Source organism: Bidens hawaiensis, unplaced genomic scaffold (genome assembly GCF_021521415.1).
Source record: "Bidens hawaiensis isolate Kalapana, Puna unplaced genomic scaffold, B.hawaiensis_p1.1 tig00028997_1, whole genome shotgun sequence".
Taxonomy (NCBI): Eukaryota; Viridiplantae; Streptophyta; class Magnoliopsida; order Asterales; family Asteraceae; genus Bidens; species Bidens hawaiensis.
This window is the reverse complement of record NW_027494767.1, coordinates 71,449-143,537: the sequence shown is the minus strand read 5'-3', so window position 1 is coordinate 143,537 and position 72,089 is coordinate 71,449. Positions and strand designations below refer to the sequence as shown.

At 36.7% G+C, this 72,089-nt stretch overlaps 2 protein-coding genes and 1 pseudogene across 3 annotated transcripts; 1 reads left to right on the top strand and 2 right to left on the bottom strand.

Moving 5' to 3' along the window:
• Positions 1 to 41,015: 41,015 nt before the first annotated feature.
• LOC143578024 (uncharacterized) lies at positions 41,016 to 52,441 on the top strand (annotated as a pseudogene). The gene is made up of 22 exons (XR_013143202.1): positions 41,016 to 41,761; positions 43,618 to 43,733; positions 44,539 to 44,747; positions 44,826 to 44,942; positions 45,498 to 45,626; positions 45,703 to 45,828; positions 45,941 to 45,996; positions 46,573 to 46,672; positions 46,765 to 46,882; positions 46,968 to 47,174; positions 47,261 to 47,588; positions 47,720 to 47,813; positions 48,090 to 48,198; positions 48,293 to 48,561; positions 48,945 to 49,072; positions 49,131 to 49,386; positions 49,972 to 50,160; positions 50,236 to 50,486; positions 51,389 to 51,593; positions 51,684 to 51,926; positions 52,019 to 52,098; positions 52,176 to 52,441. The product of XR_013143202.1 is annotated as an uncharacterized LOC143578024 (transcript).
• Positions 52,442 to 54,971: 2,530 nt separating this feature from the next.
• Positions 54,972 to 58,193, bottom strand: LOC143578025 (ATP-dependent 6-phosphofructokinase 6-like). The gene is made up of 13 exons (XM_077061707.1): positions 58,092 to 58,193; positions 57,277 to 57,323; positions 57,161 to 57,200; positions 57,021 to 57,083; positions 56,819 to 56,956; positions 56,564 to 56,722; positions 56,398 to 56,451; positions 56,226 to 56,294; positions 55,975 to 56,104; positions 55,615 to 55,877; positions 55,463 to 55,511; positions 55,228 to 55,382; positions 54,972 to 55,157 (listed from the first exon to the last, which is right to left on the bottom strand). Exons 1-13 carry the CDS (start codon positions 58,191 to 58,193, stop codon positions 54,972 to 54,974), a joined length of 1,455 nt encoding a protein of 484 aa, XP_076917822.1.
• Positions 58,194 to 59,416: 1,223 nt separating this feature from the next.
• Positions 59,417 to 61,479, bottom strand: LOC143578023 (uncharacterized). The gene is made up of 6 exons (XM_077061706.1): positions 61,372 to 61,479; positions 61,194 to 61,264; positions 61,020 to 61,113; positions 60,747 to 60,913; positions 60,349 to 60,680; positions 59,417 to 59,650 (listed from the first exon to the last, which is right to left on the bottom strand). Exons 1-6 carry the CDS (start codon positions 61,477 to 61,479, stop codon positions 59,565 to 59,567), a joined length of 858 nt encoding a protein of 285 aa, XP_076917821.1. The 3' UTR covers positions 59,417 to 59,564.
• Positions 61,480 to 72,089: the final 10,610 nt, after the last annotated feature.

Here is a 72,089-nt window from a genome sequence, read left to right as displayed (position 1 = left end):
CGACCTCGTGCTTTTTAGTGACATGTGCTAATTCTTTTTATCTTTTCTGAAAGGTGACCAAGGCCCCATGGTTGATAAAGCACGACCCCATGCTTTTGTATTCCGTATTTGTCTTTTCTTGTAGATCTTTGTTTTTTCTTATGTTCTGAAGCATGGGGGCGTGTTTCATGGATCACAGGGGCGTGTTTAATGGTTTTCTCGGGTTTTCTTTCGTTTTTCTTCGTCTTTTCACTTGTTTCTTCGTTTAAGGCTTGGGCTTACCTGAAATTTTATTTTAATGTGATAAGTAGCCTTTTGAGCTATATTATTTGATAGAAGTTGCTGTTTTTAGAGATTATTTGATGCTAAAAAGATGTATAATTTTATGTTTATCAAACATCCCCACACTTGAACCTTGTTTTTCCTCATGCTAGCTACTTATAAATATTCTCTAAATATAGCAAGTTAGGACCATAGCTTCAAATATCCCCAAAAGAGTTCTAAGAAATGGGAACGAAATAACCAACCTTAAATAATAGGAATATAAGTAGTGATATATAAAAGGGTGATTTGTTTTTATAAGCTTCTGTTTATACAAAATGTCACATTCTCACAATGTTCACTCACACTCGGTTTATATATCTAATCATACCTGTGATGTATGTATGTGAACATTCTTAGCCAAAATGTGACCTGTGCTAAATAAGCTTGTAAAAAGTTCAAATCTCTACCTTTGTGAAGGGTTGCGTAGTTCAGAAGGTAATATGGGTTGGTTTTGTCTAAATAGAGATTGGTATTTGTCGGTTCAGGAGTTTTAGGTTAATGAGGATGGTAAATACAACTTCTGCTGATTGTCGGGAATCTTAAGATGTCTTCAATAGGACAGCTTCTTTTCTCCCGATTGTGTGATTTTTTTTTCACAAACCTAGTGACTCTTTTAAGGTCAGATCGTCAAGACCAATTTTGTTGAGGATGTGAATCAATTCTTCCTCAATCCTGCTCTGAACATAACTCCCAACTCTAATGGATCATTCGGCTTTGAGCCTAATAGCCCCCACCCTCATTAGTTCGGTTTATTCATGTTGAGGCTGAGTTTGACTTTTTCTACATATTCCTCCATGGGACCAGTTTCCACATCCTAAGCATCGTTCATATTTTTTTGCTCTTCTTTTCATTGCGCTTTTGGAAACTCTACAAAATGGTGGCCTTTGCTCATCTTGGCACCAATCTTTCCTTACCTCATTGCTAAACAGAACAATTCTCTCCCTAAGTTCTGGAGGTAACCTAGGTTTTGCGAATTGTATGAAGCAAAGGAAATGGAAATCGAAAGAATGCATTTCCAGTTCTTTAGGGTCTACCAGTAAAAGACGAGTGTTGTATTTTACCGGTGAGAGGGATAAAGTGGTAAGGTTTTGGTTTTTTAAGGTTTTTGGGTTTTGTAATTTGGAGAATGGTTTGACGGAATTGTGAAAATATTACCCTCTTCCTTGTACAACGTTTTCGTGTGGTCTTGAAATGAATTATTGCGACAAGTTCTAAATCACACGAAACATATTAGCTCACTCAAAGCTTCTGAAAAATATCTATACTGCATGAGGTTTATATCACAGTTCGGAGTAATTGGGTATAAACGCCATATTTTGCATAAATTTATTTTCAATATTACAAAACTTCTTTTTTCTTTTTCACTTTTTGGTTTATAGTAGATTTTTAGTTGGTTATTTGCAAAAAAATTTCTTTAGATTTTTCTTTTGGTTTTATTATGAAAAGTAGTCTTTGTTTGCTAAAAATTTTATTTAATAGAGAATTTTATAATTTGTTGAACAAGCAATTGGTCAAGTAATTCCCCTCCCCACACTTGAATCTCACATTGTCCTCAATGTGAAAGATTCATAATCAGATTTATATGAAGTATGGTGAGTGAAATGGAAATGCGCTGATGTGTTGTAAAACACACTTACTTTCCGTATCGTTTTATCATGTTTTAAGTGTTTAATCGTTTAATAAATAAGAGTTATGGATTGTTTTTGCATGATTTTACAAAGATTGAATATTAATTGTAGGTTATTAGTTTTAATGGAGAAAAGAGTAAAGTTTGAAGACTCTAGGGGCCTTTTTGATCAATTTTGAAGACTAAAACTCAAGGCCCAACCCAAGCCCACAAGATCAAAGCCTTACATGATATTATATAGGATTATTAACAAAAAAAAAACAAACCCTAACCAGCCCCAATCCCAAAATCAGCAGCAACCATCAAAAAAACTTCCGATCGGCAGCTTCTAGGGTTAAAAGAAAGTCGTTTTTGCATCTTGGGTGACCAAGTGAAGAAAAAGGAGACTAAAGGAGACTTTGAACAGGAGCTAGGGATTAATTTTCATCATAAAACTCAGCCCTAATCTTGAGTATAACATTCATAAACCTTGTGTTCTTGTTAGTATTCATAACTCTTTGATTTTGAACTTTAAAGTTGATTTATTTTGCAATTGAGTTAGGGTTTGAGTTGTTATTGATTATCATTGATTGTTAATTGATTTTAATTATGTTTATGGTGATTAATATGATGTTTACATTAAGTTATAGCTGCTGTCCAAAATTAATGTGTAGCAAAAACTCGTTAGTTCTACCTAGGTTGATGAATATTGTTAGGTTTTAGTGAGTTTTATGGATTGTTGATCATCATGGCTTGAATTGTTAATGAAAATTTTGGTTTAACATTGAATTAGGTTGTGTTTAGTGACTTTGAATTTGTTAATTACACTCATATACCTCTTGCTTTGATTGATTGAATCGGTTTTGATTGATTGTTGCTTGTTTAGACTCTTTACTTTGTGTTTAGGGTTTGTTTGCGGGGTGTACAATCGTAGGGTTTAAGTGGGTAAGTTAATTGATTATATTCAGCGGGTGAACAAATTCTTAGAGACCGAGAGGTTATAGGGAGTAAACTCGTTGCATAGCTTTAGTTATTAGGATTAGGATTATATTCGGTTCTTGTCGGGTTTGGGTTTTTGAACGATTAGTTGATCTAGTTTAAGTTAAACTAAATTGTTCCTCTATCCTTGGTTGCGTAGTATTCGTCTCCATTAGGGTAGTGTGCCGGTGAGACTGAGAGGAGAGTCGGCATTAGAGCACTTTAACAATTCGTTTTCTGGTTTTGTTCTTAAAATCAACTAAGTGTAAGTTAGAGTTTATTGGTGAGACCGAGTGGTGATCTAGCTTTCTTGAGTGAGCCTTAGTTGTGTTATCCTTAGGAACCGGTGTCGTGAGATTCTTCAATCCATTATCTTATTATACCTTCAATATGATTCTTACCTAGGTAGACGTTTTCTCCGATTGCAGTTAAGCTTCCAAGTTTCGTTAAGAGTTTCATTAAGTTTAGTTAAGTCTAGTTAATTAATTTAGTTTAAGTAAGTTAGGTTAAGTAGTTAAATAATAAAAATCATTTAAATATTCTTAGGTGAGTTTTGGTTAGGGTTAAGTATTAAAAACGTTTTCACGTGTCCTTGTGTTCGATACTCGGACTTCATTAGTGCTATACTATTAGTGATCGGAACACTTGCCGATTTTGTGAGGTTTCTTTAGGAGTCTTGTTTAATAAATTTAAAGCTTAGTTGTGAGTTATTTAGAAAGAGCATCATCAGACACACATCATGCACTTCCCAATGGGTTAACAAAATTTCGACAGAGCGTCCCCTGTTTTTCGTCCGTTTTCCTGTTTTGTACCTGAATAATAAAAACTGCAAACAACCAAACATAATACTATTGAAAATTAGGTATGGAATCATCCATACCCTGCCCACACGGGCTAAATAAGTACCTACGGAAATGTCTTGGCACCCACGGCCATAAAAATTATCCAAACAAACAAACAAACCACCGAATGTAAATTGTTTAAACAAACATGATAATAATGTTAATAAAGTACTACCACCCATACCCATGCCCATACCAGACCTACCATTGTCGATTCTCATCAGTTACTCATGTTCGGGTCGAAGGGTCCCCACTGCCTATCCATGCGATCACTCAATCGGTTGATCTCTCGCCTCATCTCTGCATAATCTGTGGCCCTTTGTGCATTTGAGTCCGCGATATGTCATGATAACCTGTCAAAAGAGGAGGTAGTGTGAGTCTAGAACTGGTCAATGAGCCCGTAAAGGCCCTCAAACGAGTACTGGCTATGGTATGATGAGCTTGGGCCGGCTCCTGATGATGATGGGCCGCCATGCTGATAGTAAGTGCAGCGACGGGTCTGTTCGGGTGGTGATCCTCCTCTCCTCTCAGGTATGTCCTATATCGTTATATCAGCTGGATCCTCAGGATCCCAAATTTGGTTCAGGGCATCCTGAAATCTCCACATGTCCGGGTTTCTGCCAATTTGTTGGACCATTTGCATGCTGATGCAAAGACTGAGGTCGAGTGCGATCGGGTTTGGGCTTCTGGTACCCTCTGCGTCTACACGATAAGCTTTGTAAAGCTTGTAGATCCACGGACCACCAAAGATCGGGGTATTCGGGCTCTTTGCATTTTCATTAGTTGAACAATTGGCAGAACATATAAGTGATGTTGCAAGCTATGTTATTCTTTATGCAATAAAGAGCCCATAAATCCCTCAAATTCACGACTCCCTCACTCTGACCACATGCGGTGACCGTGTGGCTCAACAGTCGGTGAATGTATCTCATGTGTGGGTCACGTAAGGCGGTGCTCTTTATGCTGCTGGCACAGTAGGCTTCATCCCCATAACTCAATTGTTCCCATGCTTGTATTCTGGTATCACCTGCCACTGCTGACTCGTCAGCATCCTCATATGCAAATGTAGTCATGGAGTCGAACCATATGGGACTGTCAGTTTCATCACTCGTGTAAATACCCAAATCGACCCCCAACTGAGTGACTGATGTCGTGTACCACTCTCCCTCACACCTAAACTCAATTGCATCCTCATCCCACATAGAAAAATTCCTCATCTGGAAAGAGAATGAGGCTTAAAACTCCTTATTCAGTTCGGTCACGGCTTTACCCTTTTGATTCAAAACACGCACCCATGGCCCTTTCACGAATTTCTTGTACCTCTCCCATTGGTTTAATTGCTTTAACGTGTCTTTGCAAGCATATAAATTTGGCTTTGAGAGGCGGTTGTTAAGATAGCCCATTTGTTGTCGGGCCCGTTCATCTCGTTCGGTGTCTTCGTGAAGATCAAGAAAGCGTGCTTGTCATCACCTTATTCTGCAATCTTTGGTTGGGAATTGAAGATTTGAAGCAAAGAATCGAGTAGTAGGCAAAGAGGCGTCGGTTTTTGGTTGTAAATGAAGTGGTTTTAGGGTTAAGTGAGGAAAATGTTATTTTATTGAAAAAAAATGTAACTGTACTGTAGACTGGCGCACGGCCCCGTGCATTTGGAAGCACGATACCGTGTTGCTGGTAGCAGTCAGGTTTTCTCTTTGGTTGTTGTTTATTTGTCGAGCTGGTTCGTTTTTTAACTGCTTTTCTTTGAGGATTAAGGTTAAAATAGAAATTAAAAGTCCTAATCTTCTTTAAACATTAAACATAAATAAACATCATAGAAAGAAAAGTAAAATGATAATCCTGAATTCTAAAAACATGAAACTAGCAAGAGTAAATCCTAGCAAGACAAAGTCCGGACTACTAACGACCACCATTCCCGAACAAGTCCTGAATGTGTGGCGGGGCTCGTTTAGCTTCCAAGATCTTGGAAAGATTTTTGTCGAGCCTTGCGATCTCTCGGTTAAGATAACTGAGCTTGAAGTCAACATCTTTGTTATGACTTTCGACGATGTGGAAATTCTCGAACCTAAGCAGTTCAACTTTGTTGGTCAGCTTGATTAAGCGAGATTCGGCTTGGATGTTACTTTCGACTTGGTCTCTGAAAATGCTTTGGAGCCTCATGATTTTATCCTCAAGGTTTGAGGAAGAATCACCATTCTTGCTCCTTCTCACTAGTCTCCATTCCATCTTTTCGTTTTCCATTTTAGTAAACTTTTGTTTGGTATGAATGGAATAGTGAGTTTTGCATGCATTATATAAGGACTGTAACGTCAAGCATGGCACCGTGCTTTTTGGAGCACGGCCCCATGCTGCTAGGGGAATAAATGTTTCTGATTCAGAGGATTGTACAGAGTCAGCGCGTATCATGCTAAAGATTCTAGGGTGACCACAGCCCCGTGCTTCAGAAGCACGGCTTCATGCTTTTTGTCACTGAAAATTTCTTTGATTTTTTAGCAAAACGCGAGAGTCGGAATTCTTGGATTGACGTTTAACATGTTAATTGAACAGTTTGATCATCCGAAAATTACTTTTCATTAAATTAAAAGTCCTAAATCAGATACGAGATATGATCGGTTTTCCTTGAAACACAAAGTTTACTCGCGTTAAGCCCGAGAGTCCTAAAACATTGTGCCTATTGCACTTGTTTACATAAGAAAACAAAAAAACTAATGTCTCTACATCCCACCGAAAGGTTCTCCTCCATCGAACGGTCTGGGCAGAGGGAAGTACATGAAGCGAGAACTTGAAATTGGAGTTGTTCGTTGATGTCTCGAAGCTCCATTTTCATGCTCTCCACCGATTCGGTGAGTTGGATGAGACGCATCTCCGCAAGGAGATTCATCTCGGTGAGTTCCTTGACGAGTTCTTGAAGTTTCATTAGAAGCTCAGTTTTGGATACGTGTTGGGTTTCATTCCTCGATTGACGATGAATAGAAATTTCTTCGTTTCATCTCAACAGGCATTTTGTGATCTTAGGGAAGAGTGTTTGGGTTTGGTTTGGTGCAAGAAATACATTGGCAAGAGGTTCAATTAATAGCCAAGAAATTGTCAGGCACGGCCCTGTGTTTGTAGAAGCACGGTCCCGTGTTTTTGGTCTGACAATTCTGTTACAAACCAGTCTGACTGAGATTTTTGCAGCGAAGATTTCAGTCCGTACTTTGTGGCACGGGACCGTGCTTCTAGGAGCACGCCCCTGTGTTTTGAGACATTATATATATATATATATATATATGGTTGGTATCATTTAAGAACTCCTAGGAACTCTACACAACCAAACATTTTTTTTATTTTATTTATATATTAACATTATTTAAGAGTAGTTGTATCATATTTTATATAAAAAAATTTGATTACATATACTAATCACAAGTTTACATATGTGTAAAATTTATATACTAACAAATTTACATAGGTGTAAAACAAAACAAAGATATGTATAAAAACTAATTTTCAAAATTGTAATCGTGTATTTAATTATAACAAAATAATAAAACTAAACTCAAATAACATTAACGTACAAAATATTTTATAAAAAACGTTAGTTTTCAAGGGTTCCTTCAAGTTCTTAAATAATTTAACAGTTCTGTAATGATATTCATCCTATATATATATATATATATATATATATATATATTAAAACAAAGGAAAATATTTACAAGGCCTAGTTTAACGAAGGTCTTGGCCAGACCCTTCTTCTTGTATGTTCATTGGTTTTGGCGGAGGATTACTACCTCTGAAACATCTTCGAATGGCCCATCGATGTACGGTTTTAATCGATGTCCATTTACCTTAAACCAGTGGCCGTTAGAATTTGAGGTCTCGACTGTCCCATAGTCAAAAACGGATTCGACTATGTATGGTCCTGTCTAATGAGATTTCAGTTTTCCTGGGAGAAGACGTAAACGTGTGTTATATAACAGTACTCGATCGCCAACTTGAAACTTTTTGTTTCACTTCAAATGGGAGTCATGTAAACGTTTTGTTTTTTTCTTTGTAAGACCAGGAGTTTTCATAGGCCAGTGCTCTTAGTTATTCTAGCTCGTGAATCTGATCCTCTCGGTTTTTACCGGCGGATGTTAGATCAAAGTTCACTGCTCAGAGAGCCCAGTAAGCTTTTTGCTTTAGTTCTACGGGTAGATGACATGTTTTCCCATAAACAAGTTTGCAAGATGTTGTTCCTATGGGGGTTTGGTAGGCTGTCCTATGGGCCCACAACGCGTCATCTAACTTTTCTGCCCAATTTTTGCGATTCATTCCTACAGTTCTTTCGCGAATCCTTTTTATTCCTCGATTCGAGACCTCTACTTAGCCACTAGTCTGAGGGTGATATGGTGTTGCCAATTGGTGGTGAACTACATATTGTGGTAAGACTTTGTCCATTAGAGCGTTACAGAAGTGAGTACCTCTGTCGGTAATTAGAACTTTTGGAGTACCGAAACGTGAAAATAACTTTTTTAGAAAACGTACAACTACTTGAGCATCATTTGTTGGAAGAGATTGTGCTTCTATCCATTTAGACACATAGTCGACTGCTACAAGGATGTACTTATTTCCGAATGAGTTAGGAAATAGGCCCATGAAATCTATCCCCCATACATCAAAGACTTCACAAATTTGAATGCCCTTTTGAGCAATCTCATTTTTGGCTGAGATGTTTCAGGCTCTTTGATAAGCATCGCATGCTTGGATCAAAGCATGTGTGTCCTTATATATGGTAGGCCAGAAAAATCCTGCATCAGACACTTTCCTGACCGTGATGGCGGTACTGTGGTGTCCTCCAGTAAGTCCTTCATGGTAGTGTTTGAGGATATCCAAGGCTTCTTTTTATGATACACACCTACGAACAACCTGATCGGCACCTATTCCAAACAAGTATGGATCTTCCCAGAAATAGAACTTAAAGTCAGAGAAGAATTTCTTCCGCTGTTGATGAGTTAGTTCTTTTCTTAGGATTCTACAGGCTAAATAGTTCGCGAAATCGGCAAACCAAGGACTTTAATCCTCATCTTACATGACTGCTTGGATATGCATGAGAACTTCATGTGGAAAGTTATCATCGATAATTTCCTCGTGATGTTCTTTTGAAGCTGGGAATTCTAAGCGTGAAAGATGGTTTGCGCCTACATTCTCTGCTCCCTTCTTATCCTTGACTACTATGTCGAATTCTTGGAGTAGTAGGATCCATCAGATAAGTCTGGGTTTGGCATCTTGCTTGTTGAAGAGGTATCGTATGGCGGCATGGTCGGTGTAAACTATGGTTTTGGAAAGAACTAGGTAGGATCTAAATTTTTCAAAGGCAAAAACTACTGCTAATAACTCTTTTTCTGGTGTGGTGTAATTTTCTTGTGCGTCATTAAGAGTTTTACTAGCATAGTAAATTGGGTGAAAATGTTTTTCTTTGCGTTATCCTAGTATGGATCCAACTGCAAAGTCACTTGCATCGCACATGATTTCGAATAGAAGGGTCCAATCGGGTGTATTCATGATTGGTTCTTTGACAAGTTTGTCTTTTAATATGTTGAACGATTCAACACATTCTTCAGAGAAGATGAATGGTGCATCTTTCTCTAGAAGTTTGGTCATAGGTCTAGCAATTTTGGAAAAGTCTTTTATAAAGCGATGATAGAATCCTGCATGACCTAGAAAACTTCTAATGGCCTTGACCGAAATTGGTGGTGGAAGTTTGGATATGGTTTCGATATTTGCCCTTCCAACTTCTAGTCCTACTTGGGATATCTTATGACCGAGAACAATGCCCTCTTTGACCATAAAGTGGCATTTCTCCCAGCTGAGTACTAAGTTAACTTCTTCACACCTAGCTAACATTTTGTCTAGGTTTTTCAAACAATGATCGAAGGAGTCTCCAAAGACTGAGAAGTCGTCCATAAAAACTTTCATAGAATGTTCGATCATTTCATGAAAGATGGCCACCATGCAACGTTGGAAGGTGACCGGAGCATTACATAGTCCAAATGGAATTCTTCGGTAGGCAAAGGTGCCATACGGACATGTAAAGGTGGTTTTCTCCTGATACTCAGGAGCAATGAGAATTTGAAAGTATCCGGAGAATCCATCAAGAAAAAAGTAGAACATTTTTCCAGATAAACATTCAAGCATTTGGTCGATAAAAGGAAGTGAAAAATGATCTTTTCTTGTGGCATCATTAAGCTTCTGGTAGTCAATGCAAACTCGCCAGCATGTGATAGTCCTCATTGGTACTAGCTCTTCCTTCTCGTTCATTACAACTGTCATTCCTCCCTTTATGGGTACTACTTATACTGGACTAACCCAAGGCGAATCTGAGATTGGGTAGATTAATCCTGTAAGGCCCCGTTACCGGTAACCCTACTTTCGTGTTGGATTTACTCATAAACACAGTTCTAAATATCAGAGTTAATTAAAACATTTATGCGGAATATAAAACTTTCATAAAACATTACATAATTCATAACTTGTCTCAAAACATTCATTGTCTTTCACATTAAAGCATCAAAATTAACACATCACAAGTCTTCAGATGCCAGATTCTTGTTCAGTGCCACGTGTCTCCTCGAGCGAGCTGCCTCATCCTACTCACCTGCGTGCATACTAAAAGTCAGCTACGCTGAGTGAGTTCTAGATAATCTCATATTCATACCATTCTCATAACATTATATTCTTTCATTCGTACTTTCATACTTTCATACTTCCTTACTTTCTTACTTTCATACTTTCTTACTTTCTTACTTACTTACTTTCTTACTTTCTTTTGTATTAACTTACTTTCATATCTTTCGTTATAAAGAGCATTACGCCCTACATTCCTCGAGTATTATTAGGGCTCGGTACCCTCCTTCCTCGAGTATTATTAGGGCTCGGTACCCTCCTTCCTCGAGTATTATTAGGGCTCGGTACCCTCTTTCCACGAGTATTATTAGGGCTCGGTTTCCCTCTTTCCACGAGTATTATTAGGGCTCGGTTTCCCTCTTTCCTCGAATATTAGTAGGGTTCGGTTCCCTAGTTCTCGAATATTAGTAGGGTTCGATTCCCTCTTCGTTACCATACAACCATACATCATACCTCGAGTATTATTAGGGCTCGGTACCCTCTTCGTAACCATACAACCATCATTTTCTTCTTTTATTAACTTTATCACTTTCATACACATAAGCATACATATCATACTTATCTTATACATAGCGTTACAACCTGACAGTACGTGCAATATCCGAAGATCGTTCACGTACCATCAAGCAATCGTTCATACATTTCACATTATTCACATAAGGCATACACTTATCTCTTAGGATAAGCGTATTAACAAACATATTGAGTATGCACACAGCCCCGAAAACATAACACATAAATGGGGCTAGAAACTCACCTGAACACGGTTACGTTCACCGTTAATCGTAATCCCTTTCTTCAGTTGTGCACGGCTGACTGTATAACAAGTATACGTATCAATTAACTATCACTTCTCATAATGTATTTCTATCTTTATATGACCCACAACGAACGGGGGTCCGGGGGCAGCGCCCCTGGCAGCGGGGTCTAGGGGCGGCAGCCCCTAGCAGGGTCCAAGGGGCAGAGCCCCTGGCTGGGGTCGACCTGCCAGGTCAGCTTGGAAAAACTTTATTTCCATTAACTGTCTTAACACATTTTCATTAGATTTTAAATTTATTTTCTAAACGAACTTGGCTTTAGGCGAAGTTAAACCTCAGGCGAACTTAGCTTTAGGCGAAGTTAAACCTCAGGCGAACTTAGCTTTAGGCGAAGTTAAACCTCAGGCGAACTTAGCTTTAGGCGAAGTTAAACCTCAGGCGAACTTAGCTTTAGGCGAAGTTAAACCTCAGGCGAACTTATCATCAGGCGAACTTAAACCTCAGGCGAACTTGTCATCAGGCGAACTTAGCTTGCAGGCGAAGTTCATCAGGCGAACTTAGCTTGCAGGCGAAGTTCATCGCTTGAAGGCGAAGTTGCCCAGATGAAGGCGAAGTTGCCCAGATGAAGGCGAAGTTGCCCAGATGTCCGCTGTTTCGGTTTCTGATCAACATTTCGGGCAATTTTAACACCCTTGTTAAGGTTCAATACCACCCACTACACTTCCCGACCGTTTTCGGTCGTTTATACACTAAAAGCTCGGATCTTTAAACTTCCAAGATCAAGAATCATACCTTTTGAGCTTGTTTGGATCTCGTTTATCTTGGTATCACCACTAATCTTTCTCTCTTACCCGGACCTCGCTCGATCCTTCCTTCTTTCTCGGCCCAGCCGGCGGCGGTTTTTGTGTATGCTTGGTGTGTGTATGTGTGTGTTTAGGAGAGTGGGGGGAAATGAAGATATTTTGGGATTTTGGGGGTATTTATATCCCTGAAATCCCATTCTCATTTAACCCATCTCAATTAATCCAAGTCCAAGACCCGCTCCTTCCCCGACATTAATCAATTACGCGAAATCACTAAACATAACTTCCTTTATTCATCATTAAAATTTTAGGATGTTACAAGTCTTCCCCCCTTAAAGAGGTTTCGGTTCCTTTATTCATCATTAAAATTTTAGGATGTTACAAGTCTTCCCCCCTTAAATAGGTTTCGTCCCCGAAACCTAACTATTACATAAACAAACTAGGGTAAAACTTGCGCATCTCATCCTCGGCTTCCCAAGTAGCATCTGATCCCTTGCGGTGTTTCCATATTACTTTTACCAAAGGTATAATCTTGTGACGAAGCTGCTTCTCCTTGCGATCAACGATCTCTATCGGTTGCTCGATGAAGTTCAATTGTTCATCAACCTCAATGTCCATTAATGGCACGTGAGACGTGTCATCAGCTAGACACTTCCTCAGATGAGAAACATGGAAGGTTGAATGAATTCCTTCTAACTCATCGGGTAAATCCAGTTTATAAGCTACTTCACCCACACGACCTACAATCTTGAACGGTCCAATGTACCTCGGACTCAACTTTCCTCTTTTCCTAAAACAGATAATTCCTTTCCAAGGCGAGACCTTGAGCATCACATAGTCACCCATGTTAAACTCAATTGGTCGTCGCCGCTTATCTGCATAAGACTTTTGTCTGTCTTGCGCGGCTTTCAATCTTGCTTTGATCTGATCGAGCTTTGAAGACGTTTCTTGAACTACTTCTAGGCTTCCCATTTCTTTCTGACCAATCTCGCCCCAACACACCGGGGTTCTACATCGTCTACCGTAAAGCATCTCAAACGGTGGCATACCAATACTTGAATGGTAACTGTTGTTATAGGAGAACTCTGCCAGATGCAGATGATCATCCCAACTTCCACCAAAATTTAAAACACAAGTACGTAGCATATCCTCAAGGGTTTGGATCGTCCTTTCGGACTGTCCATCAGTTTGAGGATGATACGCCGTACCGATGTTCAACCTCGTCCCCATAGCTTCATGGAATTTCTTCCAGAACCTCGAAGTAAACCGTGTATCTCTATCGGACACGATCGATAACGGTACTCCATGCTTGGTTACAACTTCCTTGATGAACAAGCTTGCTAACATTTCTGACGAGATGGCCTCTCGTATGGGCAAAAAGTGAGCACTCTTGGTCAAACGGTCCACAATCACCCAGATGGTATCATGTTGCTTAGCTGTACGAGGTAGCTTAGTTATGAAATCCATGGTGATGTGTTCCCATTTCCACTCAGGTATCTCTAGCGGTTGTATCTTCCCATAAGGCTTTTGGTGCTCAGCCTTGACTTGTAAGCAAGTTAAGCACTTACTAACATAATCCACTACATCATTCTTCATTCCTGGCCACCAGTAATCTCTTTTCAAGTCTTGGTACATCTTTGTAGCTCCAGGATGGATTGAGTACCTTAACTTATGAGCTTCATCTAAGATTCGACTTCTAAGATCACCATGGCGTGGAATCCACATACGGTCAAATCTAGTTTTAACTCCATGAGTGTTTTCCATCAACTCATCTTGCTGGCCATAAATCCTTTCTTTCTTTACTAACCCTTCGTCTACTAACACCTCTGACTGCACTTTGATGATTTCTTCAAAAAGACTTGAGTTCATGATCAACTTATATGACTTCACTGTTGCAAGGACTTCCTCATTCTTATGACTTAACGCATCAGCGACCACATTAGCTTTACCGGGGTAATACCTAATCTCACAGTCGTAATCCTTTATCAATTCTAACCATCTTCTCTGCCTCATGTTCAGTTCTTTCTGTTCGAAGAAGTACTTTAAACTCTTATGATCGGTATAGATAGTACACTTAGTACCGTACAGATAATGCCTCCATATCTTAAGAGCATGCACTACAGCTGCTAACTCCAGATCATGCGTCGGATAAGTACTTTCATGGACCTTCAACTGTCTAGACGCGTAAGCTATCACCTTCCCCCGTTGCATCAACACGCAACCTAACCCTTGATGCGAGGCATCAGCACAAACAACGAAATCCTCGTCGCCATCGGGCAATGTAAGGATTGGAGCTTGCGTGAGCCTCTTCTTCAATTCTTCAAAGGCTTCTTCCTGAAACTTTCCCCAACTGAATACTATCGACTTTCGGGTCATACCGGTCAGCGGTGCGGCTATCTTGGAGAAACCTTCGATGAATCTCCTATAGTAGCCAGCTAACCCTAGGAAACTTCGTATATCAGTCGGATTCTGCGGAGTCTTCCATTTAGTTATCGCTTCAATCTTAGCTGGGTCCACGGTAATCCCTTCAGGATTAATCACGTGACCTAAAAATTGCACTTCACTTAACCAGAACGCGCACTTCGAAAACTTGGCATACAACTTCTCTTTCCTCAGAGTCTCAAGTACCTCTCTCAGATGCTCAGCATGTTCAGACTCGCTCTTTGAATAAACCAATATATCATCGATGAAGACGATAACCGACTTATCCAACATCGGTCGACACACCCTATTCATCATGTCCATAAATGCTGCAGGAGCATTGGTTAGACCGAATGACATTACGAGGAACTCGTAGTGTCCATACCGCGTTCGGAACGCTGTCTTAGGGATGTCTGCCTCTTTCACCTTCAGCTGATGGTAGCCTGATCTGAGATCTATTCGTGAGAACCAACTTGAACCTTGCAGTTGGTCAAACAGATCATCAATCCTTGGCAACGGATATCTATTCTTTACCGTAAGCTTATTCAACTCACGATAGTCTATGCACATCCTCATACTTCCATCCTTCTTTTTCACGAACAATACTGGTGCGCCCCACGGGGAAACACTCGGTCTTATGAAACCTTTGTCGAGGAGTTCTTGCAGTTGTGACATCAATTCTTTCATCTCGGACGGTGCTAGACGGTAAGGCGCTTTTGCGACAGGTTGGGCTCCTGGTATTAAATCTATCTGAAATTCTATCTCTCGCTCTGGTGGCAACCCCGGAAGATCCTCAGGGAATACTTCTAGGTAGTCGCGCACAATAGGAACATCTTTCATTTCTTTCATCTCGGCCGTAGCGTTGACGACATACGCCAGGTAGGCACAACACCCTCGCCTTAGCAAACCCTCGGCTTTCATCATCGAAATGACATTAAGCCCAGAACTTTCCTTATCACCATAAACTATCACCGCACTACCATCCAATGATTTTAACCTTACCATCCTACTCTTACACACTATCTGAGCCTCAAACTCAGACAACCAATCCATTCCCAAAACCACATCGAACCCTCCCAAGGTCATAACGTACAAGGTAACCGGGAACTCATGTCCTTCCAATTCTATCTTACAGTTCTTAACCATCTTTGTTATTTTAACCGAAGTGTCACTGGCGGTTTCTACTACAAAAGTTTCAGACACTCGGCAGCCTTTCATTTTAGCGAGTTCACTAAATGTCGTAGCTACAAAACTTCTATTCGCACCAGAATCAAATAATACTGAAGCAGAAATACCGTTTACTAGAAACGTACCTGTGACAACATCCGGAATCTGCTTGGCTTGTTCTTGGGTCAGCATGTAGGCTCTAGTTCTTGGCCTAGCTTGATCGGCATTTTTCCTTCCACTACCTCCGGCTTTAATCTCGGTACACTCCCTAGCAAAGTGACCTGTCTTACCACACTTGTAGCATGCAGGCTTAGAACTGCACTCATGAGCATAATGACCTGCCTTCCCACACTTGTAGCAAACATTCGACCCAAATCTACATTCTCCGGCATGAATCTTTCCACACTTATGACATGTATCTGACCCCTTTCCCCACCTACACTCACCACTGTGTGCCTTGCCACAGGTCTTGCACGACCTGTTCTCCCAAACTCTCGGCTGCTTGTTCTTAGGGTTCCACATCTGGGTACCGGGTCGTTTAGCAGGAGCGACCCATTTCTTTTCTTTCTTCTCGTCTCCCACCACCACATCATCCGCAGTCAAGTCTGCATAGACCATTTCTGCGAGTTCTACAGCAGAATCGAAAGTAGAAGGTTTACTTGTCCTGACTAACATGCGGACTCTCTGTGGTAATCCCCTCACGTAACACTTGATCCTTTTAGCCTCAGTGTTGACCATATCGGGCACCAACCTAGACATTCGATTGAACTCGGTGGTGTACTCACGATGTGTCATTGTCCCAGCTTTCAAGTTTAGGAACTTCATCTCCGCCCTTTCAACCTCGGCGTCAGCACAGAACTTCATCATCACTAACTCCTTCAGATCGTCCCATTTCATCTCCTTAATCTCTTCACGGGTCTTCCTCTGCTCCACACTCTCCCACCAAAACATAGCCTCATCCTCGAATGATTGAGTAGCATAACCTACCGCTTGATCGGGACGGCACTCGCTAATGCGGATAACCTTATCCATGGCGGTTATCCACTGAAGAGTAGCGATTGCGTCTCCTAAACCAGTCAGCTTAGGCGGGTCACAACCTTTGAAGGACTTATAGTTGCAACCGCCTCGGCCCCTCTTCCTATCATCATCTTTCACGGACCTTACCTCACTTGAGTCACCCCTTTCCCTCTCGTCATCCTTTCTACCATTACCACCGGCCCCTTCAACAGTTCTTTCACGGCTTCCAGCAGACCTTCCCGGGGTAATATTCTTCACAGCAGTGGCCACAGCTTGAATAATAGCTGCTTGAATGGCGGGATCCAGTTGAACTCCTTCATTGTTTTCCGGGTTCCTTCCCGCTGCGCTTCCTTCAGCTTCAGTGTTGGAAGCGGTCTCAACCGAAGGTTGCTGGACACGACGAGGCCTGCCGCGTCGTCCAGTGCGACCTCCAGCTCCAACAATGTCTCCGGCTTCAGCCATCGTATTCTAAAAGGGAAAACACAAACATCATCATTCAAGGAACTATTTAGTACAAGGATAGCAAGGCTAACAGGTAATAACAGTGGCCAGCTGTGACTAGCTGATCACATTGCTTTCCGTGTCCTATACACTTCCCTTTATGAGTCTATTTGTGCTGGTTCTACTTAAGCAATTAGTCAAATCAACAATCAATTATTCCTATCCCTTTTGTTCACATATATTTTCTTTCTCATTAACATATATCATTTAATCATACAATTTACCTTTACCAATCTTGCTTGAGCGACACATGGCATTCTTGGACTGGCATCTTCTTTCATTTCTTACTTATATCCCATACTTTGTTCGAGTCTAAGCATGTAGGATGCTTAAATCTCTCGAACTTTGCTCTGATACCAACTTGTAAGGCCCCGTTACCGGTAACCCTACTTTCGTGTTGGATTTACTCATAAACACAGTTCTAAATATCAGAGTTAATTAAAACATTTATGCGGAATATAAAACTTTCATAAAACATTACATAATTCATAACTTGTCTCAAAATATTCATTGTCTTTCACATTAAAGCATCAAAATTAACACATCATAAGTCTTCAGATGCCAGATTCTTGTTCAGTGCCACGTGTCTCCTCGACCGAGCTGCCTCATCCTACTCACCTGCGTGCATACTAAAAGTCAGCTACGCTGAGTGAGTTCTAGATAATCACATATTCATACCATTCTCATAACATTATATTCTTTCATTCGTACTTTCATACTTTCATACTTCCTTACTTTCTTACTTTCATACTTTCTTACTTTCTTACTTACTTACTTACTTACTTTCTTACTTTCTTTTGTATTAACTTACTTTCATATCTTTCGTTATAAAGAGCATTACGCCCTACATTCCTTGAGTATTATTAGGGCTCGGTACCCTCCTTCCTCGAGTATTATTAGGGCTCGGTACCCTCCTTCCTCGAGTATTATTAGGGCTCGGTACCCTCTTTCCACGAGTATTATTAGGGCTCGGTTTCCCTCTTTCCACGAGTATTATTAGGGCTCGGTTTCCCTCTTTCCTTGAATATTAGTAGGGTTCGGTTCCCTAGTTCTCGAATATTAGTAGGGTTCGATTCCCTCTTCGTTACCATACAACCATACATCATACCTCGAGTATTATTAGGGCTCGGTACCCTCTTCGTAACCATACAACCATCATTTTCTTCTTTTATTAACTTTATCACTTTCATACACATAAGCATACACATCATACTTATCTTATACATAGCGTTACAACCTGACAGTACGTGCAATATCCGAAGATCGTTCACGTACCATCAAGCAATCGTTCATACATTTCACATTATTCACATAAGGCATACACTTATCTCTTAGGATAAGCGTATTAACAAACATATTGAGTATGCACACAGCCCCGAAAACATAACACATAAATGGGGCTAGAAACTCACCTGAACACGGTTACATTCACCGTTAATCGTAATCCCTTTCTTCAGTTGTGCACGGCTGACTGTATAACAAGTATACGTATCAATTAACTATCACTTCTCATAATGTATTTCTATCTTTATATGACCCACAACGAACGGGGGTCCGGGGGCAGCGCCCATGGCAGCGGGGTCTAGGGGCGGCAGCCCCTAGCAGGGTCCAAGGGGCAGAGCCCCTGGCTGGGGTCGACCTGCCAGGTCAGCTTGGAAAAATTTTATTTCCATTAACTGTCTTAACACATTTTCATTAGATTTTAAATTTATTTTCTAAACGAACTTGGCTTTAGGCGAAGTTAAACCTCAGGCGAACTTAGCTTTAGGCGAAGTTAAACCTCAGGCGAACTTAGCTTTAGGCGAAGTTAAACCTCAGCCGAACTTAGCTTTATGCGAAGTTAAACCTCAGGCGAACTTAGCTTTAGGCGAAGTTAAACCTCAGGCGAACTTATCATCAGGCGAACTTAAACCTCAGGCGAACTTGTCATCAGGCGAACTTAGCTTGCAGGCGAAGTTCATCAGGCGAACTTAGCTTGCAGGCGAAGTTCATCGCTTGAAGGCGAAGTTGCCCAGATGAAGGCGAAGTTGCCCAGATGTCCGCTGTTTTGGTTTCTGATCAACATTTCGGGCGATTTTAACACCCTTGTTAAGGTTCAATACCACCCACTACACTTCCCGACCATTTTCGGTCGTTTATACACTAAAAGCTCGGATCTTTAAACTTCCAAGATCAAGAATCATACCTTTTGAGCTTGTTTGGATCTCGTTTATCTTGGTATCACCACTAATCTTTCTCTCTTACCCGGACCTCGCTCGATCCTTACTTCTTTCTCGGCCCGGCCGGCGGCGGTTTTTGGGTGTGCTTGGTGTGTGTATGTGTGTGTTTAGGAGAGTGGGGGAAAATGAAGATATTTTGGGATTTTGGGGGTATTTATATCCCTGAAATCCCATTCTCATTTAACCATCTCAATTAATCCAAGTCCAAGACCCGCTCCTTCCCCGACATTAATCAATTACGCGAAATCACTAAACATAACTTCCTTTATTCATCATTAAAATTTTAGGATGTTACAAATCCGGCATCAAGGAGTTTGATTACTTCCTTCTTTACCACATCTAGCATGTTGGGATTAAGACGTCTTTGATGTTGGACCACGGGCTTGTATTCTTCCTTAATGAGGATTTTGTGAGTACAAAAGGAAGGACCGATACCCTTGATATCCATGATCTTCCATGCAATAGCCTTCTTATGGTTCTTTAGAACCTTAAGAAGTTCGTCTTTTTCTTCTTTAGAAAGGTGAGATGAAATAATTACTGGGAGTTGAGAGTCTTTTTCTAGAAAAGCGTGTCCAAGATGGTTTGGAAGTTCTTTTAGTTCAAAGGCTGGTGGTTCTTCGATTGATGGTTTTGATTTTTCATTGCATTCGGTAATCTCACATACTTATGATATTTCTTGATAGCTATTGAGATTATCGTTTTTTAAAATGGGTTTAGTGATGTCACCCCCCCCCCCCCGGCCTAAGGCGAAAACATCGGGGTGTGCGTATATTGAAATCATGCACATGGTATTAAATGTAAAAACTTTTCTTAAAATAAACCAACAAGTTGTTATAACCAAACATAATCCAAAATAGAAAACATGACATAGCAATTTATTCATTAAACTTCTAAGTCTAACTCATCCCCTATATAAAACTTCAAGAATCTTCCTTAATTTCCATTACCTGAAAACATGCGATAGTGTCAACTAAAAATAGTTGATGAGAACATAGGTTTTAAATTTAAAATAATAGAAAAATATGTTTTATGTTGAAAACATTCCATATGTGGTAAGTTACTTTATATACTTTAGTGATTACAACCAAACCTCTGACACGATTAGTGAGTCGTCTAATCCATGATTAGACTATTATGTTTAACGTTTAACAATCGTCGGATTCTGAACACATAGGCCTCTACTCGAGGCATGAGTGGGCGGGTCGGACCAATAGATCGATCATCATACTATCACGGATTTAACAAGTTAATGGTTGTACATGCGATTAAGTATATACTTGTAATGATCACACACAATGAATATTATGAATAAAGCTTGACTCAAATAGCATTTATAAAACATAGAATAAATAAGTTGCATGTTTCCACCCCAAAGTATAAAACATTTAAAAACATGTAAAATGGGCTATGAACTCACCTTGCTTGATAGATGTACACGAACACGGGCAAGAGTTAGTTGAACCGATCACGGGATGCCCTAGATTAAGTTTCGATTTTTAAATTAGTTAGAGTGTCGCATACTAGAATGTTCTAAACCAACAGCATGACCTCCAGCAAGTTGATTCCCAGGTAAGAGTCAAGGGTCCAATGAGATTATTTACGCCACTCTTGCCTTAGGCAGTACCGTTTGCTTGTCAGATACATACATACCCGGTTTATACTCTATTTGTATACTAACTCAAAATGTTTTAGAATGATTTTGATTAATCAGAATGTACAAGGTTAAAAGTGCAATATCATATAGTTTTGTGTATTTATTATCATTTAGGAAAGTATAGGGTTCAAAGTGTAAATATTATAGTTTAGGATGTTTATTTACATTTATGAAATTATAAGGTTTAAAGTGTAAATATTATAGTTTAGGATAATTATGATAACATTATGAGTTTTTAAAGATCATAAAAATATTCATAGTTGTTTATGGAAAAATAATACTTTTGTTCCAAGATCATGAGAAAATAATTGTGATTTCTTGGAATAACATGATCATCATAATCTTTAAAGCAAAAAAGTAAGGGTTTTGTTAACAATTTATGATGATCATGGTGAGGGTATATGAACAACTATGAAGATTCAAATGAAAACTCAAGAACATAAAAACGAACACGAAGTAATTCATAATAGAAAGCAAAAATGTATAAAAACATAAATTAAAAACAAAATAATTATAAAGACTTACTTGTTTATGCTTAGAGAGAAAAGAGAGAATGAGATTTGGTGCGAAAAATGATGAGAATGACAGCCTCTATTTATAGGCCAAAAATTGAGGTTTGAATAAGATTTGAGATAGAGATAAAACTTGTTTAAAGATTAAGTGATAAACTAATATTAATATAATGATAACAATAAAATAATTAAAAAAATAATATGTATATATGGGTGCATATAAGTGCACGACACTTAAAAAAAGGTTGTTTTTTTTTTCTTTTTTGTTTCAAAATTAAATGAATTAGATAAGATAAAACTTTAGAAACAAAGTTAAAATAGAAAGTTCTAGAATGTTTCATTTTTTAATCACATGGTTATTTAAATACTTAGGATAAAAATGGTATTAATTATAATAACAAATGTTTTGTTTCATGTTATAAAATATTAATCTAGGAATTCCGGTTTGGCGTGCCATATTAACGATTAAGTATGATTATGATGAAATGAACATATGATCATATAGTTACGCATACAAAGTTAATGTTATTCAACACATAACATATAATTCAACAATAATAAATGTAGACGATGAAATGAATACTATAACTTTATTAAATGAGTAGAAAAACTAGCGTTTATTAACAAAAAAAATTCATAGATGTTACAAGTGATGACGTCAGTTAAGATTTGTGTTTCTAGTGGGGTGTTAATGGAATATTTTCGCACATAGCAACTCACGATATAATCGGTGATGTCAACACATAATAATGTTTCATCGTGATGTTGCGAATGTTGCATAGATTTTCCTATGTCAAAAGTGATAGCCTCATCATTTACCCTGAGCGTGAGTTTTCCGGTGCAAACATCAATAATAGCCTATGCAGTGGCTAAAAAGGGTCTTCCTAAAATCAGAGGTACACTTTTGTCTTCCTCCATGTCTAAAATTATGAAATCTACGAGGAAAACAAATTTGTCAATTTTGACAAACATGTTTTCAACAATGCCCCGGGGATATTTAACGGGTCGGTCAGCTAACTAAATGCTCATGCGGGTGGGCTTCATTTCTCCTATCCCTAGTTTTGCAAAAGCCGCATAAGGCATTAAGTTAATACTATCTCCTAGGTCAGTCAGGGCATCGCTAACATACAAATTTCCTATGAGACAAGGGATAGTAAACCTCCCCGGATCGGTCATTTTCGGTGGCAGTGATGTATATAAAAATATACATCTTTTTAGCATCAAATAATCTCTAAAAACTGCAACTTCTATCGTATAATATTGTTAAAATAACTACTTATAATGTTAAAATGTATTTTCAGGTGAATCCAAGCCTCAAACGAAGAAACGAACGAAAAACCGAAGAAAAACCAAGAAAACAGAAAAACATGGGGCTGCGCTTCTGAAAGCACGGGGCTGTGCTTCTGAAAGCACGGGGCCGTGCTTACCTATCAGAAAAGACAAAAATCTACAAGAAAAGACAAAATAGCGGACAACTAGACACGAGGCCGTGCTTCAATGGACACGAGGCCGTGGTCACCTTCTAGAAAAAGACAAAATGAATTTAGCACATGTCATAATAAAACACGGGGGCGTGCCTACCTAAGCACGGGGCCGTGCTCACCTTTCAGAAACGACAAAAAGAATTAGCATATGTCACTAAAAAGCACGGGGTCGTGCCTCTGGAAGCACGAGGTCGTGGTGAGTCATCATGAACGATCTGAAAACATGCAAATGGGACACGTAGACAAGAGGCCATGCTTAATAAAGCACGGGGCCGTGCTTTTCTCTCCAGACAGCCTATAAATAGTGGCTCTTGTGCCATTTGAAGAGTGTGCCTTGAAAAGAATTCTATCCGGTTTTCTCTTATAAAAACACACACTAACACTCACAAAGAAGATTTAGTGAAGAGTTTGAAGGCTTGGAGGTCATCACCATCAACCATCATCATCATCATTAAGAAGAAAGATTCATCTATATTTGGTTAGATCATTCCAAGTTTAATCATGTATTTGTTATCATCATTCATCTTAATGTTTATCATCATGCTCATTATGAGCTAAACTCCTTTTACCATCTAAAATCTATGAAGAAACTTTGTTTTACTTGATAATTATATAAAACATGTGGTGTAGTCTAGTAAAGTACATGGTTATATTACAATTATCTTTTGATGAGAAATGTTTCACCATCTTAAATCACTAATTCAAATTTGGTGGTTGTCAATTCTATTGGCAATCGTTCTTGATCGGTTCATGTTCTTGAAAAATAGAAATACTTTGATACATTATTGAAACATGGATCCTTATATTGTACTTAGAAATGATGAGATATAAGTTATGATGTATTTCTCTCTGTCTTGGTAATCCGAAAATGGCTTTGTATAGGATATCATGCTAGTTAAAGAAATCATATGTTAATGGAATGTGTAATTATAACCTATATAAATCAACCAAGGGGAGGTTGTATGACTAAACTACAACCACCCAAAGTCGTTAGAATTGGTATTTGAGAAATCAAAGTCAATCCTAATCTTTCTACTTTACGAAACTACTTGCCAACTTAAATTGACATCATTGAGATGGCATGACATTAGGAAAGGGTGGACTTTAAAATGCGCATGTTATCTCCTTAGTGCCAAAGATGCTCACATAAGTTTTAAAGAGATATCTATCATATATTGCTATGGCAAGTTTATCACATGTTTGAATATTAATTATCAATGCTAAAATGGAGTGGATTCTTGATCTTAGATGGTAACCTTCACGTAATTGAAATACTCGTTTAGAATCTCTTGTCTTGGTCACCTATATTATATATATAAGTATTTATATTTTATAAAAAGTTCAAAAATTAACCCCAATATGATTAAAACCTCCGATTAAAGTAAAACGACGATTCATTATTAGAAACGTTTGTGTCCACGGATCGATACTTGGTTCTTACCAATACTATTCTACATATACGATAGGTACACTTGCCTATTTTGTGTGTTTAGTCTTTGTAGAAATCACTTTTATAAATTTAAAACACGATCTTGTGCAAAAGCAAATCATTCAACCTCTTTCACATTTATACCGCACGCACGCATCCACATCAGGCAGCTTGTTTTGGAGGACAACTGAACATTCTTCACTAAGGGTGACATGTGAGAGCTCCTCCAGCTTCTTCTTGTTTGTTAGCACTTCTTTGAGAAACTTTGCATATTTTGGCATTTAAGCAATGGCTTTGACGAAATGGATGTTGATGTGGAGTTGTTTGAAGATTTCTAAAAACTTCCCGTACTAAGCTTACAATCTCTCTTGTTTCAGCCATCCAGGATATGGAATACGTGGAACATAAGTTCGGACTGGTTCCTTAGGTTGTACGGTGCCTGTTGGAATCAGTATATCCTGGTTTTTGTCAGAGGTATCCTTCTCCATAACTGGTTCTGAAGTTGGTGAGGCAAATGTGGTCGTGCCACTTCTTAGTGTAAAAGCGTTAGCTATCGCATTTGGATTCGTGACTGTGTTGCTTGTAAGAATGCCAAGCAGTCTTTCAGATAATTGTCGGACAATTTGTCCGATTTGAGTTTCTAGATTCTGCAATAATGCTTGTTGACTTCTAAGACCAGCTTCATGCTTTAATAATACTACGATGATATCAACAGCTCTTGAGTCAGCCTTCTTTTCTACTTCTTTTTTTTTTTTGTCATGATTTGGACCAACATTTCTTCAATTTTTGAGTAGCTTGGATTCTGATGGCTATTGGAACTTTGTTCTTGGAATTGAGGTTTAGGTTGGAAGGATTGATTCATTGGCCCTGATATACGTCTATTTATACATCTCGTATCCCGTGTAAAGTTTTGTTTATTTAATGTTTTGAGTTCGGTTTGATTCGTGTTTCGTTTATCTTTCTTTAATTTAAGTTTTAAGTCAAGTTTATTATTTGTTTACGTGTTTTATATCTTCCGGTGTCTTGCATGTTAAACTTAATTCTTTCTATCATTTCATGCGAAGTTTAAGTTCACTTTTCTTATTAATGATTACATGATTACTTCACTAATGTTTTGTTATGTTTTCATGTATATGGTGGCTTGGAGAAGCAAGGGAAACAAGTTCTAAATGATTCTCAATGTTACTTGGAGTTCAAGAGAAGATTAATCAAGATTTAGCAACAAATAATCAAGAAATAATAAAAAAAATCCGGAGCCACTCATATAGTACGCCGCGCTGCGTGGCCCCCTTGGGCATAGCCTTCGCGCGGCGCCTAGGGCCTTCTGGTCAGCTCGTTTTTGCAAGTCCAAGCCCATACTCGCTTATATAAACATCTTTTATTAACCTAGCCGATGGGAAGCAATATTGGCAGCCGATTTCAAGAGGAAAACAAAGGTTTTGAAGGTGATTTGAAGTTAGGAACCAAGGAGGATCGAGAGAGCTTTCATCCGGGTGTTCAAGGATCAATTGCAAAGGGTTTTATCGCTCTAACTTTCGTTCCTTGTTCATTATTTGTCATGTCTTTCCTCTTTGATTTTAATACTTGTTTAGAATTGTTTTCAATAATGATTCTAGGATAGACTTCATGTCTACCTAGGTTTGATGAACATGTTTGATGCATGATTCTTGCTTTGGACAATTGTTTGATTATGGTTTCGTTATATTAATAGTAAAGACTTGATTTTGCTTTCATGATGCATATGAATGTTAATTATCTTGATTGATTGTTAGTTATAGCTTCACATAGATCTTTTATCTCTTGATTGTGTTCTTTAGATTTAGGGTTTATGTTTAATCATTACTTGGTGTTTTGATTATTGTGATTGAATGGGAGCATTAGATCATAGAAGCTAGTCGATAGTTGGTTAGGGTTTTGAATGTACTGCTAAATTCCAATAGCTGTAAGGTGAGGAGTTGTTCGTGTGTCTTGGTCAGTCGTATGGTAGGATAGATTAGTGACAATATTCTTGCTTAGTGCATTGATCCTTGTTCATGAAGTCATGATAAGTTTATCAAGTTATCTAGGGTTTAGTGTTTCGTGAGATTACTTGCTTTAAATACTATTAATTAACTCTAATTGATGACTTTGCGGAAATCAATAATATTGATTGCTTAATAATCTAATAATTGTTCTTTGGGATTTCATTTGATTCAGTCAAGGGTCCTTAGGGTTTGTTAGATGAATATGTTTATAAATCAGTTTCCATAATCATGTTATTTGTCCATTGCTTGATGATTGTTGATGCATGGGATTCTTACTTAGGTAGATTCCTTCTCTGATTGGTTTCGATCTTGTGTTTAATTGCTTATTTATTGTATATTTGTTTATTTGCTTTCTTAGTTAAATCCTAGTTTAAAAACCCCCCTTTAAACATTAATAATAAATAGTCGTGTCGTAAGTCGAGTCTAATTAGTTAATTAACATAATTTATAGAGTCCCGTGGGTTCGATATTCCGGACTTACTTAGCTTTAGTACAATTGACCAGTTCACTTGCCAGTTTTTTGTGTAGTTGAGTCTTAAGTCTATTTTTATTACTTGTTTAGTTTAGTTAATATTTAATTGACTGTTTCTAGCACATCAAGTTTTTGGCGCCGTTGTTGGGAACTCTTGGCAATTGCGATATTTAGTTTTAATTAGACTTATTTGTTATATACGTGCTATTTGTTTTATTTTTGTTTGAGTCGTAGGAGTCTAATTAAATTTTAGTATAATTTAGTTTTAGTTTTTATTTTTAGTCTACTCACTTAGTCCGTTGCGTCCTTAAGGTTTATGCCACATCTCCGTTCGCAAGGACCACCATCGGAAGCTAATTCTTCACAAAAATCGTCACCATCCAGTTCGTCGCCTGAAAGTCCGAGAAGTCAACCAGACGTTCAAATGGCCGACGACAGAACAATTGCTACTCAAGCCTTCGATGGCTTAACCGGAAACCAGTCATGCATCGTCGTTCCCGCAATCAACAATCCCAACTCGTGGCAAATTCCGTCATACGTCATGAACAACATCGTTCAAACTAATCAGTTCATGGGGCGTGATGACGAGGATGCACCGGTTTATATTAACCGACTTTATCGTGTTCTTAAAACTTTTAATTTGCAAGGTGCTACTGAAGATGCAATTTTCTTACATCTGTTTCCGTTTTCACTTGCAGGTAAAGCGGCTATCTGGCTCGACACTCAACCGCCTGGCACGTTCACCACTTGGGAAGCACTACGTTCTGCATTTATTAAGAGATACTTCCCATCGGCTAAAGCGGCTATTCTTCGCGATCAGATTCACTCGTTTCACATAGAACCGGGGGAGCGATATTGTCATGCTTGGGAGCGTTTTCAGAGCTTGTTGTCTCGATGCTCACAGAATGGTCTCACACCATGGGCTCTCGTGGAAAAATTTTACAATGGGTTGAACTACGAAACCCAAGTTCGGTTCGACATGGCCGCGGGAGGAAGTCTACTGGCTAGGAATAATGTCGCCGAATAACGAGATGTTTGAGATCTTCGCTCAATCGGACCTTGCCAAAGAGCCACATCGCGGGAATTCCACTCTCGTCAACAGTACATCCTCATCCGCTCGAGGTGTACACCAGGATAATCTGGATACTAGTGTGGCTGATGCTTTGGAATCACTAACTAGAGAGGTTAAGGAGCTTAAGGCCAAGGTGGACAGGAGTGAGTTTTGTAGGGGTGGACATGGCACGTTGGAGTTCCCGGTGATAAATTAATAGGTCGACTTTGTTGCTGGTCAGAATAGGTTTCCCAACAATTATAACAACAATCAGAGTTGGAACACCTACAAGAACCCGAATCAGAATAATGCTAATTAGCGTCCATCGGGTGCACCACCCGGATTTCAAAACTCTTATAATCAAGGACAAGGTCAGTATTATAATAATAATAACACCGATGGTACTAATATTCAAAATAATGTGCAGGATTCGAACGATGGAATCGGGCGTTTGGAAGAGATGATGAAGCTAATCTTGGAGAGAGATCAAGTTACACAGAAAAAGTTAGCCGACCACGATTTGCTCTTCAAGAATCAACAATCTTCTATTCTCGATATTCAAAAGACTGTTGGTGATATTGCTCGTCGTTTAGAAGAAAGGCCCCCAGGTCAGTTTTCGAGTATCCCTCAAACTAATCCGGCTGCTCAATTGAACGCCATCTCCACTCGTAGTGGTAGGGTTTTAGGTCCGGAGGTAGTTAGTAGAGAAATTAGGGAAGATAAGGACGATGAGTTGATAGATGAGGAAATAGAGGTAGAGGCTCCAGGTAAGTCACAAAATACAACACCAATCATAGAGCCGCAAGTTAAGAAAAACACCGATAAGAAGCCGGTTGGAACCCGGCCACCACCACACACCATTGACCTACCCTATGTCCCGTATCCCGCTCGTCTAAAGAATCAAAAGTATACGAAAGATTACGGGCATTTTCTTAATATATTTAGCCAATTGAATGTTAACCTTTCATTCATAGAAGTCCTTCAGCATATGCCTAAGTACGCCAAATTTTTGAAAGACCTTCTTAAAAGAAAGGATAAGTTGGAGGAGCTTTTGACTGTGCCCTTAAATGGAGAATGTTCCGCAGTAGTGCTCAATAAAGTTCCGGAGAAATTACCCGACCCCGGTGTTTTTACCATTCCATGCCTTTTCGGAAGTGACACAACATGTCAAGCATTGGCCGATCTAGGAGCTAGTATAAACCTCATTCCATATTCTTTATATGAAAAGCTAGACCTAGGAGAGCTCACCCCTACTTGTATGACGTTGTCTTTAGCCGATCGTTCCGTTAAGTATCCGAGGGGTGTCGTAGAGAATTTGCTCGTTAAGGTAGATAATTTGGTTTTCCCCGCAGATTTCGTTGTTTTAGATATGGAGGCCGACGAGAGAGTTCCTATCATTTTAGGTCGTCTGTTTTTACGTAATGCTAGGGCAATTATTGATGTGTTTGAAGGTAAGATTACTCTTAGAGCCGGTGATGATAGTGCCACCTATTTTGCTAAGTCCATAAGACATCCGAGTGGTCAAGACGGTCTTATTGATCCATGTCACCCAGTTTACTAGATAGAATCTGTTATCTCGGGCATGGGCCCTAGTTTTGACGATTCTCGTTCTGTAAGTTTATGTGTGGGGAAGGAGCGAGCGGTTTCGAGCTCTTGGGAAATGGTGAAGCATGTTGGAGAAAAAGGTGGTGGTAAGCGAAAGATTGAGAAGGTTCGTGGTGTTAGAAAGAAGAAGACCAAGATTGACGAATGGTCAGATCGTGATTCAGTATCCTTGAGGGCATTGGAGTTCTACCGAGGTGAAGGAAGCTGCACTCGGTCTGCCACGTGATTCGCATAAACATAGGTTCTTGAGTGAAAACTCAAGTGTAGAGTTTGTAGATTTTCCTTTATTTTAGTTTTTATTTTCTTAGTTTCGTTGAGTCATCGAGTCGCTAACGTAGTATTTTGTAGTTCGTCGTTGTTTTTGCGTTTTTGAGTTTTGCTAGGTAAAAGAGAGACCGTATGAGCTAGAGAGAAGATCCCCAAGGAAGACTTTAATGAAAAAGACAAGTGTGGGGATGAAGTAGTAGTGGAGCCGTATACTTCATGCTTATTTATTTGCTCCTGATTAATATATTTTATATATTTATTGGTGAAATACTTTAATTGCATAATATCTATCATTATGATAAGATATATTTTTAGACATGTTTGTTTTGTTTTGCCGCTTACGTTCGTGAGAAAAGGAGTTACCATATGATGAGCACGTTCGTAGTTGGAGGCATTCATGAAAGAAGACTTTGGCATCATGTTTCATTCGCATATTACCAGCCAAGTCTTTTCCATTATCTAGCTTATTAATTTTTCATTTTGTTTTAATTTTTAGATTTTTAGTTTTTTGTAGTCCGACTTTATTTTATTTTTGTTTTAAGTCGTCCTTATCCTTGCATTGAGGACAATGCAAAATTTAAGTGTGGGGATAGGATATTTGAGTCGTAGTTTAAATCGAGTTTAAACTTAAAAAAAATTAAAAAAATTGAAGAAAAAAAAATTAAAAATTTAAAAAAAATAAAAAATTGAAAAATGTTTTAAAAATGTCCCTTGAATATAGTTTTTTGCGTTAAAGTGGGAGATGATGATTTTATCGGAAATTGTTTTTTCAAATTATTAATACTATGAGACAAATAAAAGAAAACGCACTTAACTTGGGATGTGTCGGTAGGCTCAGCCTTGAAAATGAAAGGGTAAATTTGATAAAATGGTTAAAACGGAAATCTTTTGTGGGTAAAGCGTTTTGTCCGTGGAAAATAAGTAATGAAAGGTCGGGCTATACTCAAGCCTCAATTATTGGTATGAAAAAGTGGAAATATTATAAGTTTTAAAATCTGAATACTTTATCATATGATGCTTGGGTAGGTTTAACGTTAGAGTATGCCATGTAGCCTGTGATATAAATCTTAAACTGTTAGTTTAGTGTTTTACACCTCATTGGCGTATGGTTTTATAACCTTAAATCTTGTATTGATGGGATGCTTCGGGTCTGGAGACCATGGGTCTGTATGCGATCTATTCATCTGGGTATTCACAATTCCTAAGTGGGGTTGTGGATATTTAAAATTAAGCCAAAAAGAGCAAACCCTTATAAGTCTATAAACCATGATCACAAAAGTACAAAAGTACAAATACACTACAGACTTGATCATCCACGCTGTTAGCCATGTGGGGTCCCCTTGCTTGCGTCTCATTACCATTAAGAAAGGGACCACAAGAGACACGCCACATGTAAGCCCTACAGATGAAATTTTGCATACTCACCTATGGTGATGGATTTTGGGTATTGCTTGATAACGGGGGTATGTCATGTTGTGGGAAGCACTAACTATTAATTAATTAAACCTTAATCGTATCTAATGGCTGCTTCGTAGAATTTGATGCTTAAGCTTAGGTGGATAAACAATACCTTTGATCGTCTTAATTATTCATGAAAAAATAGAGCAACAAAAGTTTTAAATTCTGCTAATTTTAAGGTTTAAGTCAAGTTGGGGTGGTCTGGTCCGGTAAAAGCTGAAAATAAGCAGGTCAAAATTGTGTAAACCACTGAGTACTAATTGTTGGATCTTATTTGTCTCGGTGAAGATAAAGGCATGGGTTTAAGTGGACAACAATATCGGTGATCGCGGTTTTTGCGTTCTTCTAAGCTTTAAAAATTAACCTATATGTTTGTTAGACTATAATTTTCCGATTCTGATCCAACTGCATAAGACTTTTCAGGGACGAAAAAAGAGTAAGTGTGGGGATATTTGATATACGTCTATTAATACATCTCGTATCCCGTGTAAATTTTTGTTTATTTAATGTTTTGAGTACGGTTTGATTCGTATTTCGTTTACCTTTCTTTAATTTAAGTTTTAAGTCAAGTTTATTATTTGTTTACGTGTTTTATATCTTCTGGTGTCTTGCATGTTAAACTTAATTCTTTCTATCATTTCATGCGAAGTTTAAGTTTGTTTTGCTCGTTAATGATTACATGATTACTTCACTTATGTTTTGTTATGTTTTCATGTATATGGTGGCTTGGAGAAGCAAGGGAAACAAGTTCTAAATGATTCTCAATGTTACTTGGAGTTCAAGAGAAGATTAATCAATATTTAGCAACAAATAATCAAGAAATAATAAAAACAAATCCGGAGCCACTCATATAGTACGCCGCGCTGCGTGGCCCCCTTGGGCATAGCCTTCGCGCGGTGCCTAGGGCCTTCTGGTCAGCTCGTTTTTGCAAGTCCAAGCCCATACTCGCTTATATAAACATCTTTTATTAACCTAGCCGATGGGAAGCAATATTGGCAGCCGATTTCAAGAGGAAAACAAAGGTTTTGAAGGTGATTTGAAGTTAGGAACCAAGGATGATCGAGAGAGCTTTCATCCGGGTGTTCAAGGATCAATTGCAAAGGGTTTTATCGCTCTAACTTTCGTTCCTTGTTCATTATTTGTCATGTCTTTCCTCTTTGATTTTAATACTTGTTTAGAATTGTTTTCAATAATGATTCTAGGATAGACTTCATGTCTACCTAGGTTTGATGAACATGTTTGATGCATGATTCTTGCTTTGGACAATTGTTTGATTATGGTTTCGTTATATTAATAGTAAAGACTTGATTTTGCTTTCATGATGCATATGAATGTTTATTATCTTGATTGATTGTTAGTTATAGCTTCACATAGATCTTTTATCTCTTGATTGTGTTCTTTAGATTTAGGGTTTATGTTTAATCATTACTTGGTGTTTTGATTATTGTGATTGAATGGGAGCATTAGATCATAGAAGCTAGTTGATAGTTGGTTAGGGTTTTGAATGTACTGCTAAATTCCAATAGCTGTAAGGTGAGGAGTTGTTCGTGTGTCTTGGTCAGTCGCATGCTAGGATAGATTAGTGACAATATTCTTGCTTAGTGCGTTGATCCTTGTTCATGAAGTCATGATAAGTTTATCAAGTTATCTAGTGTTTAGTGTTTCATAAGATAACTTGCTTTAGATACTATTAATTAACTCTAATTGATGACTTTGCGGAAATCAATAATACTGATTGCTTAATAATCTAATAATTGTTCTTTGGGGTTTCGTTTGATTCAGTCAAGGGTCCTTAGGGTTTGTTAGATGAATATGTTTATAAATCAGTTTCCATAATCATGTTATTTGTCCATTGCTTGATGATTGTTGATGCATGGGATTCTTACCTAGGTAGATTCCTTCTCTGATTGGTTTCGATCTTGTGTTTAATTGCTTATTCCTTGTTTACTTGTTTATTTGCTTTCTTAGTTAAATCCTAGTTTAAAAACCCCCTTTAAACATTAATAATAAATAGTCGTGTCGTAAGTCGAGTCTAATTAGTTAATTAACGTAATTTATAGAGTCTTGTGGGTTCGATATTCCGGACTTACTTAGCTTTAGTACAATTGACCGGTTCACTTGCTGGTGTTTTGTGTAGTTGAGTCTTAAGTCTAGTTTTTATTACTTGTTTAGTTTAGTTAATATTTAATTGACTGTTTCTAGCACATCAGGCCTATTTTCGAATCCGGGTAGAGTTTGAGTGTTACCTCCGTCCTTCCAACTGAAATTCGGGTGGTTTCTCCAACCTGGATTGTAGTTGTTGCTGAAAGCGTTGTTTTGACGGGTGATGAAGTCAATTTCTTCCATGATCATAATGACTTGTTTGCAGTCACTTGTCTTATGAGTTCCTCCATAAGTGTCACAGGTGATCTTAGTTTTTGATAGTTCGGATTGAAGTTGTTTGAATTTTTTAGAAAGGGCTTCAAGCTGTGCGGTGACAAGAGTGTTGGAATCAACGTGGTGCATTCCTTTATGTGTTGATGTAGATCTTGGTGGGTTATAAGCGAAACTCTTCTTGTTGCCTTCTTCATGATTTCAAATGCTTTGTTAGGTGATTTGGATCTCAGGTTTCCACCGACGACTTGGTTGATGGCCTGTTTGTTTTGATTGGATTGCGTGTCAAAGAAAATTTGTACTTTCTACCAAACGCTCAGTCCATGGTGTGGGCATATTCTCACAAGACTTTTGTATCTCTCCCATGCTGCGTGTAACGACTCATCATCATCAGTCCGTAATCCGGTAATGCTGGCTCGGTATTTGGCAGTTTTATCAGGTGGAAAGTATTTGAGGAGAAACTGTTCAACCATCTGATCCCAATTGGTTATGGAACCAGAAGGAAGGGATTCTATCCATTCTAAGGCTTGACCCCTTAGAGAGAAAGGAAAGAGTTTGAGTTTGATCTGATCTTATGAACAGTTTTGAATTTTAAAGGTTCCGCAGATTCGTAACAATCCAGATATATGAGAAAGAAGGTCTTCGTCAAGGACACCATGAAATTGAACTGAATTTTTCACCATATGAATGGTGCTTGATTTGATTTCGAAATGTTCGATGATATCGGGTGGAGCCATTCCAGTGCCGTAGCCTTCGAGAGTTGGCTTGGCATACTGACTCATGTTTGGTTCATTATTTTGTGCTTCCATCATTTCTCCTGTTTGATTTTCTCCTTATGTGGTGGCGTCTACTGACTCGTCTTTGATTGTTTCAGCGGTTTCTGCAGTCCGTTTACGTGCTCGTCGACGAAAGAGTCGTTCGGGTTCAAAAATTGGAGAAACAAGCTCAGGTCCGAATGGAGAGGACATACATGGGGTTAAATCAAATTTAAACTATCTAAGCTTAGGGTTGATTGAAGTTAAACTAAAGGTTAGGCTAAGCTATTTTTAAAACTACACTAAGGAATAAGTTAGTTAAAGTAAAGGTTAGGCTAGCCTAAAAAAATTTAATTCTAATATAATAGTTAGTAAAAAGAAAATAAAATAAAAGCTAAAAATTTGTACAATTATAAACAATGATTAAATTAAAACTTGGATCGTTCTTAGAGACGTACCGTGTCTCCGGAAACGACGCCAAAAACTTTGATGCATGCGTGCGGTGTGCTAGTATTATTATAGTGGATGGGATTTTTAGCTTTTGCACAAGATCGCGTTTTAAATTTATAAAAGTGATTTCTACTAAGACTAAATACACACAAAATAGGCAAGTGTACATATCGTACATGTAGAATAGTATTGGTAAGAACCAAGTATCGATCCGTGAATACAAATGTTTCTAATAATGAATCTTCGTTTTAATGTAATCGGAGAGTTTTATTTTGGATTGATTTTCAAACTTTTTTATAAAATATAAATACTTATATATAATATATAGGTGACAAGAAGAGAAATTCTAAATGAGTAATTCAATTATGAAGGTTATCATCTAAGATCAAGAATCCACTCCATTTTTCCTTGATGATTATTAAATAAACGTGTGATAAACATGTCCTAATAATATATGATAGAATAGTCCCTTATTTCTAAGTGAACATTGTTGGGTGTGGATTTTTATCCTCGGAATTGAGCTTAACTTAGGCACATTGACTCAATCGGTTATTCTGAGGAAGGTACGTTGACTAATTCAATTGTCCTATATTATCTAACTGTTTTGCAGATAAGAGCACGTGTCAAATATGTTTATAAGAACGTGGATTGCAACGGAATATAGCTTGGACTTCGTCAACTAACAACGTGGATACTAACGGCTCATTGAAGAAGTAGTCTAGGGTTTCCAGAATAATCGGAATAACAGTTGTAATTTTCTATTATAAATTGAGCTGATAATATTGATAGGAGACACACACTCTTTCACGACTTAGCTATTAGAAATCATTGTAATACTTAGCTTTCGATATTCAATTAGCTCCAACCCTTGTAACCACTTGTTTTCGATATTAATAAACTTGACGGTGATAGTTTTCACCGTCCGGGGGTTTTTTGTGCTGGCGATCATAATAATCAAGCGTTAATTCGACCAAAAGTTACGTTCATAATCCTTAACCGAAGCAAATTCGACTAAGGATTAAGTTGTAAACTCTTGATCGAAACGAAGACTATTATAATCAAGGGTTTTTTCCCTCGTGATCATATCTTTGTGTCCGATCTTTTTACCATTTAGCACCTAGCCTCACGCACTAATTTGATCAAAAGTTAGTTGTTACTTTTTGACCAAAACAAACATATTTTATGACATAAAAGAAAGTAGCATGCGTATTTTCAAGTCCATCATATGCTTAATATCATGTTTCCACGAGAATGTCAATTAAGTAGAGAAGCAGTTTGGTAAAGTATAATGATTATGATTGACTTCGATTTCTCAAATACCAATCCTAACAACTTCGAGTGGTTGTAGTTAACTCACAGAACCTCCCTTGGTTGATTAGATTAGGTTATAATTACACATTCCATTAACATATGATTTCTTTAACTAGCATGATAACCTAAGCAATCGTGTTAACAATGTTATTTTAGAATTACCAAAACTAGAGAAATAGATCATAACTTATATCTCATCATTTCTAAGTACAACATAAGGATCCATGTTTTATCTTAAATAAGTTATCAAAGTATTCTTTTTACCATTTCTAGTCACCAAGAACATGAGTGAACATGAATGATTTTTAGTCATCAACCTTGATGTATTGAGTTAAAGTGATAAAACATTCTTCATCAATGGATAATTGCAAAATAACCATGTACTTTACCAAACTAAACCACATGTTTCACATAATCATCAAGTAAAACAAAGCTTCTTCATAGATTTTAGATGGTAAATGAAGTTTAGCTCATAATGTGCATTGTTATGGACATTAAAAGAGATGATGATAACAAACACATGATTAAACTAGAACAATCTAACCAAATGTGGATGAATCTTCCTTCTTAATGGTGATGATGAATAATGATGATGTTGGATAACAATGGTAACCTCCAAGCCTTCAAACTCTTCACACGATCTTCAATATGAGTGTAATGTGAGTGTTTTTATAAGAGAAACCCGTGTAGAGATTTACTTCTAGCACACTTGATTAATGCAACATTCTTCTCTATTTATAGGCAGTCTAAGGAAATAGGCACGACCCCGTGCTTCTAGAGGCACACCCCCGTCTCCAAGTGTCCAGTTTCATTAAATGTTATGTCAGATCGTACATGATGACTCACCACGGGGGCGTGCTCTCTGAGGCACAGTCCCGTGCTTTTTAGTGACATGTGCTAATTATTTTTGTCTTTTCTGAAAGGTGACCACGGCCCCATGGTTGCTAAAGCACGACCACGTGCTTCTATATCCAGTATTTGTGTTTTCTTGTAGATTTTTGTCTTTTCTTGTGTTCAGAAGCATGGGGCGTGTTTCGTGGAGCACGGGGGCGTGTTTGATGGTTTTCTTGGGTTTTCTGTTGTTTTTCTTCGTCTTTTCACTTGTTACTTCGTTTAAGGCTTGGGTTTACCTAAAATTGCTTTTTAATGTGATAAGTAGCATTCTGAGCTATATTATTTGATAGAAGTTGCAGTTTTTAGAGATTATTTGATGCTAAAAAGATGTATAATTTTATGTACATCACTATAAAAGAAACACTTTAGCCAAATGTATATTCATTCCAATCCACTCTATTTTCTCTCTACTATATCTTCATACTCCTACAATATCTTTATTGTATCATACATTGATTCTCACGTCGGAGGTTGATCGTATGAGGCCCCCTCATACGGTGAGACTAATCGGTTATGTTTTCTTTGATTCTTAGCAGGTTAGGAAGCTCTGGTTAGGCACATACTCTTGAACCACCATACTTTTATTGTTAGCTAACCCGTTATAGCAACAGTGGGTCATGTCAAACTACAGGAGGATGTTAAGACTACCACCAGAGGATGTTGAGGAGTAAATCACACATCACCAATATTCCTTCGACTAGTTACTCGTTGAAACGAATCTGATTCAAGCTGCAAAATTTAGGCAAGATTGTGGATGTCTAAGAAGAACATCCATGGAGAAATTTTTGCCTTTGCCAGATTTTTAAACTTAAAAGATCGTCAGGCATTTGAACAACTCAACGGGGTGTATCTTGGTGATAGGGAACTGGTGGCTAATATTTCTAAGTTTGATATAAGGAACGAAATGGATGTTGGGTTAAAAATTCACACTCATTTCTCATACTACAAGATGACTTTCTTATCCGTCAACAAAACTCCAAGCACCAATGGGATATCCTTTGTGGATGTTGCAAGAGGCGGACTGAATTCAGAGTAAAGGAGGTCTCAGACAACATCATTTGCATTCCGGATTCTGTCTCCCCTAAACAACCAGATTGGTTATAGTTTTCTATGGTGGCAGAAGTGAAGAATGTTGGCACTCTCTTGAACATTTTATCTATGATGAACATGGATGGGCTTTTCAACTGTAAAACTAGATACATCGGAGGTCCTGATGTACTAGTTCAATTTCAAAACAAAGTTGAAGGTGATGACTTCCTAATGAACTACAAGGATTGCTGGTCTAAACTGTTTGCTTGGGCGAGATGGTGGGATAATACATTCGTTCAACGACATCGAATAGTCTGGATTAAGATGTTTGGAGTCTCGATTGAGTTTAATTAGGGATCAAACATTGTTCAGTTGTGTCCTTGAAAAGATTGGTAGACGTTGTGGTCGTACGGTTGCTCGGACGAAGATAAGAACATATCGTATGCTAGAGCCTGCGTTTTGGTGGGTCATCTCAGTTTTATTAATCAGAACTTTGAGGTAAAATGGAAAGGATCATGTTTTTAGGCGTGGGTCACGAATGATCAAGAGGAATGGGCACCTGTGTTCAAAGAGGATTCGTCGATCTCAGGCCAGAACAACTTGAAAGAAATTTCGGTCGAGGAGTACTACTCTGAAGATTCCGACTACGGGGAAGCCATATTAGATTCAATGTTCTCCGATCTAGTTCAAGCGACAAATGGTGCTGGCACGCCAAACGAATAAAGTACGTAAAATATTCAAAATATCGAATTAGATGTTGACGAATAAACTGTGGTACTTTAGACTGGTGCCGCGAAGGTTGAAGATACATAGGGTGTGCATAGTTTGCCAATGGCGCATGCCTTATGTTAACATAACTTGGGGAGAAGCAAGATACCTGTTGTGGAAGAACAAAATTTTAGGCCAATTACCGTTGGGTCGTGTCTCAGTGAACCTACTTCACTTTCTAATTTATTTGGAGTTGGGTTTGTTCCAGCTGATAAGGGTGCTCAAGGAATACGAAATCCGAAAAAACCAAAATCTGAACCCAAACTCAAATAAACCGATCCGAATTCTTATTCGGATATCCGGATCGGATCAATCTAATATCCGAATAACTAATTCGACTTTGGATCGGATTCGGATATGGAACTTTAAAAAATTCGGATTGTTCGGATTATTCGGATATTGGTTTAATCCGAATAAAAACATGTTTTTAGTGGTATTTTTTGGTTTGGTATATTTATTAGACTATTATTTGAAGTTTGAACTTTAAATTTGTATTAAGAGTAATTCGTATTTTTCAAGTTGCATGTTTATTGTGATTCTAAGCTATTTGAAAGTTTGAACTTTAAATTTTGTGGATATTAAAAAATCATTATTATACAAAAACAATTCAAAAGACATGAAGGTAGAAAACGTTTTTTATACCATAATTCCAAATAATATGGAAACCGTATTTTCTGCCCAAAATGGAAATCACATTTGATATTTCTATACCTAACCACCTTTGAAGTTTCCACCCCACGTGCCCCCTGCTGCATGCCAATCGGCTAAAGTGTAACCTAAGTAACTCGATATACAATTCCCACCTAACTACACCTTCTTCAACCCCGAGATGTAATTAACATTAATTGCTTGATAAAAAACTAGCCAAAATATCCCTTTGACCCAAGACAAAACTAGCATTCCTAGAGTATGAAATCATGGGGTGTGTCTCGCACATCTCTAAAAAGAAGCTTGTAAATCAGGATGTCTTATCAGTCCTGATTTAAAGATTACTTTTAGAGGGAAACGATATATGTGTAAAAGCCTCATGGCTTAAGTTGGAATATCCTTATTTTTAATCACATATGATACTTCAACATTTTTATATGAAGCATTTGGGTGTCTTAACTACTTAGATGAGGATAAGTGTTAAGCCAGATTCTTAGCTAAACTCATTAACAAAAATTTACCTTAACATAATAATAATTTAAAATTGGTGTCAACTTGCTAATTTAATATTTGTTTAAAACTTAGGGTTGAAACATAGTGAGCTCCACCAGTTATTTCGCGTAGTAGTATAATTTAACATTTTATTTGCTCGAAAAGTTTTATAAGTAGTATAAATTTACCCATTTTTGACCAAAATTTTGAGTGCGCCCCCCTCCTTTATGAATTTTAAAAAAAAATTACATTTTGAGTTCGTTCCTCCCCGTCGTTCTTGCCCAAACTTTACCACTGTTAAAAATCATACAAATTCATTCAAATTCAAACAAGACAACTAATCAGTCTATGAGCAAACTTGAGCTGAATAAAGCTCAACTTACTATTCATATTGAAGATTACAAGTCGGATAACTTTTATTCTTGTCAGCTTCCAACAAATCCTAACTAGAGTTGGAAACAAAACAACTTATTATCATATTCTACATAAATGACCTTTGACATAGTATAATCAAGGTGTGTAGCATATTGTGTATCTATTTGTGAGTTTGATGGTTCGAGTCTTTGCCTTTACCATAAATATCTGTACATAGTTAAGACTAGAATTGTAGACTGAAATATTTTAAAAGTTGTGATTAGATTGTATATTTATTGTTCTATAGCTATAGCACACGTAAATATGTAATTAAATAAGATTAAACATTAAAACATAGTCAACCTATACTAATTAAAATTCTATTTATGGCCATCCACATGCAAATCACGTGACAATCGTCACCCCTTGGAATTCTGGAGAAGAGTGGTTGGTTGCTCGTTTGACTTCATCTCCCAGATCCTAAAACACCTTCTCCACACCACCGTACACGTTCTCATGCCCATCATACAACCCCACAGAGCATCACACTCCAGACTCTAGCACTTGTCACTCTGTCAAAAACTAACTTAGCTTCCTTCAAAATTTAACCACATTTTCGCTTACCAAAAACAAACACACATATTATTCATTCTCTAGGGTTTTCAAAACCCTAACTCTTGATCATCTTATTAACGATGCAATTGATGTAATGACTGAACGATTCAGCAATGGCGAGCTGTACGTGTTTGATAACAATCGTACGATTTGCGTTCCTATTGGCCACTGTTTTCTTCAGCCGTGGATTAGGTTTAGATGTTTACGGTGGTGATTTGTTCTATCATGATTACTCGCCGCCGTCGACGACGTGTGAGGATGGACTCGGCGGCGTCGGGACGCTGGATACCACGTGTGAGAATATGTATATAGCTGGCAAGGGGAATTTTTATATCCTTCCTAATGTGACCGTCACCTGTTTGGTTATTTCGGGGTGTGAAATCGGGGTGAATGTGTCAGGGGACTTTAGTTTAGGTGAGAACGCGCGGATTGTGGTCGGTTCTTTTTACCTCGATGCTGCGAACGCGAGTTTTGGGGAGGGGTCTCTTGTGAACACTACTGGTTTAGGCGGTGATCCTCTGGAGCAGACTAGTGGCATCCCCCACTGGCTTGATGGAGCGGGTGGTGGGTATGGTGAGGGAGGAGCTGCATGTTTGTTGAGTAATAAGAAGCTTCCGGAGGATGTGTGGGGCGGTGATGCGTACTCGTGGTCCACTTTGCAGAAGCCGTGGAGCTATGGGAGTAAAGGCGGGACTACTAGTAAGGATGTGGATTATGGCGGAGGTGGTGGCGGGAGGATAAAGGTTGTGGTTAGGAGTCATATTGAGATGAATGGTACTCTGTTGGCGGAAGGAGGTGATGGTGGGACGCAGGGTGGCGGTGGTTCTGGTGGCAGCATCTATCTCAAGGGTTAAAAAATGTAATTTCTTATACCTAGTTTGTGGTTACATATATGATTCTTGTTATTTATTTCCCAAACATTATAGAGTGCCTAGTTTGCTTGTAGAAACAAATCTTTGGGACTTTGCTTAGAGTTCTATAATCTACATTTATTAAGCTTTTAGTAAAACTATTGACTAGAATTAATTTGGTGCATCTAAAACAATCAATTTGGTAATATTGTCATTGGGATGCTATATTTTGTGAATGGATGCTATGTTCTAGATTTTGAAGATTAGTTCCAGTGAAATTTGTCCTTATTATTTAGTTACCTAAATAGTGACGCATATATGCAAGTATTTTTTACTAAATACCTAAAAGTCTTGATGCCATTAACTCATTGTGATGCTATATCATTTGAACGGATGTTATGTTCTAGATTTTTAAGATAAGTTCCAGTTATGGTGATATTCAAATCTAGAAAATAGCATCCATCAAAGAATATTGCATCACAATGATAGTTACCAATTGATTGTTTTAGATGCACCAAATAAATTTCAATCAATAGTATGTCATCAAGATTTTTAGCTATTTAATTAAAGTACTTGCTATACAACACTATAAAGGTAACTAAATAGTAAGGACACATTTATTTAACTGGAACTGATGTTCAAAATCTAGAATATACCATCCATTCAAAGAATATAGCATCACAATGACAATGTTACCAAATTGATTGTTTTAGATGCACTAAATTAGTTTTAGTCAATAGTTTTACTAACAGCTTAAAAAAATGTAGACATATAGAACTCTACAAGCAAAGTTCTAAAGATCTGTTGCAGGTAAATAAATTTCAGTCATGTGCAAGTGTTTTTTAACTAAATACCTAAAAATCTTGATGGCATACTATTTATTGAAGTTTATTTGGTGCACTCAACACAATCAATTTGGTAACATTGTGATGTTATATTCTTTGAATGGATGCTGTGTTCCAGATTTTGAATATTAGTTCTAGTTATTTTTGTACACTTTTAATTAATTACCTAAATTGTGATGCATATATGCAAGTATCTTTAACAAATATCTAAAAGTCTTGATGACATATTTGCATGTGTAATTTATTATATAACATCACAATATCTGGTCAATAAGGGAAGTTGCCTAGTTAGTTTCCACTTCATTTTGTTGGACACTAAACCATAGTTATTAAAAGCGGGCGCTTTTTGCGCTTAAGCGCATTTAAAGCGCCAGGCGCATTAAGTGCGACTAGCATGCAACATATATTAAATGCGCAGTCTTATTTTCCCAAACCTCCCATGTGTATTAAATTCTCTTTAATAATTTGTTTCTATTCTCTAGGAGTCCCCTAACATTCCACTATTTAAGGGGTTCCATAATCAAAATATTATATCACACAAAATCATCAAGAACTAAGAATTACAGGTTAATTTTGTTCTTATTTCCCTATTTTCGGATTTCTTTCTTTACTATGCACTTTTTGTTCTTTGTTTCTTATAATCTTATATAACTTTAATATTGTTTCAGCACTTTCTTTCTTTACTATGCACTTTTTCTATGTTTTGGTTTTTCGTTTTTCTAATTATTATGATGTACTTGGTACTACATGTTTTGAATTTTGGATTTTGGTTTTTGGTTGTTTTTATAAACTATTTGAAGAATGATTGTATTTGTTCTTCATAAGATGTTCTATTTAAGTTAAATTATTTGTTTTTTAAATGTGCGCTTTTTTTAAAAAATCGGGCGCTTTTTTTGCGCTTATTGCCTGGGCGCTAGACCCAGCCTCAACGCTTTCGAGCGCTTATCGCATTTGATAACTATGCACTAAACCTTGTAATCAAGTTGAAGGACCAAACATGATGTTATTTATAAGTGCAGGACTGGAAATGGAATTATAAGTGCTTGCGGAGGTGATGGTTTTGGTGGTGGTGGTGGAGGAAGAGTTGCTACGGACATATATAGCAGGCATGAAGAACCAAGAATCTTTGTGCATGGTAGAATTGTTACATTCTTTTTGCAAATATGCATATTTATATCTATAATATATATAATACACCAAACAAAGGCAAATTAAGACGGTAGATTTTAAGGGATTTACAATTGATTAAGCACATGGTAAAACTATAAAGAGGGACAAAGTGGTAATTAAACACTTAAATATCATGTGTTTTATATCTTTCTCTATGTTAGTTACAATCTTAGTCTTTCAACTTTATTCAAGTTTTTGTAAATTTAGAGAACAATTACAAGTTTAACCTCTTATCTTTTGCTTATTTACTCTTTTTAATTTCACTTTTAACCCAACTTCCCCCATGATTTTCAAACGGTCATAGTTTTTTCGTACGATAATATTTTTTTAAAAGAATTGCACTATAAAAATGAGCGTTTCATTCTCTTTAATTTGAGTATGGTATTGCCATAGTTTGTTTAAGTTATAAAAATGACATTTTTTGTGGTCCAATTTTGATCGTTTTGAATTAAACCATGAGCCAAATCATTAGTAATTGTAGTTTGTTGTCGAAAACTGAAACCGAAACGCTGAAAATTGAAACTAACCAAACCGAATCATTATCAACGATTTGGTTTGTACTTTGATAACAATTTGAGTTTAAAATAAGAATGATTAATCCAAATATACCAACAAACGGTTTCATGATTTCAAATAAACAATAAGCACTCATAAATCTATTAGATGATTACTAAGGTCTGTGTTTCCCCCTGCATCGCGCGGGCAACCCTCTAGTATATTTTTAAACATTTAAGGAATTAAGTTATGTAGTTTACATTTGTATTTTACAGGTGGTAATAGTGTCGGATGTCCATCAAATGCGGGTGCTGCAGGAACATTTTATGATGCTGTAACCAGGAGTCTTACAGTTGACAATTTCAACAGGTCAACCGACACAGACACGGTTCTTATGGAGGTCTCGTATCAGCCACTTATGACAAATATTTTTATTCAAAACTTCGCCCATGTTTCTGTTCCTTTGCTTTGGAGTCGTGTCCAGGTCAGCTAAAATTTGATTTTTGGTTTTTCTTTTTTGTCTGAGATTGTGTTTAGTTATTTATTATGATGTTTTATTTAGGTTCAAGGGCAAATTAGTGTTCTTGATGGAGGAGCCTTGAGCTTTGGATTATCACATTATGCTTTGTCAGAATTTGAGCTATTGGCAGAACTGCTGATGAGTGATTCTGTGATCAAGGCAAGCATTTATTCAGTAGTACTGTAGTACAGTGTTAGTTGCACAATGTATAACTCTGGAAAAACATAAAAAAAAAATCTATTTTAATAATTCTCTGCATTTGGTATTATAATAAAATTTTGTTTTTTGTTGATATCTATTATTATGTGCTCTTTTGTTCTATTCATAGTTACTGCACACGCTTCCAAAAGTTCTTTGATTTCATGAATTGTGAATCAAGCTGACTCTTGGTTCCAGTTAACTTTTTATTTAAACTAGTTTGTGTCATTTATATATCAGTGTTGAGGGTATTAAAAACAGAGCTTTTGGATGATGTATAGACAAAAATACATGTGTTAATTAAAAAAATATCGATTTTTTGCTTTATTTGTCTTTTACTAGTTATCAAATTTTTCCGAACTTTAGAAATAGTTAATTTTGATGCAATGAACTTTTGAACATAGCCCACACTACAAAAAAACATCTTGTGTGAAATAATTTTTTTTAGTTACTAGAATAAATATCGTGTCTTTTACTGTATCAACTCCTGTTTGACACTAAAATCTGGTATTACAGGTTTATGGTGCTCTGCGCATGACTGTAAAAATGTTCTTGATGTGGAACTCACAATTGCTTATTGATGTCGAGGGTGACATGAACGTGCAGAATTCGTTTCTCGAGGCTAGCAATCTTATTGTTCTCAAGGTTCTCACAATAATTGTACGAGTTAATGTTTTTATAATTTGATTTTGTTTCCCGACATACCTTTTTGTTATCTCAGGAATCTTCTTCCATACGCTCAAATGCTAATCTTGGTGTTCATGGGCAAGGTCTATTAAACCTGTTGGGGCCAGGTGACCAAATTGAAGCGCAACGTCTTGTTTTGTCCCTGTTTTATGGTGTCAATGTAAGTTGCATGTAAATGAGTTGTTTGCACTCTTTATGAATCTTTGATCTTATGGACTGTTGACTCTCGTTTTGCAAAAATAACTAATACTTTCACTATTTCTTGGTAAAAGGTTGGTCCTGGATCTGTTTTACGTGGGCCCTTAGAGAACATGACAGCTAATACTGTGTAAGTGTGTTTTTGTTCTGTAATTGTAACTTACTCCTAGATGCTTGTATATGTATGTGTGTATACATATGCATATATTGGGTTTTTTTTTTTGGGGGGGGGGGGGGATCAAACGAGAAGATGTTTTAGCGCGAGAAGAGAAAGAAGAAAATGATTCTTCGTTTTGTCAGCTTTAGATTTTTATTAATATACAAAAAAAGGTTAAAATGCAACGTTTATTCATTTATTTTAACATTGTAATTAATACATAAACAAAAGTCGCATTTTGCGTATCATGCGTATGTAGGTATATTTCCTACGCATAACCTGCATATATGCCTACACGTGTTGGGAAGCGTTTTAAGTGAAAAAAACATATATCAAAGATGTTTAATGGTTTTCTTATGTATGCAACATAACATTTGTATGTAAGAAGTTGAAGTTTGAAAATTTTAACTGTTGATTGAAAAAAATAAACGATTTGAGCTTCTTCTTTTACTTCTCGCATTACTTTAGTCTTCTGTAAAGAACATCTCGCTATGTGTGTGTGTGTGTGTCTGCATGTTTTACTAAAGAGTATTATTTTTATAACTTTAGGGTGCCGAAACTGAATTGTGAATCTCAACAATGCCCAGTCGAACTACCGAATCCACCTGATGACTGCAATGTGAATGCTTCATTATCTTTTACTCTTCAGGTAATTAATTAATAAAAATCTTTATAAAAGTTAGATGTATCTTTCTTTAGTTTGTAAATATATTCATATTTATATTTAATTTCAACTTTCAGATATGTCGTGTTGAAGATATACTGGTTCAAGGTCTTATAAAAGGGTCTGTTGTGAACTTTCATAGGGCAAGGAGTGTTAAGGTTGACCCTACCGGGAGAATTAGCACCACAAATATGGGTACTCACTGAAATCTTATAGAATTGCCATCTTTAGTTAAATGGCGTTGAAATTTGTATAAATGTATATTGGTGTGTGTTGACAGGTTGCATTGGAGGTTTAGGCAAGGGAAATGTGTTGAGTGCTGGTGTTGGCAGTGGTGGAGGTTATGGTGGTAGTGGCGGGTATGGTTATAACGGGACTTGCATTGAGGGCGGGTTTCCTTATGGAGATGCCAGTTTGCCTTGTTGGCTGGGTAGTGGAGGTGGGACTGATGACGTCTCTGGCTTATCTGCTGGTGGTGGTGTTCTAGGCAAGTGTATATTTTATTGTTATGTCAAAGTATCCATGTTTGTTAATAAAATAATAAGATTTGCATGTTGGATTTATGTTTCGCAGTGATTGGTTCCTTGGATCATCCATTGTCAACTTTGTCTGTTGATGGTTCATTAGGAGCTGATGGAGGAGGTCATACTGTCAAAAAACATCATGGTTGGTTCCAAGATACTGGGGGTGGGGGTGGGGGTGGGTCAGGTGGGTCAATTCTTGTGTTCTTGAATGCTTTGACTGTTGGTGAGACTGGATTTCTTTCGAGTGATGGTGGTCATGGAAGTCAAAACGGGAGCGGTGGTGGTGGTGGTGGAAGAATCCATTTTCATTGGTCACACATATCAACTGGGGATGTGTATCTACCCGTTGCTTTTGTCAAAGGAAACATATCAACTTGGTTCGTTATGATAATTTTTCTTCTTATTTTCTGGCAAATGATAGGCAACAATGGAGGCAAATGTTAAGTAAAATATGATGGTTTTTGGTCTTATAAATGTATTTTCTAATTATATCAAATTATTAATATAGGGGAGGGTTGGGTGGAAATGTAGAAGGTGCTGGTGAAGTTGGAACGGTGACCGGTAAATGTTGTCCAAAGGGGCTTTATGGCACATTTTGTGAGGTATGTTAACCTTATGCTTTAAAATGATATTTTTTTTGTTAGTTTTCTTTTATTATATTAGTTAGTTTCTATAAGATTATATATATTTTATGTCAAGATGATCAATAATAGAATTTTAAATAGAAAACTCACATACATGTGACAAAACAAAGATTTGCATGAAGTGTAGTATTTTGAAATTACATATTTGGTTCTGATGGTGGTTACCTTAGCTGTAATTATCTATTAAGTTAAAAGGTGCATATATTGTTTTTATGGGTTTTAATTTTTGTACAGGAATGCCCTGTTGGCACATTCAAAAATGTAACAGGATCGGACAAGGAACTATGTTTTGAGTGTCCAGCCAATGAGCTTCCTCATCGTGCATTCTATATTAAAGTACGAGGTATTGAGTTACCAGCTGATAAAATATTTATTGTTTTGTTATTTTAACCTTATGAATTGTTTGGTTCTAATATACAACCTTGATCTCCTGTTAGGCGGTACTGCTGAAACTCCATGTCCCTACAAATGCATTTCAGACAAATATCACATGCCACATTGTTACACTGCACTTGAAGAATTAATGGACACTTTTGGCGGCCCATGGTTATTTGGGCTTCTTTTATTGGGCCTTCTTATTTTGTTAGCATTGGTGCTTAGTGTTGCAAGGATGAAGTTTGTAGGGTTTGACGAGTCTACCGGGTCTGCCCCAACACAGGGCTCTCAAATAGATCACTCTTTTCCATTCTTGGAGTCTCTCAACGAGGTTTTTCACTTATTTAAAATTTAATAATGTTGCACAAAAGGTCCTGGTTTGACCATATTGCAAATTTGGTCCCCATATTTTTTAAAATTTGCAAAGTTAGTTCATACTTTTGTGAGAGGTTGCACATTTAGTCTCCACTGTTAATTCCAGTTAATTCAAATGGAAAAGTGATGTCATGTGAGGGTCATTGTCTTTTTAAGTGGTTCCAAGTTTGAAAAGTGACAATTACTCTCACATGCGGCAGACTAAATGTGCAACCCTCTCATCGATGTTTGGACTAAGTTTGCAACTTTTTAAATTTGGGGACCAAATTTTCAATATAGTTAAACCACATGGACCATTTGTGCAATTTTTTCCTAACTTTTTAATTGTGTTTGTTGCAGGTTTTAGAAACAAACCGAGTTGAGGACTCACAAGGTCACGTGCATAGAATGTATTTTATGGGGCATAATACGTTCAGAGAACCGTGGCATCATCCTCACACGCCTCCTGAACAAGTCATAGATATTGTGTAAATTCTTAATCATTGTTATCATGCTATGTCTTTAAACATGTTAAAGGAGTATTAGATTAATTGGTTAAGGTTGCTGGTATGAGGGCGCATTTAATCGATTTGTGGAAGAAATTAACGCGTTAGCAACTTATCAATGGTGGGAGGGATCAATACACAACATTCTTTTTTTCCTCGCGTATCCTCTTGCATGGTCATGGCTACAATGGAGGCAAAAATTGAAGTTGCAAAGACTACGCGAGTTTGTTCGGTCTGAATATGACCATGCGTGTTTGCGTTCTTGTCGGTCACGTGCTCTTTATGAAGGCCTAAAGGTTACTCCTTTTTAATATTTTATTATGTATCTATATTAATTTATTATACATCTATATTGGTGAAGTTTGGCCAAAAAGGTTTTTTTGAATTTTTTCCAATTAATATAGTTTTCATTTTTAGTAATTTGACCACAAAAATTTCTTACTTAGATGTTTAGCGACACAGTTTTTATTTTTTTCTTTTTATTGTTATAAAAAGCTAAATACGCAGGTATGTTTAATCTGGTATGACTTTGGTGACGAACCAAACACATACCAGCATCAGTACCGGTATTCACTATTATGGTTTTCGATCAATGTAAAACACGTGTTGGTATCCTTTGGGGCTTATCATGACTTTATTCATTTTTATGGTTTTCGATCGATGTAATAAATTTGTGTCGATATTCTTTCATGCATATCACAACTATATTCCTTTGGATTTTTTCTTTCGGTTGCTATACTAAGTTCCAGTACGGTAATGAACCGAACCTATGCCGATTGAAATTAAATTCCCGCCGCATTGCGCGATGGAGTTTGACTATTCTAGATAAAATCATCAAGTATTGTTATAATGATTTAAGTTATGGTTGTGTAATGTTATAGGTGGCTGCAACGTCTGATTTAATGCTCGCTTATGTGGACTTCTTTCTTGGTGGTGATGAAAAAAGAAGCGATCTTCCGCCTCGTCTTCAACAAAGGTTCCCATTATCTCTTTTGTTTGGAGGTGATGGTAGTTACATGGCTCCTTTTTCACTTAACAGTGACAATGTTATTACAACTCTTATGAATCAGGTGAGTATGGTTTACTCATGATTTTTGAAATTGTTTATCTGTTAAATGATGATCAATTTTGTTGTTTATTTTCAGTGTGTTCCTCCTACCACGTGGTATCATTTTGTAGCGGGTTTAAATGCACAGTTGCGGTTGGTTCGTAGAGGTCAACTTAGGTCAATGTTTTCTGCAATTGTCACCTGGATTGAAACGTATGCTAATCCCACATTAAAGATTCATGGTGTACGGGTTGATCTGGCATTGTTTCAAGCTACTAGTGGGAACAATCATCAATATGGAATTGTGGTGTCTTCTGTAAGGGTTGAGCCAACGGGACAACTGCCTAGGTCGAAACTTTCTACTTTAGTTATTAATCTCTGTTCGTATTGCTATATCTTGGTGTTACTTTTAAAGGTGACAAAACTGGCTGATCAGGCGGGTTGGATAATTGATGAAATAATCACGAGTCAAAATGAGTTTGGTTGACCCAAAACGCTGTTTATTCTTCCAAAATTTGTTATTTTTTATTCATAAAATGTAAATTTTATATAATTTAAATAATGATCTAACTTTTGAATCAAATGATTTGCAAAGCGTTTTGCATTAAATTGCACATTGGCGACTTTCGACCCATTCAACCCATTTGACTGCCAATCTCCTTTTTTGCTGGCCTTTTCCTTCAATTTACCAGTTCGACCATTAGAGATGGATGTGTGCACCGGTCAGTTTTGGAGAGCGTTTGGTTTTGGTTTCAATATTTTTCGGTTTTGCCATTTGGTTTGAAATTATGGTGTTGAAAAAAGTGGGCCCAAATTAATGAATTTGGGTTTGAAATTTTGGGCTTGCAGTTGTGTTATTTTATAGCTAATTTATCATTGCACGGTTAATTCAAAAATCTTTGGGCTACACCATTTATTAGTTTTTTATAATTTACTTAACGTTTAAAAGACCTATTATCCATAAATTTAACAATAAACTTTGGTGTTTTCTGATTTTATGGGTTTGGTTCAATTATTAAAGTCGATTTGGCTTTTGGTACATGTAAAACTAAAACCAAACTGCAAATTTGGCTTTTGGAAAGAACATAAAACCAAACCGTTGATTTTTGGTTGGATTCAGTCGTTTCGGTTATGGGTCGCTTATTTTGGATTCATGCACGTACTTGGAGATAAAATATAACATCAATCTAGTAATCCACATCAGATATACTTGCTTCCAATATTCTTACCGTTTTCTATTTCTTCAACAGTAATAATTATAACACCATTCAAGAAGATTCAAGCGACGATAAGGCTTCATATCAATCGCAAAGGGATATCAATGATTGCATGCCACAAAAGAGTTATGCTAGAGTATTAGATATTGACAGTTTACAATCACTGAAAGAAAACCGTCAAATAATATCATATCCGCTTTCGTTTATTTTCCATAACACCAAACCTGTTGGCCACCAGGTAACATGTACTTCCTCCATCTGCTATAATATTCTAACACATATATTTACATGATAAAGCATCTGAACAAATTTTATCAAACGGTTGCAGGATCTTGTTGGTTTGGTGATCTCAATGCTACTACTAGGCGACTTTAGTCTCGTTTTACTTACATTGCTCCAGTTATATTCATTTTCTTTAGCACACGTGTTCTTGGTGCTATTCATTTTGCCACTCGGGATATTGCTTCCTTTTCCTGCTGGCATCAATGCTCTGTTTAGTCAAGGTCCCAGGCGATCCGCCGGGCTGGCTCGTATATACGCTCTCTGGAACGTAACATCTTTAGTCAACGTGGTAAGCCATGGTCAAACATTATAAACATGATGATTTAAACATCGATAGTTAATTAGTTGCATGTGTGGTTAACCTTTTGTTTGTTATTGCAGGTGGTTGCTTTTATATGCGGTTATGCTCATTACACCAGTCAGGCTAGTAAAACGCCTTCAGAACTCCAACCTTGGACCATGTGAGAACATTTTATCGTTTCTATAATCTGTTTAAAAATACCAACCATCAATTGATAATATTAGTTTGTTGGTGCAGGGAGGAAAGCGAGTGGTGGATATTTCCAGTTGCATTAGTTTTATGTAAATGCATCCAGTCGATCTTCATAAATTGGCATATTGCAAACTTAGAAATTCAAGATCGGTCGTTATATAGCGGTGATATTGACAAGTTTTGGCAATCAACATAGTTGTAGGTATTTGTTTATTTATTTTTCTTTTCCGAAACTATATTTTTTGGGTATTCATTCTAGTAGGCTAAAAGGGTATTGCTTCAAGTTTATGGGTTTTTTTATATCAATAAACTTAGGGTAGTTTCTTATATTTGTTAGCTTGTTTTCTTAGGGATTTTTATATTACATATTATAACATAGTTGTATTCAAAATACTAGTAAAATGTGCAGGGTTTAGTAGATTTTTAATTGGTTTATTAATTACATGACAGTGTTAAACGAGTTGTAGTGGTTTGCCTCATGTGAACGGTTGTGATGGTGGTTCGTTTCATGTGTTAAAATGTGGCCATGTGGGTACATTAGTGAGTGACTACACTTGAAACTCATTGGGAATTCGTTTGTAAATACAAAACTCTAGTTGAATCTGTTTTAGGTTGGTATGGGTTTAATGTACAAAGCCAATGTAGGCTAGCACTCCTCAGTCTAGAATAAGTTTGTCACATTTGTAGAATTATGGATAATAAATACTAGGATGCATAAATTTCAATTTCGTTAATACGGACTGGTTAGAAAAAAATGATTATCTCAGTTCCGTTAATACGCACTGATGCAACCTTTTGGGTCCTAAGGCGTATAAAGAGAATGTGATTTGAGTTCAACATCTGGTATAGACAGCTTAATATGGCATACAAGTAACAGATAACTGAGATCAGATACAACATGAAAAGTGCATAAGTTCTGAGCATGCATAGAGTTTTCTATGTAAACACTTCTTATTATATTTGCAAGACTTTTTTTAATGATTTTTTTTATTCAAGACATTACTAGGCTTTACAAGGTTAGAAAGTTCGATGTATCAAGAGATTATGTTCAAAACGAAGTACATTTTAAAATAAGGATTAAAAAGAAATTTGTTTAAGAATCCAATGTAATAAAAGCATTTTCTCCAACTTGATTTTTGAAACAGCATTTTCTATTTATACTAACTTGATAAACTAAAAAGAAAAAAACAATGGTTTGATTTTCTATGTAGAAATAAAACCATTTCTCATTAACAAAGATTTACTAATAGTAAAATCACTACGATAGTAAGTGTATATAACGAAATGCCAAATGTAAAATAGGAATACAAGTTTATTAGGCTGTTTGTTCGATTTAGCTTATATACTTAATGTAGAGAGAATGTGTACAAAATGCAAATGTAAATGTAATTTTTTTTTTGTTAATGGATGTACGTTGTTAATATGAAGAAATTGTTTCATTACATAATAATGTGTAGTCTTGGTTGATCTTCCTCCCAACAACCATGTTGTAATAGCAAATTAGCAAAATAGGTTTTCCTAATGAAATCCGGAAGCATATAGCGAAATGCTTTACTCAAACTTAAGAAATTGATTTTAAGTGTGACAATGGGATACGGCAAATGGATATCAAAACAATTTCTATAGTTTTGGAAATCCAAATAATCTTAATGAGGTATGTAAGTTTACAAACCCCTTATATGGATTAACAGAAGCATATCGTAGCCGGAATCTTCATTTTGATATAAAAATCAATCAAATAAAGAAGATAAGTTGTTTGTTTACATAAAGGAAGGCTAGCTGCAGGAACATCATAGTTCTTCAAACATTGTAATTTGTATTATTACAAAACATCCCAAACTTTCAAGATTGCCAATAAAAGAAACGCAAAAGGACCGCCAATATTTTAGGAATAAAGGATCTATTGAGAATGTTTGAGATAGATTGAAGCGGCAAGTCAACTTCACATATTAATTAGGCCACTTCCCAGTGCAAGATTACTAACAGGGATTCTTGCATATGAGAAATTGTCGTTATCCGGAAATGAACGGATACCAATAGTGAGCTGGTAATAAGGTTATCATTTCTATCCTGTGACTGAAGGACTAGGGTTGAGTTGTTGACTTACGGGGTATTGAAAGAACTCATTGTAAAATGTTGCGTTAATGTAATCTTTCAAGATGATCAAGGTGAAATGTGTCAAAAACACATGTTTTCCTACTCACTTTCAAGAAATACTTGAAAATGCAGGCTACAACACAAACAACATTTTTAGTTTATTTAATTTTTGCTTTGCTACTTTAGTGTTACAGTTTGTTTTTTCAACCACCAAATACGATACTGAAACGCGCTGGCCATCATATTATGAGCCTAAATGAACACAAAACGTGAAATCAAAACTCAATGCCCCGACAAGAACTTTTTTTTATTTGTTGTTGGTGATGCTCATCTTCGACAAGTTTTCGGCGATGGTCCTCTTTCCACCTGAAAACGTTATTGCATCAACATGTATATGATTACTCTGATCAAATTAGTTAGTTTGTTGTATTAGATCTTAGAAATCATTTGTAGTTGCTAATAGCATAATAACTTTTTAAATTCCTGTAACATTAATTACACTTGAGGTTAGAAACAGTTGGTCGTTTGAATTAAAGTAGAAGAATAAAAGGCAAGTACAATTGTACTATGTCCATACACATTTATTATAGATAGACCCACATAGCCATCATATGATATACCAGTCACTAGCTGCAGGTTAAGCATCTAAACAGACTGGTGCATTCAAAACTGGTTCCTACATTGACCCAACCGTTAAGATGGTCAATCAGATTAACAAGGCACTCGAGCATGTCAAAGTCCAGCTCATTTTTTACCTGAACTGCTGCTGCTGTTTGACGATTCCAACAGCTGAGTTGAAGCTTCTTCTTCCGAGTTTTGAAACTCCATCAGTTCTTTTGGTCTCAAAAAGCTAGGTTGATTTGTGGACGCAAGTACCCTTGCCCACATCCTATCAGTTATCACAACCTTGTTATGATGATCCACTATGCGCTGCATGTCAACAAACACCATCACTTTATGCTGTTATTAATCAGCTACAATAGATGGTTAATAAACTTACACTGAATGGGATATAAGTCTGCCGGCCATGCACGAGCCCACTAATAAAGCCCGTGAAGCCCGCCATGGCTCCATGAACGCAGCTTTGAGCAAGGAGGGTACAGTAGATATTGTCCGACGCATTACTTGGAACAGCACGGATCATGTAAGTAGGATCTGCATGATTACTTTGTTCTTGTTAAAAACAACATTATTATTATTAGCGTTGAACTCTTGATAAGATAAGTGTAAGTTACCAATGTACTTAAGAGTAATTGGCATGTGACCCTTGTTTGCAAAATGAGCCTGCATTTCAAGATTCACAGAAACAAATATTAAGCTCAAAATCTTAACTTGGATACTAGTCATATTATTTTTTAATACCTTAATATTATGTCATAATTAATACCTTAATATTATGTTGAAGCCACATGCCAACATCTTTAAGTTGTACATTCCCTGAAGCATCTTTTGCTGTTGTTGAGTGGCTATGTGCAACAAGCTCTTGACCCGCTCCCTCAGCTACAACAATAACCATGTGTCCGTTTTCTTTGAGTCGTTTCTCTACATATTCTAGAAGCCCACCTTCACCTTCTAGAAAGAAAGGTGATTCTGGTATCAAACATAGATCCACATCACGGCTCGCAAGAGTTGCATACATTGCAATGAACCCTGGAATATCATTTTGAGATTGCACGTATTAAAACGGGCCGGGTCAAAAGTCAAAACCAGTCCCGTTGACTTCTATATCAGTTGGAGTAAAGCTCACCACTGTAACGTCCCATTAGCTTGACTACCCCTACGCCGTTTTCTGCACTCTCGGCCTCAACGTGTGCAGCATTAATTGCACGTTGAGCCTCTTCGACAGCAGTATCAAAACCGAAGGACTTATCAATCACCTGTTACAATAATATTTGGAATACATATCGTGTACCAATCATGCATTTATATTTCACTAGAAAGTATGTTACTGTCTAATACAGTACTATAGGAAAATGTGCATAATCCGAATGGAAATACCGCAATGTCATTGTCGATTGTCTTTGGAATTCCTGCCACGATAGCTTTTATGCCCCGTCGTTTAATTTCCTACATATATATATATATATATATATAATAAAACTAAATGAGGATGTTTGTCTTGTAATTACACACAAAGAAAACAGGACTTGACAGTTATAATACAACATACTTCAAAAATTACAGCCGCGCCTTTTTGAGTTCCATCACCTCCAATGATATAAACCTTATGCAATCAAACAAATAAATCAGTAATTCATAGGAATCATAATAGAATAAAGAAGTTAATAAGGATGCATGATTTAGCATAATCTTGCAGTATTATATGCTTCAAATACCTGGTTAATACCGCGGTCTTGAATGCTGTCAACTATCTTTGACTTGTCATGACCTCCTCGAGAAGAACCAAGAATCGTACCACCACGTTTATGGATATCGTTCACGAATTTTGGTGTCAGTGTAATGGTATTTTTTGAGTAGAAACCTCTATATCCTCCCTATTAAAATAAATATGCACCATCAAGGTTGTTAAGAGAATACTGTGCTTATTATATACTGTAGTATAATTACAAAGCCAATAAACAAAGACTTACATCAATTCCAAGAACTTTGGTCACACCATACATGTGATAAAGGGCGCACACGATCTCCCGAATCACAGTATTTAAGCCGGGGCACAAACCACCGCATGTTACAACACAAGCGTGCACCTCATCTGGTGAAAAATAAACCTGCAACATTAAAAGACTCTTGTTTTATGTTCCTTCTGATAGAGGTTACAATATGACTTCATACGTTTTGGCGGGGCCCAGCTCGTCGAAAATGCACTCCTCTCGGATCATTCTTGTGGACAACAACCTACAACAAGATATAAAATATTACTTCTTCTCTTGGATTTGATTGATTATACATGTGTTTTAAGAAGATTAATCTACCTTTTCTGGCACAGTATCATCACAGTCAACAAAATACTGCCTGAAATTGGGTAGGGATATAGTTAATAAAGAAGATTATAAGCATGCTGAAATATATTTGGCATGCGTATACTCACTTTACAACCGAATATGCAGGATTGAATCGCATTGGATTGGGATATGTCTGCAGAAATTAAAAAAAAAAACATATAACAGTTTGCTGCAAGGAAATCATAACACCACCAACAATTTGTTTGTTACATTGTGTTTGTCATTCATGACCTTGAACAAACATTTCACTAAAATTCATAAAAAAGATCCACAATCAACATGATATCTGTAGAACACTCAGGTCAAAATATATTTTCCATGAAAATTGCAATGTAATATGTATTTCATTATTCTTGAAATATATCTAAAATACCCTTTTACCAACAAAAGAAGCATGTGGATCCATGTAAACATAAACCTAAGCATGTTAACGAATCATGAGCTGTTTGGCAGGAAGTTCGGTTACGTTTGTTCGTTTATATATTAAAATATACATTAGTACCTATGTCTATTTTGATATAAAAATAAAAGTGGCTCGTTTTTATTATACACGCACACTTACTAGGTTATTGAAGTAATAAAATAAAATTACCGTGATCATCCACTAGAGTGTTTTATGTTTGGTCAAATTATTTTGTTCGGTTTCGTTAATGCTTGTTCAATTATGGTTGTTTACGTCAGTTTGTGTTCGTTCAGGTTTTAAATGAAAGAACATTTTCTTAATGTATGAACATGAAAAAAACTATATGCTCGTGTTTGTGTCCGATAAAAGTTAAATGAACCGAACATGCACCCGTTCGTGTTTGCTATGTTAAAAAGTATTTTGAAATTCAAATAGCAAATTGGGGCATTTTTAATAAGTCAATGATGCATAATAAATAAATAAATAAATAAAGATTACAATGAGGTTAGGAAGATAATCAGTCATGTGAGGAACATCTTCAAGGACATAACCATAATCTCCTTTTTCAATCTTCATTTGAGAATCACTGTGTTCTTCCATCTCAATAAACAAAATAAATAAAGATGCAATATTTACAAGAATTAAAAAGACAGGTTTGATTCTTTTGATGTTCTTGAATGGACATGTGACAGTTAACGCGTCTTTTTAGCTATAATTTTGTGGGTCAACTTCTATATTTGGAGAAAATTTGTGGACATTTGTTCAAACAAGAATGCGGGAATTTGGCAAGTGAAGGATAACCACAAAAAGATTAAAGTGGTTTTTAACATGTAAAGTACCCAGGCCTGCTTTCACAAAGAAAATGCACTTTTGTTACCCATAATTTTAATAATATTTTCTTTATAAAAATGTAGTATTACACTTCTAAATACTTCTAATCTTGCACTTGCGAAAATTTAAATACACAACCTCAATATGAAGAAACAAACACCATACTACTAATCACTAATTCGTAAACTGTGATATTTGATATGGTGATTTGAAATATATTCGTAAATTAATCTCACAAATTTTATTTTAATACTCCTAACTTTTCATAGTTGGCCGACAATAATCTCGTCTCAGATAATTTTGTGCATCAAATGACGAAACGATGCAATGTTTAAACTTCTAATTAACAACAATCAATCATTTAGAGCATCGTTTCAAAATAAGTTAGCATATTCATATCCTCCTCACAATTTCAAATATTATAATTTAGAATGACTACATCAAACCCCTTTATATATGAGTTAAGTCGGTTAATGAACCTCAAATACAAACTAAATATAGATATAATATACAATAGAATCATCAAACACTTATAAGATATCTTCAAATATATTCTATTGTTAATAAAAAAAACTTTAAAATATCAATTTGAATTTGAAAAAAACTTAGTCCAATGAGAAAAAATAGGTATTATTATTAGCAGACTACAAGAAGATGAGAATGTAAAAATTCATTTATCTTTATTTTTTTATATCCTTAATAAATATGTAATCTATAAATCCATTAACATTTAAGTTTTATATTTTTAACTTTCTTAGTTAAGAAAATTATACAAAATATAAGTTTACTTGTTAAACTCTATTTTACTTGTTAAACTCAATGGATACTTTTAACACTAACTAGTTGGCTCAACCCGTCGCGTTGCGGCTTAGTTGCGCAACCAATTTCTTGTTGGGCTGCGAACATTATCTATAGCAGCATACATTATCATTCCCAAACATGATGATTCTTGTTAAGACAATATATTTGAGTCATAGATGATGATTCTTGCTAGACAACCTACAAAAGATTTTAACACTACATGTTTACACCGAGTTCGCAGTTTATGGTCTATTTGGGCTTTTTTTTTTTACAATTTAGAAACAAAACTACTACTTGCCTAACTATGCATAGTAGATGCAAGGGTTTTCTACAAAAAAATTATGGCGTTATTTTGCCAAGAACATTGTCATTCCCAAAAATGCTAGTGCCCCATTTTGTTCGTTGCATCTTTTGCTTCTTTTCACCTGCATATCATTTATTAGATAGGTTAGTTACATCTATATGTTGACCAGGTATGGGTGGCATATTTTTTTTAATTTATATGTTTTAAACAAAACTTAATTAATGTCAGTTTCGGGTTTGGGAACGTTAATTTTTCAAACGAATGGTGTATCCTACTGGTGTGAGAAGTGTAAAAATGACAAATTATGACAAAGTTTACCACAGGAAACAAATTTTTTGAAAGAAATATATTCCCATCTTTAAAGAAAACCAAGACGTACTCAATTATACATTATTGTTGTCTTAAAGATTATATAAAAAACAATTGTTGAATGACCGACGCCTTCCATTTTCGTTGCTGGTGTTTAAATAAAGTTAATATAGAGATTATCATCAAGTATAACATAATATATTATTATGTCTATGTCCTTAATCCATTATAACTTACCAACTTTCATGAAACTAATTGAGTCATAAAACAAATAACAATCATGACACCTTAAAAGAGCAACTTAGTCATTGCTCGCATCTATTTCTAAGCCTTGATACAAAGATGTAAATGCATCATTTAATTGTTTTCGTATGGGTTTTGAACAAAATGGGCTTCACATAGTTAAGTGTTGAAACATTGTAGTGGTGTGTGATATGAGTGTGTGACTAAATTATTATTTATCTCAAACTGATGACATAATTATGTATGGAAATTAAGTTATGTCGGTACCTGGTGTTTCTTGGATTGGTCTATTGGATTTGGGATCTGGTGTAGTCGGTGGCAGGCTTGTTGCGGAAGATGAACTTGATTGAGGTGCGTTAGTGGGTGTCTTTGAAATGTTGCTGACGGTAACCGACTTATTTGGCCTTACTGTCAAGGTAAAGTCCATCATCACCCCTATCATTGCAGAGATTGGTGGTGGTAGAATCTTTTGGTCATAATATTCCATGTCCAACACCATCACCTGGCATTCGATTTTCAGGAACTCCATCATTGTTTCGTTGTAGATTACGACTTTGGTTGTATCTGTGTCATCAGTGATTCGTGCGTTTAGGAAGTACCTGTGATATAGTTAATATTTAGCTGGGTTAATTTATTTGATAAGGTGAGTTGGTTTTGATACTTACTGAATGTTTGGAGTGACAATCTTGTGGTTAGCGTATGCGAATGATGGTTTCCTATTATGTTGTAGTTGTAGTATGTTTGTGCATTCTGAGCATTGTGCAAAGTACCAATTTCGGTGAGTCTCGACCTCAAATATTCTGGCCTTGTAGGTATATTTCTTTCTTTGATGCTGCAGAAATGTCATGTGGTGTCATGTGATCAGAAGAATAGGTCGGTGCTCTAACGCCAACATTAGATACATGTTATTTAGATATTTTTGTGTTGTGCTTTCTTACCGGGTTCTGTTGAGGTATTTCCTGCAATAATTCATGGATTGTTATTGGTCTTGTGTCTTCATTGTCTTGTGGGCCAAGTGGTAGTCGTAGTAACCTGTTTTTTATATCAACTCCGTAAGTGCGGACATGAAGGCATAGATGTTATTTGTTTGAAAATGAAGTTTTGTAGGTTACCTGTCAACGTGTTGCTGGAAGAAGGGGCCTGTTGGGTTGGCAAGGAAGGTTGTTAGGTGGGTTGACTCCAACTATTTCATCCTTGTTTGCATACAATCAAAATCGATTTTTAATTTTTACGATATATTGATGTCACCTTTTTTTCTTAATGTTAGTTCGTATCGTCATATTCTGTCACTCTTGCTGATGTGATTGCAATTACATCCCCAAAAGTTGTTGTGTCGTCAATCAGGTCTTTCTTGTCAGACCATAAGGTTATCAGAACATCGTTGTTGTTGTTTGACATCATAATGAATTTACTTAAATATCCTGGTGTTAGTCCTATGAATAATGCTTTGAGTTATTATTGATGTATACTTGATGTCTTTTATTTTCATCTTTCTGACGATCGTTTTTTTGCTCTTTATGTCTGCTAGGTTGTTGCTGATGACACGACCAATGTAATCTGCAATTTGTTGTGAAACTGTTAGAGTTGGTATGAGATACCTTTTATGTTTTTTTTGTTGTGTTGATGCTTACCGGTGAGTATATCCCATGATCTAAGACATTGTTGTAGTACCTCATGGCTTACGAACTGTAGTAGGACTTTGGAATGGTCTCATCAAATATGAATTCGAATTCAGCCTTGAGTCCTATTTGTATTGAAGCGCTGTGTGAAGTGACTGACATTAACCTTCTTGATGGGATTGTGACATACTCAGTGATGTTGTAGCATGATTGAACTTTGATCAATGATTCGAAGTGCGATTTGTGATTTACATCAGCGACAACGTCTATTCCATCACCCTGCACCAACATAATAGACGGCATTATTTTTAGTTATGTTTAATTTATTTGTGACATTATTACTAAACGAACAAATAGGGTTAACTTACATGGCGGTCAACGAATAAGTAGAACCCCTCTGGACGATTTCTCTTTGATATCCATTTTTTTAGTACACAAACAGTGATGATCCCTGCCTTTTGTCCTTCTTTTATATCAAGGACACGTATGTTTCTCATTTATGTATAAAAGAGCATGCAAGGAAAGAGAAATTACATAGTTTGACCAAAGTGTGTGATTTAGCAATTTGTGATTGGTATATGTTTAAGTGATCAAAAGTTGTGTGTGGAAACTACTATGACTATGCGTATGATCTTTGCTATATAGTTTATGTTATTAGTTGAATGTGATGTTATTGTGTGTGGAAATTATACTACGACTATGCGTATGGTCATTGCTATATAGTTTATGTTATTAGTTGAATGTGATGTTTATTTGATCTACGAAGTCAAAATATAATATGCTGTTGGTGACTTGTAGAGAATGGTGACAAAAGACAAATCTTAGGTGACAATGTGGTGAATCCTCTTCTGCTACAACCAGGGAGAGCAACAACACACGGAAACTGTTGCATGAAACAAAGAGAAAGCAGTGCATCAGCGGATCACAAAGAGAAAACCATCAGCATCCGAAACACGACATGCAAAACACCAAATATGAGTAAAAACTTGTAAGATGAAAAAAAAAATAGTTGAGATCAGCATTATCAAATAAGTATCTTGCCAGCAAACGAAACAAATAAGTGTGCAGGTATCTTCTCATGTGACATATAGTTGGATGTGTACAAAATCATAATCATTACATATGAACTAAGTACAGTAACTGATGCTTTACTTTGTATAAATGTATTAATTTATTTTTTGAACAAACAGAAGCAATATAACAAACATATTTTGATGCTAATTTTTCTGAACCCGAACTTTAAACGAGCTAGTTATGATGTAACTATTTCCCACCCAAAAAACATGAACAACCCGACATGTAAAATCTGAACTTTAAACAGGCTGGTTATGATGCAACTATTTCCAACCCAAAACACATGAACAATCCGACATGCAAAATCCGAAGCCCAAAAACAACCATTATACCACACAATTTGGTTGTCAACAGAAAGATGCGGGTTAACATTAACCATCTCAAGCATTTCATAAAACACTTGGCGTGCATGTGAAACAACAAAAAACATCATTAGTAACTTCCAAAAACGGCTTATTTGGTCCAACTTATTTATCTCAAGCATTTCATCAAACACTTGGTGTGCATGTCAAACAACAAAAAACATTTCGAAAGAAAATACTCCAAACATGTATGACAAACACAATTACCATTTAACCTCAATTTCACACTAAACACCAAATGACTAACAATCGTCCAAACACAAACAAAACAAAACCAAAATGATAGAGCAGGGGGAAAAGAAATATGCAAAAACAATAAAAAACAGAATGATAGAGCAACAACCACAAAACATATCGTTGAACAACTTGAATATGACACAATAAAAAGAGAGAGATATGAGACACAACATACCTACCAAAATGTTAGACGATAGACCTACTTCCGGCCTCCATCTCCTACAAAACAAAACCAATGTGAATAGCAAAAAAAGGACACACGACTTTGAAAGAGGTCAAAAGATACCTTAAACCTAGAAAGATATGAAGAGGATCCAGGGGAATGTAGGTTTGAGTAAAAAGTGTGTAGGAAAAACAATTTATGGGAAATAGAAGGTACAAAAAACTGAACACATGGTACAACACCTACAACATCAACTCAGTCGTAAATGTAATATTATAAATGAGTATACATATGTCCAATGCCCGCAAGTATACATGTGATCTAGGCAATTAGCAACCAAGTACCCAAAGAGTATATGGCTGGAAATTGGATGCATTTGCACAATCAAGTATGCTAATATCCATTACATTGTCATTCCTAGTTCAATTTCTACCAATATGTATTTTTTATATAAACAATTTATTAAGAAAAGTATTTTTCATATAAAAGACCATGATCTATAAAAATGTTATTATATATTGTGAAAAAAAACAATATATTGCCCTACATTGGCGTTGGATTTACTCATAAACACAGTTCTAAATATCAGAGTTAATTAAAAACTTTTTGCGGAATAATAAAAGTCAACAATTATATACAAAACATTCAAATATTATCTTTAAACATAACATAAAACATAGTATTAAAACATCATGACAATTCTTCTTCGGATGCCAGCCTCTTCAGATCATGCCATGTGTCTCCCTCAAGCCAGCTGCTTTAATATATTTACCTGCGTGCATACTAAAAGTCAACTACGCCGAGTGAGTTCTAGATAATCAAGCAACATACAATACATTTACATACTTACTCATTCGTATACAAAGATACGTATTACTTACTTAACCCGTTTATCTTTCTTTCATACATACATAAGTCTATACCTTCTTTCTTTCTTTCTTTCTTTCGTTTATATTTATTCGTTTATATATATATATAATTAAATATATTTTCGTACATACTTTTAGTCTCTTCTATAACATTTGTATATCATTCAAACATTATACATAAAACGATCACATATCTCATATCATTCACACATCATACACATATCATACACTTACCACTGAAGATAAGTGAATGAACAAATCATATCGAGTATCCACACAACCCCGAAAACATAACAAGGAAATGAGGCTAGAAACTCACATTTAAAAGATTCCTTTCCGAATTTACAGTAATGCCCTTCTTGAGTTGTGCACGGCTAACTGTGTAAAAATTAACAAGCATCACTTAACTACTCCAAGTTATATCATATTTCTAGGTCATTTCCCGTTTTAAACGTTACCTTTCCTTATTAAATATTTACATATTCTTAGCTCATATATTATATAAGTCCATATCTATCGTTTATGTCACACCCCGACCAAAGGCGACGGAACATGCCGGGGTGCAACGAATTGCCCATGAACACAAGACACTATTAAAGTGACAATATTTAAACAACTCATTCATTTCATTCAATCAACCAAATAACACAACTTGTTCATACAAAATAACATCAAACATAAGAAATAAATATTGTTCTTTCTTCTAATAACCTAACGGTATCAAATAGAATGGCATCTTCAAACTCTAAATCAAGTAATAATCAAACCTGTAACAAATCATAAAATAATATTTGTCAACACATATGTTGGTGAGCAATTTCATGGTTTTAAGTTTATATAATATTAGCGAAATCCACAAACGTATATGAGACTATAACTAAAAGCATCAATTGTGGTATATAAACATATGTAAATGAGGATCCTTTCTAATCGGTAGCAACCGACATACTCGGATAATGATGCCCTATGCTATTTGCACAAGGCTAAGTAGTTAGGGGTGCGTATGATCATACTTATTGCGTTCCACAACAACATAAAAATAAACACTCGTGCACGTAAAGCATATGAAACATATAACACACAATGGAGCAAGTATTCTAAGTATCATACACCCTGGGGTTTGTGGTTTGAAGATAGAGTATTATAAATCGTTCTTGTTTTGGATAAGTATGTATGTTACCCCCAAAGTATAAAAGTGAAAACGGGGGATGAAATGTACTCACATAAAATAAGTAACTTGAAGGATAGTTTGCGATAAAACGCGGGATGGGTAAGTTCACTGAGAAAGACCTAGATTAGAAAAGGTTTTGAGTTAGTATATGGTTTTAAAAGCTTTAAAGTAAAATAACTTGACAAGTAAAATATATAATTAAAGTTTGATGGTCAAATGTAAACACATAAGGAATTAAAGTAATGATTTTTGAAAAGTAAGTTTACTCGAAGTCGGGTCTCGGTATTCTATTTATTAGTTTTTACTTAACCTTTGTTAAGTAAATATTTGGGTATAATTGTAATATTGCAAAGTTAAATAGATACCAAAACGAGACTTTACGAGTGTTCGGATTTGTCGGTTCGAGTCTTGATAATTGATCAAGCTCGAAGCCGAGATTCCAAAATGTTATGAGATAACTCAATGAAATCAAAAGAAGCTTAACCAAGTGTGTAGTTCTATTAAGAAGAACCTCGAAGCCGGTTAAGCGAGTGTTTGGTTTTATCGGTCCAAACTTGTTATAAGATCAAGTTAGATCCAACATGCCAAATGTTTTGAGAAAATAATTTACAATTAGTTTATAAAATAGTTTTAGAGAAAATATGAGATTCGGTGGCTCAAAACACACTAGTGTGTCTTAAACGAATGAACTCGGTTTAGTTCGGTCTTGGTTCGGTCCTTGACTCGGAATAAAACCGAGGACGGTTGCCACATACCCAATACCATAGAACTTATTAAAATGAACTTAGAAATTATAATACACAATTCATACTTGTAACATATAAATCGTTTTAAATATAAAGTATTTAAACAAGAGTTCGGTTTTGGTACGGCTCTTGACTCGAAATGAAACCGAAAATGGTGGCCACATATCCAATACCATAGAAATCTTTAAAAGAAACTTAAAAATAATAATACTCAAATCTTTCATACAATATGTTAAAAATAAAGTATTAAACCAAAGTTCGGTTTTGGTTCGGTTCTTGACTCGGGATGAAACCAAAAATGGTAGCCACATACCCAATACCATTGAACTATTAAAAAATGATTTGGAAACTAAAAGTAATTAGAAACTAAACAACAATAGTAAACTTGCAAAAATTAAAGCATAAGTTAAAACATAAGTTAAGGTATATATCAAGAACTATAATAGTCCTCCATGTAGCCTTGCCTTGTAGCACAACACTTCAACCAACCGTGGCCGGAGAAGTGAAAGCCAAAGAAAACAAGGGGTGTATATTATATATATGTTGCAACATAATTAGTTAAAACAAGGTTAGCTTTAGTTTGACCTTAAGTAATCAAACTAACAAGAGGTTGAAGATGAACACTTGAAGCTTAGATTGAGAGAGAGTTTGGAGAAGAACAACCAAAATGAGTGTGTTGGCCTTGTTTAAATAGGGAAAGAGTAAAGCTTTGGTATTAAGGTTGCTTTTAAGGTTTGCATGCAAATGAGTATGTTTAAAAGGTCACACAAAGCACAAAATAACAAGAATAAACGAGCTGGTCTGCAGGTCAGGTTAGGCGCTGCACGATCTCAAAAGAAGGGGGTGATTGCGCGGTGCGGCGCCCCTAGGGGGGGTTGTTCTAGCTTTTGATAATTGACGATTTAGGCCCTCGAAGTTCGTTTTAAGTCGTTTTTGGTCATAAAAAAGTGTTTTAACGCACCGAAAAAGATGTTTTCTTAATCCGACACTTGTGTGACATAAACAAACATAAAAACCAATATTTCAATAATAACGATGGATCCGAACGATCAAAACGGGTCAGGTTTTTGATACAATACAAATACAAGTTAATCCGAATATAACAAATGTTACAGTTTACGTACGTTACCGCTGTATATCTTTCGTTTATTTGGAAAATCACTCAGGCCCGTATAAGTTTTAGGCGTGTAAGTGATTTCCAACGTATAAGTTGTTCTAGCATATAATTCATACATATAGGACATTCATACATATACGGCGCATATTTATATATGCTACATATACATATAAGATGCATATTCATATACATTACTTATACATATGCGCTACATATACATACACGTTATGTATACATATACGCTACATATATATATACGTTTCATTTACATATACACTAATCATACATACACGTTACATGTACATATACGTTGCATACATACATATACACTAGTCGTACTTATACGGCGTATATACTTATATGCCTTATATATTATGTTCTACTTTCTACTTCGCATTTTTAAGGTTTTTCTTCGATTCTGGCGCCGTCAGCCGCCGTTAACCACCATGGTTGACCGGAGTTTGATCGTTTATGACCCAGGTAGCTTCGGAGGTGTCCAGAACTGAGCTAAGGTGACCCTTAAGCTCGTTTTTTGTTGATTAAACACCTGAATAAAGCTAGATCTAGATTCAAACGACTCATTCGACATCTTGGGGCTGCGATGTCGGGTTCTAAAGTGTTGGGCCAACTAAGATAAATGATTTCTTACCTTCGGTTGGTCTTGGATCATTGATTAGAATAGTGTATAGAGTGTTTGTATTAAGTGTGTTTTTTTATGGTGGAGGCTAATGATGGTTGGTTAATTTGTATATATTTAAGTTCATTTATTTACTAGTTTTAACTTTTTATTGTGGGAACTTCGATACTTCATACGTGTTTATTGATTTCAGGTCATGGATTTTAAAGGAACTAATTTGGACCTATTGAGGCACATGATGAAGACTCGGGACGTCCAGCACGCAAAAAGAGAAAAAATAATAAAGAATTCTGCCGGTGACAAGGCCCATCACGATACGCGATGGGCAGACATGAAGACCGAACGCGTTTTGCGATGGGAGTTAAGTGAATGTTGACTTTATGTTCCATAGCGATACGCGATGGACCACAGAAGGAGGCGATTCTACCATACTGGATCATACCGAGGCCACGTACATGTTCCATATCATCACTATTGAAGATTCTATGGTGTCGAGGCTCGGCTAATCTCTCTGATTCATTCCTGGGATGTAAAGTCTGTATTATATTTAGTTTTTAGTGTAACCAAGAACATACAATTTGTAATTCTCGTTGATTGATCTATGAGTATCGATATTTAGTATTGCTGTGGATTCAATCGGTTTAGGTTTACGTCGATCAGAATGATTAGTCTGCTAGTTTCTATAGTAGTTGTTCATAGGGTTGATTTGACTAGATTGAATACAACAAAGCATACAATTACCCTTAGTTGAGTCACTAGCAGGGATCGTTTGATAATCAATGCCTTGTGTTAGCGATTGTTGGTGCCTAAGGTTAGCTCGTTAATCAGTCTTTGATAATTAATCGGTTAGGTTGAATGAGAAACTGTTAACTTACATTCTTGAACCTCAGGATGATTCACTTTTGTTAATTGCTTGAATTTTTGAAATTGTTTAATCATTACTAAAACCAATTTATTTGCTTGTGTGATAAACACTAAAACTTATTACTTCATAATATTAGAAACTAGTTACATGATTACATTAACCAAATACTCCTAGTGTTCGACACCCTACTTACCCTAGCTTGCTTAGGTAATTAGGAAATGATAATAATTGTTTTTAACTATATAGCGACAGTCTAGCATCAAAATGTTGCCGAGGAGTTAGTGTGCTTAGTGTTTTTTGTGTTATTTAATTTTTGTGTTTATTTTAGTTTTAAGTTTAGTTTTTAATTTTTAGTTTAATTTTTATTTTATTTTTTCCATTTTACGTGGGGTGTGTTGTTTGTGCAGGTAATAGGTTTATGCACACCCGACACTCGGGCAGAAAGTCACTACTGTTTTCGAGCCCGAAATTGAAAGATTAGCTCGGCAACACTGAGTTCAGAACAGAGCTTTAGAAATGGAGGGTCAACACCAGAACCAAAATCAGAACCAAAACTAGAACCAAAATAACAACCTGAACCAAGACCTGAACCAACTCCCAGAAAACAATGATTTTAACCCAGACAACAATTTCCAACCTGAAAATAACCAACTTCCACCATTAAATACCAACCAGCAAAACAACCCGAATAACTCCGCTCGTTTTTATAGAACCCGAAAACGAAACCGAAACCAAGATGTCGATCAGGCCAGACCATCAGCAGCAAATAACACTCCTAGACGCAGAGGATTAATCTTGATGATGATCGCCTTAGTAATCATTCAGAAGATGAAGAAGAGGGAGAAGAAAATGATGTGGGTCAAGGTTTTGAGGGTAATGAAGAGGTAAATTGGCGAAGAACGAATGTGGGTTTTGAGTTGGAGAACGAGGGTGATGAAAATTTGGATGAAGAAGTGGAAGAACCGGTAATTAGATACGAGGTGATGCGGTTTACAGAAATGGGGGAACGAACGGTATGGGTCGAAACAGAGTTAATCGGGCTGAACGAGTTGAAAGAGGTCGGGGTATTCAGGTGAACAGAGGAGGTTTGGTGAATCCCGGGGGGCAAAGGAGGAATTTTGTAGCACTGGTTCATGGTGTTAACAGTCAGTTCAGACCGGCAATTTCAGACAAAGCATTCCTGATTGTTCCACAGGTTCGAGTGCTGGGATAGCAGACTTTTAAGTCCTGGCCATCTTATATTAACATCGTACCACATTTTCACGGGATGGCTTTTGAAGACCCGTGTTCTCATTTGGCTGATTTTTTGGCTATTTGCGGGTCGATTGGTGATGGTACATTTGACCAGGATAAGGTTCGGTTGCGGTTATTCCAGTTTTCCCTAAAAGATAAAGCAAAACACTGGTTTAATTCTCTACCGATGCACAATATTGAGAATTGGGCCGAGATGCAGCAGGTGTTCTTGAACGAGTATTATTCGCAGTCGAATACAAACGAGGCCCAAATAGAAATTCGCCACTTTTCATAGTTATTGGGCGAACTATTTCACGAGGCCTTCACCAGATACAAAGAAATTATTAGAAAGTGCCCACACCACCTGATTGAATTGTGGGAATTGGTGAAGTGTTTTGTGGATGGGTTGACATACGAGAACTGAAAACACTTGAAAGCCTCGTGTAACGGTCAACTGTTGAACCAACCCGAGGAAGATGATTGGGATTTTTTGGAATTCATGTGTGAAGACTCTAAAGCAGAGGTAGCAACAGAAAAACGAAGACACAATACTTCTTCCAGGTCAGTAAAGTCAGTCACGAGTGAATCCGATAGAATTGCTGAGTTGGAACGTGAACTGGCCGGGTATCATTAGGGTAAGAAGAAAGAGGTTGGTAAAGTTGGAGTGAAATTCCCAGTATGTGAAGAATGTGGTGAGAACGGGCATAAGTCAGAAAATTTCCCAAGTTTTATGATGATGAGGAAGATAAGCCCGAGGAGGTTAATTATGCTTACGGGGATTCTAAGGGCTAAGGGTTTAATTCAAACACTTATCACCAGGGCCTGAAGAATCACCTAAACTTTCGATACGGGAACGCGTCTACACAGTTAAACCCGAACTTTCAGGGATCAAACCAGAACAGATCGTAGGGAATTTACCGTCAAGGTGGTCAGCAGGGTTCGTATAATCAGAATCGGAGGTACAACAGAAAAGGTAACCCTGGTGGAAATTCATCGGGTAGTCAGGACCAGGAGAGGGGGTCCTCGGGTAATGCAGATGAGTCGGTGCACTCAAAGTTGGATGCATTGATAAAGATTATGATAGACCATCAGGCTGAGACGAAGAAATAGTTCGAGTTACGGGATAAGTCATTAGAGGCAATGTCAAAGCAAATTGGTCAGCTCGCAGGAGATATGGCAAGATTGCATAAGAATGCGGGTTACCTCCCGAGCGACACTACAATAACCCGAACCACTACAACTCGAGTTCAAAAAATCACGTTAACCAGGTAATTATTTTAAGAAATGGGAAAAAGTATGATAATAAGGGTGGGGTTCCACCACCATTGGTTGAGGGGGTGATAGAAGAAATTGATGAAAATCTCGTCAGATGACGAGCCGGAACCGGTTAAATTAAATAAATATAATAAAAGTGAAACTAATGTTAATAAACCAGTCCCGAGAGATGACACCAACAACCCTAAGGACAAGGAGAAGGTGAAAACCGTCCCCTATCCCGATGCTTTGTTTGTGCCATCTAAGGCGAGGATGGGATAAAAAGGGGCCTACAACAAGAAGAAATGTGGTAGACGTTTAAACAAGTTAAAATTAATATACCCCTTTTAAATGCCATAAAACCGATTCCCACCTATGCAAAGTACTTGAAAAAGTTGTGCACACAGAAAAGGAGTCATAAGATTCCCAAACAGATTGATTTTACTGATAATGTGAGTGCAATTCTTTCGGGTGCTCTTTCACCCACGCTACAAGATCTGGGAATGCCCATTAAACCCATTTAAGTAGGTGATTTTAAAATGACCCGGGCGCATCTAGACCTTGGAGCTAGTATCAGTATTCTCCCGGAAAATCTATACGACCAGTATGACTTCGGTCTGCTTCGGGCAGCCGCCACCACTGTTGCCTTAGCTGACCAGAC

Bases quoted from the DNA above. Each gene is read 5' to 3' on its own strand.
- LOC143578025 (XM_077061707.1), bottom strand. From the start codon at position 58,193: ATGGAAGAACACAGTGATTCTCAAATGAAGATTGAAAAAGGAGATTAT. The intron at 57,201-57,276 runs GTGAGTATACGC...ACCCAATTTCAG, and splicing joins CCTGCATATTCGGTTGTAAA to GCAGTATTTTGTTGACTGTG. The intron at 56,957-57,020 runs GTATGAAGTCAT...TTAATGTTGCAG, and splicing joins GAGCTGGGCCCCGCCAAAAC to GTTTATTTTTCACCAGATGA.
- LOC143578023 (XM_077061706.1), bottom strand. From the start codon at position 61,479: ATGTCAAACAACAACAACGATGTTCTGATAACCTTATGGTCTGACAAG. The intron at 60,914-61,019 runs GTAAGAAAGCAC...ACATTTCTGCAG, and splicing joins AAATACCTCAACAGAACCCG to CATCAAAGAAAGAAATATAC. The intron at 59,651-60,348 runs GTACCGACATAA...AATGATATGCAG, and splicing joins ACCAATCCAAGAAACACCAG to GTGAAAAGAAGCAAAAGATG.